Source organism: Vigna unguiculata, chromosome 9 (genome assembly GCF_004118075.2).
Source record: "Vigna unguiculata cultivar IT97K-499-35 chromosome 9, ASM411807v1, whole genome shotgun sequence".
NCBI classification, from domain to species: Eukaryota; Viridiplantae; Streptophyta; class Magnoliopsida; order Fabales; family Fabaceae; genus Vigna; species Vigna unguiculata.
In genome coordinates, this window is record NC_040287.1 from 9,342,384 (window position 1) to 9,414,472 (window position 72,089).

General features: G+C 31.6%; 5 protein-coding genes and 1 long non-coding RNA gene across 7 annotated transcripts; 5 read left to right on the forward strand and 1 right to left on the reverse strand.

Annotated features, from left to right (window-relative positions):
• Nucleotides 1–12,378: 12,378 nt before the first annotated feature.
• LOC114162889 (protein NUCLEAR FUSION DEFECTIVE 4-like) lies at nucleotides 12,379–14,816 on the forward strand. Its single transcript, XM_028046879.1, has 2 exons — nucleotides 12,379–12,970; nucleotides 13,388–14,816. The coding sequence occupies exons 1-2, from the start codon at nucleotides 12,476–12,478 to the stop codon at nucleotides 14,570–14,572; spliced, it is 1,680 nt and encodes a 559-aa protein (XP_027902680.1). The 5' UTR covers nucleotides 12,379–12,475; the 3' UTR covers nucleotides 14,573–14,816.
• Nucleotides 14,817–15,040: 224 nt separating this feature from the next.
• On the forward strand, nucleotides 15,041–18,060 carry LOC114162890 (protein NUCLEAR FUSION DEFECTIVE 4-like). Its single transcript, XM_028046880.1, has 2 exons — nucleotides 15,041–15,718; nucleotides 16,561–18,060. The coding sequence occupies exons 1-2, from the start codon at nucleotides 15,254–15,256 to the stop codon at nucleotides 17,686–17,688; spliced, it is 1,593 nt and encodes a 530-aa protein (XP_027902681.1). The 5' UTR covers nucleotides 15,041–15,253; the 3' UTR covers nucleotides 17,689–18,060.
• A 4,480-nt stretch (nucleotides 18,061–22,540) lies between these two features.
• LOC114163938 (HIPL1 protein) lies at nucleotides 22,541–26,061 on the forward strand. Its single transcript, XM_028048332.1, has 7 exons — nucleotides 22,541–22,631; nucleotides 22,749–22,906; nucleotides 23,295–24,095; nucleotides 24,178–24,394; nucleotides 24,554–24,732; nucleotides 25,159–25,400; nucleotides 25,527–26,061. The coding sequence occupies exons 1-7, from the start codon at nucleotides 22,541–22,543 to the stop codon at nucleotides 25,924–25,926; spliced, it is 2,088 nt and encodes a 695-aa protein (XP_027904133.1). The 3' UTR covers nucleotides 25,927–26,061.
• A 614-nt stretch (nucleotides 26,062–26,675) lies between these two features.
• LOC114196176 lies at nucleotides 26,676–29,469 on the forward strand. 2 transcript variants are annotated; one of them, XR_003606630.1, is made up of 4 exons: nucleotides 26,676–26,810; nucleotides 26,980–27,041; nucleotides 28,755–28,851; nucleotides 29,020–29,469. It is a non-coding gene; the product is annotated as an uncharacterized LOC114196176 (long non-coding RNA). The 2 variants fall into 2 exon arrangements; XR_003606629.1 differs by having other exon boundaries at nucleotides 28,789–28,851.
• Nucleotides 29,470–33,633: 4,164 nt separating this feature from the next.
• LOC114163957 (DDT domain-containing protein DDR4-like) lies at nucleotides 33,634–42,316 on the forward strand. The gene is made up of 12 exons (XM_028048360.1): nucleotides 33,634–34,389; nucleotides 34,490–34,600; nucleotides 36,603–36,689; nucleotides 36,775–36,812; nucleotides 36,892–36,973; nucleotides 37,609–37,715; nucleotides 37,835–38,000; nucleotides 39,298–39,390; nucleotides 39,689–39,812; nucleotides 40,600–40,642; nucleotides 40,806–41,006; nucleotides 41,094–42,316. The coding sequence occupies exons 1-12, from the start codon at nucleotides 34,021–34,023 to the stop codon at nucleotides 41,881–41,883; spliced, it is 2,211 nt and encodes a 736-aa protein (XP_027904161.1). The 5' UTR covers nucleotides 33,634–34,020; the 3' UTR covers nucleotides 41,884–42,316.
• A 22,087-nt stretch (nucleotides 42,317–64,403) lies between these two features.
• LOC114164085 (hydroxyproline O-galactosyltransferase GALT6-like) lies at nucleotides 64,404–67,915 on the reverse strand. The gene is made up of 7 exons (XM_028048592.1): nucleotides 66,985–67,915; nucleotides 66,333–66,565; nucleotides 65,951–66,241; nucleotides 65,737–65,865; nucleotides 65,462–65,635; nucleotides 65,067–65,174; nucleotides 64,404–64,944 (listed from the first exon to the last, which is right to left on the reverse strand). Exons 1-7 carry the CDS (start codon nucleotides 67,778–67,780, stop codon nucleotides 64,735–64,737), a joined length of 1,941 nt encoding a protein of 646 aa, XP_027904393.1. The 5' UTR covers nucleotides 67,781–67,915; the 3' UTR covers nucleotides 64,404–64,734.
• Between the last annotated feature and the right edge of the window lie 4,174 nt (nucleotides 67,916–72,089).

Genomic DNA, 72,089 nt, shown 5'->3' on the forward strand with positions numbered 1-72,089 from the left:
ACAACATAAAGTAGAGAATCAACCTTTTACAATTATCCAAAAATATACTAGAAGAAAAAAACCAAAGGCACGAAACAATACCATAAACATGTCTTAAAGTGTACAACAGTTTAGCGAAAGAATTGCTCAATAGAGCAAGGAATTACAACTAAACATTTTCTTCAAAAGAGGCTCACAATGAGCAAGATCCAACACCACTAAACTACACCACAACATCTCCATCACCATGGTGATCACTAGGGGTCTCCACATCTGCTCACACCAAAATTGGTGATCATTGCAAAAAGGAAAACTAAACAAGAAATAGACACAGAGAAAAAATGTAAGCTAGAGAAAAATAATTTTTAACATACAAATAATAAGCAGATTATGAGCAAGAATTACATGTGATAGCGAACAATTCAAAGACCCTCTAACTCAATTATCCGGATACATATAGTGGAATCAGATTGACTAGTTGTTTGCACTTGTGGTGGTCTCTACTACTCTGTAGAGCTATTGCCAATGTGTTTCACCCTACCACGCACAAAGTTAGTCCATGATCATCTAAGGTCATTATTTTGTCAAAGACTAGGACCTCTTGCTACTCTCACCACATGGATCAGTCTACTCTAAGTGAGTTTGACTAATTCATTAGAGTGTCAGGATACAACATTACTTGAATCCTTAAGTCACTACACACACTACTTTATCACCTAAGGGATTTCTCCATGAAATTCCCACACAAATTCCACATGTTATCACATAATAATCATAAATTTCATATTAAACACATCAAATACAGTTCACTATCCCATAATACATGCGTAGTCACATACTTCATGCTTTTAAAAGTAATTCATCCAACCGCAAATGAAATTAGAGGATTAAAACAAATATGCCAGATTCTCGCTTAAGCTAAAAGGTCTCCCTCAAGCGAGAGAGTCTCCTCGCTCAAGGTAGAATCTTCTCGCCCAAGCGAAAACTCAAATAGAAGGCCCGATACACATTTGCGAGTTCTCGGCGAGACTGCTCTCGCTTGGGCGACAACTCACGCATCAACAAAGGGGAGTTTTCTGTTATTCTTGATTAGGCTAAAAGCTCCTCGCCTATGCGAGAATAGCAAGTTCTCACCTGCTTACGCATGCACACCAGGAATCCAACCAGAAATAACACACAAATTATTCTCACCCAAACACAAGCATCAAAACAACACTTTAAGCAAGATTCATAACCAAAAATAGAAACATGCAACACACTTCAAAGCTTTAGAACCCTAGCTTCCTTTACCTCGAAACTGGAAAACAAACTTGCGGGAAGAGAGCTCTGACCGAAACAACACCACAACTCCATAAACAGATTAAAGAGCTGAAAAGTATGAACACAAGAACCAAAATGAGGCTCTAAGCAGGAACCCAAGATATAACCAACACATTTGCACTGCAAAAGAAGTAGAAACAAATGTTTGGCATTCAACTTACTTGGAGGAAAGAACGTTCCACTAGCTTGGAGGAGGGTTTCACAATTGCCTTAGCTAAGTTCTGTTTTAGAAAGGGAAGAAAGAAAATGAATTGTTTTGGTTGAGAAGACAAAATGGAAAGTAAATAAGTAGATGAAAGGAGTCCTGGAAAAACAAGTGGACTAGCCTTGGACTCTCTAATTTAAGCCATGCCCAAAAATTTTAAAAACATAAGTGGGCTTCACAATTTCTAAGACAGACATTTGATAATATTTTAATATTTTTATTTGTTGTTTATTTTTATCATGTATAATATTATTTTTATATATTTTATATAATTATTTGTTATTTTCTAATTCGTTATCATACTGTAATTTTGTCACTATAATTGTATAAATAAATTTTATTTACTATAATATAAAAATTTAATGTAATTGCCATGAATTTTTTTATCACCATCTAACATATATTAAAGTTAAAAAGATACAAGATCTATGTTAAAATTTTATAATTATTACTTAATCTTTGTTCTTTGTGTGATTTTGATCAAGTGAATATTATAACTTTTATTAGTGTATTGATAATCTTAATTTTTACCATTATCCAAGCTACATTTTATTAGCAAAATCATCTCTTCCAAAGCTTTGAACTTACTTAATCCTCAATTTTACCTTACTTTTGTAAATAAATACATTTTGGGTTACATTGATCTAAATATACCACTAATCCCCTTTTTTGTGTCTATTTATAGATTGAAGGCTTTGTTCCAAAAATCTAGACAAATGAGTGACCGAGAAAAGCAAGAAGAAGAAGGAAAATGTCAACAGGAAGTGTCTGGCGACACAACGCCAACGCTAGGCGCAAGAGGCAGTCAGCGCCTAGCTACACAACGCAAGCGCCAGGCGACACAGTTGCTCATCGCCTGGCGGCACCTGGACACCGCCAGGCGGTTCATGCAGGTTTTCACCACTGTTTTAATGGCTTGCGCCTGGCGGTGAGAGGCTTCCGCCTGGCGGTGAGAGGCTTCCACTAGGCGCCAGTTTTCGCTGATGTGTCAAGTTGGCCATTTTTCTTCTATTTTCGCAAGGGGAAAATCATCTTGGACAGTTTGGAGCTCGAGCAACACGTTTTGGAGTGCTTGGAGGTCTGTTAGGGCTAGTGGGAACTACCTTTTCTTCCTCTTTGTATCTCTTCCCTCTTCCATTTCCATTTTGTAAGCTTGGGCTCTCCATGACAATGGAGAGCTAAACCTATTTTTGTTAGGGTTAGATGTAGCCACTGAATTTTCATGTATTTGTGGATGATTTGAATATATACATGCTTCTTCCATTGATTGCTAGTATCTTTATTTATTTGCTTAAAGCTTGCTTTGTTTTAACCATTCATTGCATGATATTTGGGTCATTAGGTATTGAAAAATATCTCTTGAAATCTAGAATTGGAACAAGATACCTAATGGAACTTGTATCTAGGAATGGAACTTGACCCATTAGTTGTCTTAAACCCTATTTGTAAAACGGGTTTGCTTATTTAGGGATTGAAGGAATTGGCTCTTAATAAGGAAACTTAGGCTCATTCGACTAAGGGATTAGGGTTTGAGTAGACTTGTGGGTTGACATTAGTAATTAATGGAGAAGAATTTTATTGTTTAATATACAGAGAGTGAAGTAAGTGAAGTATAACTCCAACAATATCAATCCATTGCATTTCTAGTCTTTTCCATCTTCTAGAGTTTTCAAATATCCAAGTTCACATTTTACTTGTTCATGCAATATTTACTTTCTTACACACAAAAACCCAAATTATGGATTTATTCTTCAGTTTAAATTAGTCACTAATTATGCAATTATTTAGTATACACGAGTCTCTTGGGAAACGATATTCCGATCTTACCGGTTACTAATTGCGCAACTTGGTACACTTGCCAAAGTCTTAACATGTTTAAAAAAATATTCATTATAATTTAAAAAATTGAAGTACACACATATTTAAAATATATTTTAATTTGAATATTTTTTTCTTTTTATATTTTAAAAAGATATTTTTAAATTTTATCAACTAGGTTTCATTAAAGTTTGCAAATTTAATAAATGTTTTGATTCTCATGAAATTTAATTATTTGGTATTCTAATTTGAAATGTATACAATTATAATTTCTTTCTAAATATTTAATATAAAAAAAAACAACTATTCTCTTACTATTGAATATTTGATACTGTTTAATTACTTTTACCGTAATTTTTTATTATTTCATAAAAATTAATTAGTTAATGTGAAATCAGTAAGAAAGTAGGTACGAGTACGAGTATAAATATATATTTGTTACCCGATGGAGATGTGGATGAGACAAAAGTTTGATATATGTTGAATTTTGGTAATGTTGATGAATTTTTTCTATAAGAATGAGTATGAGATAGCGAAATTCGTCCCGCCCTTTTCTGTTGTCATCCCTACTAAAAATGGAAAATAAATCGGTACCCGTGAATATCACTCGAACCTGTCCTCGTTTGATAGAAAATTCCCACATTGATTGGATATGAATATACGTATTAGTAATACTCAAAATTTTCAAACAGAGATAAGAATATACATATCCCCGTCCAAATACCCATTCCCATTTAAATTACTAAAATATCTATAATTTATTATATAATCTAATATATATATATATATATATATATAATCTTTATGCCTATACATAATAATAATAATAATAATAATAATAATAATAATATAATAATATAATATAATATAATATATATACATAATAATATAATATAGTATTATATAATATAACTTAATATATATACATAATATTATATATATATATATATATATATAATATTTCTTCCTCTCTCAATTTTTAGTTATACACTTTTTTTTATTCTCTCAATTATTTGACTTGTTTTTCAATATTTAATCTTTATGGTAATTTTTTTTGTTACACAATTTTTTCTTTCGTATTCGTATGTGGTTATGTTCTAATAGATGTTCCTTAATTTCATTTTATCAAATAATTTTTAGGTCACATAATTGAGTATCTTTACTCCTTATTTTTTTTTTATAAATTGTATGGTATTGATTTTGATCTAAAACTTAGTAGGATTTGTCAAATGTGCTATGATTTGGTTTTGGAATAGCAATCAAAAAATAATGAAACTTCTTCTTGTAAGCCCACTTTAGTTCTGCCTTATATTTTAAAGTCTGCCCCAAATCCGTTGAGCCTAAGGGTTGGCCCATAGGGTGCCAAGGCCCCTAAAGAAGCCAAGAGCCCCCATTCTGTTCTTGTTTGCAAACAGCCCCTTTCTCTTACACTCTCCTTTCCTTTAGAAGCTCTGCTAGGGTTTGGTTCTTAGTCCTCTTCAAGCGAGCTCAAATTCGTTTTCTAGTCCATGTAAGTATTTTTACTAGCTCATACGGGTCCCTGTTAATCACTCTTCGTATTTCCAGATAGGGTTTCATGGTAACCCCATTTCTTAGTTCTGTTCCGCTATTTCTTTCAGCTCTTTAGTTTGTTCCTATAGCTATTGTGCTTCATAGTTAGTGTTGAGGTCCTATGTTAGCTCAATCCAGGTAAGGGAAACTAAGGCTTGTTTATTTTACCTCGATCTTTGGGTGTTCCTTGCCTCTGTTTCATTATTTATAACTGGTGTGTTGTGGTTGAACTGTGAAATGCTTGTATTGTTGTTTGTGTAGGAAACTGTGGCTGCTGAAGGGAGAACAGTGGCGAGACCTGTTGCTCTCGCCCAAGCGAGACTAAGTCGCCCAGGCGAGACATGCAGAAGCAGGCCAAGGTTACACTCGAACTCTCGCTCAGATGGAGAGCTCTTGTTTTGAGCGAGGCACTACCTCGCTCAGGCGAGAGACGCTCGCCTAAGCGAGAACGCATGGAAGCCTTGATGTGCTGCTGCAGTCTTAGCCCAGGCGAGGGGTAGTCTCGCTCAGGCGAGGGAGGGCTCGCCTAAGCGAGTGTGCAAAAAGCCTCCCAAGGCCTCTATCGCGATCTTGCCTAAGCGAGAGTCTGCAGTTTGAGCGAGGAGACTCCTCTCGCCTGAGCGAGGGCTTCTGGCTTGAGCGAGATCCGCTGCAGGCCCCACTGTTTTCTTCACTTGGTTGTTATGGATTGTTTGATTGATTGATTTATCTATTTAAAGTATGAAGTTTGTGAAAGGTATAGAATATCTATAGTTATGAATTGGATTGATGTGTTAGTGGGATCTTGGTATGTAAAATGAAGGAGATGGTTGGTAACTAAAGTGGCATGGTATTAGTATAAGACACAATTATATATTCATGGTTTGAGAATGATAAGTTGGTATGGATTAACCTGGAACATGAAAGAGGTTGGTTTTAAAGGGTTGGCATGAGACTTATATGCATGATAAGTATTATTTGGTTGGTGAAATATGTTTGGTATGTGTCAAGGACGTAATTCCCTAGGTCTCTAGGTGAGACTTTATGGGTGTGCCTCAGTTGGTCGGAATGCAATTCCATTACCTCTATTAGTGGGAGTTCATGGTGGTGCCCTATCTATATAATTTAGTAAGGATTCAAGGTAAGGTTGCATCCTGACGTTCTAAGGGGTCAGTTAGTCTCACTTAGAGCGGACTGACTCTTGTGGTGAGAGTAGTAGAAGGCCTGAAACTCATTGAGGGCTAACCTTGTGTGTGGAGGATTGAGACATTGTAACACTTAGCTCGAGGGTGAGCAGAGGAATCCACCACAAGTGCAAGCATCTGCTGAATCTGACTAGATTATATGTATCTGAATGAGTCGAGTCTGAGTCTTAGTGTATTGTTTGCAAGTCATAACATGATTGGTTGATATATATTCATTGGCCTGTGAAATAACATGTATCTGTATGATAAACTGTTTTATACTCTAGCTTACCCTTTTGCTTGTTTGATTGCTTTGTATGTGGTTCTTCTACCTTTGCGATGATCATCAATTTATTGATGTGAGCAGATGCGAGAGGTACTCAAGGTCAACATGGAAGGGATGATTCCGTTGAATAGTCTACCTGGACTGGAGTTCCTGTTTTATTTTGGCTTTTCTCTAGTGCTATGACCCACGTACTGCTTTGTCCTTTAGTACTCTCTTAACTATTTTCAAGTTCTTGGATTTCGTTTGTATCTGGCATTGTGGTGTGCTTTGGTTTCTTCTAGCATTTTCTGGATATTATAAGGAGTAGTGTTTATACTCCAGGACTTGTCTCTTATTTTCTATCTGTGTGGCATTTCATTTAAATTAAAGTTATTATTTAAATGGGGTGTTACACTTCTTATTGAGCTACATCATTGGAGTTGGGAAAGGTTGTTGATAATGATGCGAATGAATTTTTAGAGTTTATGACAAAAAAGAAAAAAATCTAGAACTACTATTATGAAAACAAAGTTGGATTATTACTTGGAAGAAGATAATTTGTGAGTTACACAAGAATTTGATATCTTATCATGGTGGAAAACAAATGGGTTAAAGTTTCCAACCATTCAAGCAATAGCAATTGCAAGGGATGTTTTAGCTATTCCAATAACAACAATAGCTTCTGAATTTTAGCATTGGTAATCAGATATTAACTTCTCACCGTAGTCAACTTTATCATATTACTATAAAGGCTTTAATGTGTACAAGAAGTTGGATATGGAACTCAAATCATCTAGGTAAGTTACTCAAATTTATTAATATTTATTGTTACTATTTTTTTATGAATTCTCATTTAATATTCTTCATTTGGTGTTTGTAGGTGTTAGAAAAAATTGTTCTCATGAGTGAAAATGAATATGATGAAGAAGGTACATTATATTCTAGTAATTAAAATTTTCAATTTCAATTATTATATCATACCTAATTTTTCATTTTTTTTCTATGTATAGGTGGATTGGATGCAAATGAAACCATTGATCGTTTGTAAAATTAATAAATATTTTGGTTATCATAAAATTTTAGTAATGTGTAATTGTTTAGTTTTTATATAATTATTTGAATTTTCTCTAGTTGTTATTTGATACTTCTTTAATTTGAGATTTATACTACTATAATATTTTTTTAATATTTGACATCATGAAAAGAAAATAGAGTATGTTATTTTAATATTGGATATTTTGATAGTATCATGATTCCTTGGTATGATTTTTAAATATTTTTTTTTAAATTATTTAATTGATATTTGAAACAGTAAAAAAATGGGTATGAGAATATGTATAAGAATATATCCGTTACTCAGTGGGGATGAGTATGGGTCAAAAATGAAAAATGGAATACTCGCTAGGTTTGAGAATGAGGATAAATTTTTATTATGGAGATGGAATGGGATCATGATACACGTACTCACCCCTTGTTATCCTTGATCCCTGCTTCCAATCACGATCACAATTTCCTTGTCACTATTAGCAGACCAGTGAAAAAAAGGATAGTCTATTTATTAATAAATTTTTCTTAAACAATTTCTTTAATTTCTCAAATTTTCATCTAAAATAATCTAATTCGGTAAAAAGAACTAAGAATGAAAAAAAAAGTGTTAGAAATATTTTAATATAATTTAAAAAATAAATAATAAAAATAAAAATTCTACTGTTATTCATGTTTTTATAGACCTTTAATTTATGGATTAATGTGTTTTATGGTTAACGGCTATATTCTTATTACACTTTACTCTTTTGTCTCCTTTTGCTACCTATAAATACAACCTAGGTGCATGGAGAACAACAACAACAAAGACAACAAACATTAAAGTTTTTCTCTGAAATATTCTTCTTTTCTTCTCTATATTATCTTTAAGACAATGGTATTCATAAGGTTCGGAGATCTTTCACTGCACTCGATCGATCTGACGGGTTGTTGTATCTTGGGAGAAAAACGCATATGATATGAAACACATGATTGTGTATTTGTTTAGCCCTGTGCAGTAGGAACGTTTTTTCTCTAAGGATAGCGTTATGCGTGTCTCAACCCAGGATATTTCTACTCCTTTCCTGGTTTATTTTTATTTATTATTGTTATTATAATTATTGATCTCTGATTAATATTCATTGATTTATATATATGTCTTAGTGTTATTATTACTCTAATAATTATTATTATATTATTTTATATTTTTATTATTATTAGTATTATTTGAGTAATATTTTTTAATAAGAAGTACAATTATTGATTGGAACTTTCATTCGAACATCAATCAGTAAAGAAATGTCCCAACTTTTGGGTTAATCTAAGGCATTCAAATACGTGAGGAACACCTAAATTCTTTGTTATTTTTGAAAAACACAAAAAAAAAAAAAAGAATTTGTTGGTTTCCTACAAGTATATCCAGTGGAGTTCGGTTCCTCACGTAACAAACAATTTCCGTCTTTTGTTGGTTCACGTCAACCAAAAAAACCGCTTAACCCATTCGGCCACCAAGGGATCGATGGGGTGGGTCGCGAATCCGTGGACGGCCGTCGCCGCCACCATCTGCATCCAGTCGAGCTGCGGCGCATCCTACACCTTCAGCATTTACTCCGCCGTGCTGAAATCGACCCAGGGCTACACCGTCTCCGTTTTCCAGTTATAAAAACATGTTACAAATGGAGACGCGGCTCATCTTAACATGTTACTTTTGATTTTGACCCAATAGATATTTATCATAAAATAACAACTTTTATAAACAAAGGTGACGAGTAAGAAATCCGAGCAGATTTGAGCCAAATCAGATTTGGACCGAATAGAATTCGAGTCAAGCAAAATTTGGACCGAGTAGTATTTAGGCCGTATAAGATTTGGACCGAGCAAGGAATTTGGACAAGATTTGGATCGAGTTTCTCGTGAATTAGGATATGATTACGAGATATTTTTTGTAACCAGAAGATTTCCAACTTTGAGAGTGAAGATCATGTATGACTTTTCTTTATCTATAAATAAAACACTCACTCCTCTTGCCAAAAAAGAAAACTATTTTGACCTTAATACTCTTAAATTTATCTAAATCGAAAAAATTCTCCTTATATTTTGTCTTGAACGAGGAACATAGGTTTTTAGCCGCAACATGATAGAGGATTTTCTAAAGTTAAAGAATATTTTGTAAAAATTTTCTTTCTTTTAAAACATGTATCCAACTTTATTCGTAACACCCTTTTTAGCTATGAAGTACATTAAGATTACCTTTTCCCCACAATGAACTTTACAAATATTCTAATTACAAGTGTTTTAATCAAATATTAATATACATGTTTATAATTTAATTTTATATTGCAAACACTTTTCATATATTTTATTTTAAGTTTTTAATAACTCATTTTAGTAGTAGTAAATTAGATTTAATATATGTATTTGTCTTAATTTTGTATTCTTAGCCAATTTGACATTTGCTCACTATTTTGATTATAATATTTTTGCAGATATTTACTTTAGATTACCTTTTCCCCCACAATGAACTTTACAAATATTCTAATTACAAGTGTTTTAATCAAATATTAATTTACATGTTTATAATTTAATTTTATATTGCAAACACTTTTCATATATTTTATTTTAAGTTTTTAATAACTCATTTTAGTAGTAGTAAATTAGATTTAATATATGTATTTGTCTTAATTTTGTATTCTTAGCCAATTTAACATTTGCTCACTATTTTGATTATAATATTTTTGCAGATATTATTTTGATTGATTCTAATTCCACTGGATTCTACATTTCAAGAGTTTCAAAATGGACGTATGGTTTATTGAATTTTGAGTTCTATAATATTTTCTATAATTTTTGGAAGTTAAGACATATTTATTGAATTTTGTAAAAAAACTCATGCAGATCCAATTTTCTTTACATTGACTTTAACTTTTTGTAATTGGACTTAAGGACCTAACTAGATCCTACATTTAGGTTTATGTTTATTTCAGATTTGAGAGCTTAAACATAAGTTAAATGTGCTCTAAGCCCATAAACAAAAATCATTTGTTTTAGTTTTCTAATTTTGTAAATTGTTTATTCATCTCATTTCTTCCCTTACTCTAAAATTGTGTGTCAATTGTTCCTCTTCCTCTACCAATTTTGTTTTTGTGTTCTTCATCAATAGATAACTAATTCTTAATAGTCAATTCACAAAATCAAGATCATAGAAGTTGAATTTTAAGTTTTGAATTGATCATTTAATAAAGGTTTAATTACTCAAATGGTATCCACTTTGGTAGAGGTGTGTCAATCTGTTACGTGTGAGGTCCCTGGTGTGACACATGCCATTTTTAGGTCCCTAGTGTGACACGTGTCATTGTTAGTGTCACGTGGCAATGCATTGTCACATGTCATTATTACTATCAAATGTCATTGTCTTGATTTTAATTTAGTCCCTATATATGTGTCAATGATTCAATTTAGTCCCTACTTATGTATATCTGATTCAATTTATACCCAATTTTTTTTAATAATTAAAATTCATTTTTTATAAAATTAAAACTAATTAAGTATAAATATTTTTACAAAAATTAAGTATTGGTATTTATATTAAAATTTAGTGGTAAAAGTCATTTTATTTAGTCATTTGTAATAAAAATAATATTAGTATAACATTCATACAATTAAAAATTTTGGTTTAAAATTAGTGAAAGACAATATTGTTCTATTTTGAAAAAAAAAGTAATAATTAACAAAACATAAGTAATTAATAAAGTAATATGTTAAAAAATCATTTTTAATAGAAAATAGTAGATAACATTTATACAAATAATAAATTTGGTCTGAAATTGGAGAGAAATATAAATATCAGTACTTAATTTTGTAAAAATATTTATAAATAATTAGTTTTAATCTTACAAAAAATGGATTACAAAAATATTTTAATTATTAAAAAAATTGGGACAAAATTGAATCAGATATACCTAAGTAGGGACTAAATTGAAATCAATCCAATGACATTTGATAATATGGTATTGCATTGTCACGTGGCACTGACAATGTTACGTGTCACATCAAGAACCTGACACGTGACATTTTTTTTGGAAAAAGAAATAAAAAATTAAAAAAAAAATCACAGATTGACACGTGACACGAGGGTGTTAATAATTTTGGTTTTGAAGGGACGTAATTAAACACTTTTTCAAAAGTTGGATGCAATCTATACTTTTTTAAAATCAGGTACCAAATTGACACATCTCTACCAAAGTGGTACCATCCAAGTAATTAAATCTTTAGTAATAAAAAAATAAAAATCACATTTCATTTTACACTAACTTTAATATTATTTTACATTAAGTAAGTAAAATATTGTGACAAAATAATACTCATATCATCCAAATAATAGAAATTTAAAGTAGAGACTAAATTAAAAAAATACAAATATTTAATATTCAACAAACTAAAAAATTTATTAAATATATTAAGATTTATAAAAAAAATTAAAACTTAATTAAACCTCAAATAAAATCGTGCATCACACTCAGACCTTTACTAATACTAAATAAATAATATTGTACACACATTACACAATAATAGTTTATTAGGTCAAAAAGTTTGGTGTCTACGAGTTTCGCGTGCAGTTATTAATTTATTATGGTGCCTTAAAAGCTTCACCTACTATAGTATAGTATAAACTTTACCTCCATGTGTTATAAGTATAACTTACGAATTATTATTTCTCCTTTCTTTCAATCACCAACACAATTTCGTTGTCACCTACTATAATAATTTTTTTTCTTAAACAATTCTTTTAATTTCTCAAATTTTCATCTAAAATTAATCTAACTCAGTAAAAAAGAACTAAGAATGAAAAAAAAAAATAGTAATGGCGAAACTTCAATTATTGATTGGACCTTACAGTCAAAACAACAACCATTAAAGAAAGGAAAATGTCCCATCTTATGAGTTAATCTTTAAATCCATGCAAACCACCTAAATTCTTTGTTATTTTTGAAAAAAAAAACAATAATAAAATTTGTCGGTTTCCTTCAAATATATCCATTTCAAATATATCCAGTGGAGTACGGTTCCTAAACGTAACAAACAATTCCCGTCTTTTGTTGGTTCACGTAAACCACATAAAACTGCTTAACCCATTACGCCACCAAGGGATCGATGGGGTGGGTGGCGAATCCGTGGACGGCGGTCGCCGCCGCCATCTGGATCCAGTCGAGCTGCGGCGCATCCTACACCTTTAGCATTTACTCCGCCGTGCTGAAATCGACGCAGGGCTACGACCAATCCACCCTCGACACCGTCTCTGTTTTCAAGGACATCGGCGCTAACTTCGGCGTCCTGTCTGGCCTCCTCTACACCGCCGTCGTTTCCTACACCCATCGCTCCGCCCTTCCTGGCTCGCCTTCCAAGTCCAAATGGACCTCTCTTTCTGGGCCCTGGGTGGTCCTCGCTTCCGGCGCGGTTCAGTTCTTCGCGGGCTACCTTTTTATCTGGGCCTCCGTCGTGGGCCTTATAAGCCCTCCGCCCGTGCCCGTCATGAGCTTCTTCGCGTGGCTCGCGGCTAATGGCCAAACCTTCCTGAACACCACCAATGTCGTCACTGGCTTGCGCAACTTCCCTGGGTATAGCGGCACCATCATTGGGATCATGAAGGTAACTGAAACACAAAGGGTTCAGAGAGTGAATAGTGATTTGTTCCGAACGTATTATAAGCATACCGCATAATTTTTAAATTAAAATGCAAATGAGAAATGTTTATTTTAATTTAACCAAAGGAACGGCATGGATGCCTTATTTTAATTTCACTGTGATTCTGTTGTTTCAATGAGTTTAATTTGTGTTGACCATTTAGAAATATTCACTGAATTGTTTTAGTTGAATCCGGAGTTTGAAGTTGTGTGGAGTAGTGAGAGATTTTTTATTTTTATTTTTTGTTATGATTTTTTCTGTTTAAACAAATTTGTCTTAAAATTTGTGTTATCTTACAAAAGAAAACTAAATCAGAAACCATTTTATGTTTTTTGTTAAATTTTTATTAAGTTCTGGTTGAATTGGAATTTTATTGTTCAGGGCTTTCTCGGACTGAGTGGAGCTATCTTGATCCAAATTTACCACACGTTTTTCGATGGGGAGCCGTCAACGTTCATTTTGATGCTTGCTCTGTTACCTTCATTGATCTGCGTGTTGTTTATGTTCTTGTTGAGGATTTATGAAATTCATGGCAGTGATTACAAGAAGCATTTGGACAGTTTCTCTGTGGTTACTGTGATTATTGTTGCCTATCTGGTGTTCATTATAATGTTACAGAACTTCGTCCGTTTGCCATATTGGGGATGGATGTTAGAGTTTGTGATTCTCGTGGTTCTGCTAGCATCACCTTTTGTAATTGCTATCAAGGCCCATTGGGAGGAGTCACAGAATTTTCCACAGTCCTACACCATTGAGAGTGGTTCTTCTACAAATAAGGGTACTACGTCTTCCAGTTATTCTGCATCAGGGGGGGATCAAGTGGAGTACCATGAGTTGCCCAGTGATGAGGGGCAGGTACAAGGGACTTCAGATGACGAATTGCCCCAAGAAGAAGACAAGAACCTATTGCAAGCTATCTGCACGCTTGAATTTTGGATGTTGTTTGTGATCATGATATCTGGATTAGGCTCTGGGCTTGCAACTATCAATAACATGAGCCAAATAGGACAATCCCTTGGCTACAGTACCATTGAGATTACCAATATGGTATCACTATGGAGTATGTGGAACTTTCTAGGTCGTTTTGGAGGTGGCCATATATCTGATTATATCATGCACAGAAAAGGTTGGCCAAGGCCCCTGTTGATGACTGCAACACTGGGGATGATGGTTGTTGGGCATTTAATTATAGCGTGTGGTTTCCGCGGAAACTTGTATCTGGGTCCTGTTCTAGTGGGCATTGGCTATGGGGCACATTGGTCCTTGATGCCTACGATCACTTCGGAGATATTTGGTGTAAAGCATATGGGTACCATTTTCAATGCCATTGCTGCAGCAAGTCCACTTGGATCTTATATACTTTCTGTGAAAGTTGTTGGGTATATTTATGACAAGCAAGCCGATGAAGATAATTTTTGCTTTGGCATAGACTGTTTCATGTCTTCATATTTTATCCTGGCAGGCGTGACTTTTCTTACACTTTTGGTTGCTTTGCTATTATACTTCCGTACCCAAAGCTTTTATAAACAAGTTGTGCTTAGAAGATTGAAACATTATGCAAGATGATGAAGCTTTTATTTGCCTCCCTTTCAACGCGAGGTAAAGGCTTGGGAAACCAGTCTTGCTTTCTTTGTTGTCTTTGGCATAGATATATGATTGATTAATGCAGTTTTCTAGAAGTTATCATCTATGAGCAAGATTTGAATTATGTATTTTTTAAAATTGATTGAATTATGTATTTTTTAAAATTGATTGAATTATGTATTTTATTTGTTATAAATGTACACATAATTATTCCCTATTCTCAGAAGGCATTTCAGTTTTCAATTACCTTCCCAAATGTTGATATAGAACTTTGCTTTGTATGCAAGAGAAGAAGGTTGGAGAGGGTTGGGCCAAGGGAAATTATCTATTATGAAGTTTTATTCTTCGATATAAATATTATATTATATTTCAAAATAATATATTTATTATTTATAACTAAAATTTTTGTTAATAAATATTAGTATTTAATTAAATAATATAATAAAAAATAATTTTTCAATATGTATTTTTTTATTTGTTAAATCTTAATTCATGATAAAAAGATATATAAATAATTTAAGTTGCGAGAGATGAAAGGTCGCAAGCAGGTATAGCTGGCTCATGACGTGTCCTCACTAGAGGCAACCTAAGAAAACATAAGAAATAGAGAAAAAGTCTGATTCTGATGAAGAAATTGTGAAAGCGAAGGAGCTGGGCTTCTTAATGGAGTTTACGAACTTCAAATTCTACCTTAACTCGAAGTGGGTATCGACGGTGGCGAGCATATGGATTCAGTGCACCAGCGGCTCACTCTATACTTTCTCCATCTACTCCCAAACACTCAAGTCCACTCAGCGATACGACCAGTCAACACTCGACCTTGTCTCCGTCTTCAAGGATGTCGGAGTCAACGCCGGCGTTCTCTCCGGCCTCCTCTACGACTTCCTTGCCCGCACAACCACAACCGGTCCCTGGATCGTCCACTTCTTGGGCTCGGCCCAGTGCTTCTTGGGCTATTTCCTCATGTGGGCCGCTGTGGCCGGCCTCTTTCCGCCTGTACCCGTCCCCGTCATGTGCCTCTTCATGTTGGTGACAGCCCATGGACAGAGCTTCTTCAACACCTCCAACGTTGTCACCGGCGTCCATAATTTCCCTCACAACAGCGGCACCATTGTCGGCATTATGAAGGTTTTGTTTCTTCTCTTTTATCTCTTTGGAGAATCCTAATTAATAAAGAGATAGTTTAGAACATGAGTTAATGACCACCAGAATAATATATTTAATTATTAATATTTAAGGATGTGATAAAAAGTGGGTAAAAATAATATTGTAAAATGATGGGATAAAGTGGGTCTACTTAAAATAAAATAAAAAAAATGTGTAAATCTCCTTTTATTGAAGTTGATATAATATTAAATCGATATAGATGTTTTTGTTTTATTTAGAATACAATTTAAGGAAAATTAGATTAATGTTGATAGAATGATTAATTTGAGATTCTGAATTGAATTGCATACAAAAAATACTAAAACTAATAACTGGATTCTTTTAAAATTAGAACCCCTCTAAATTGTTTTTTATTAATTTGATTTTATAAATTGAAGTCCTATTTTTGAATTCTTTATTCTATACTGCTTACACTAAACTAAGTTATAACTTATAATATCAAAAATTACATTTCAAAATATGAACAATTAAATGTAACAATTAAAATGAAAATACTCTGTTTCTTTAAATTTTAAAACTAATATACTCTTATTTTACCACCCTGATATGTTCTCATATTAATATTGTAAATTTTATGGGATTTGTTACTGTTGTCATTGTATTGTATGATGTGTGTGGCTAATGAAAGTTTACCACTTATTAACTCAATACAGTAATTAGATGGGTGACTGCATTATTAAAAAGAAAAAAAAATAGTCAAAGAATGTGGTGAAATGGGTAATTGTCATTTAGGTTAAATAGAATGACAATTAATAATAGTTATTTATAAAAGTTACTCATTGGGTTTTTCCTCTTTTTGATAGGGATTTCTTGGTCTAAGTGGAGCAATATTAATTCAAGTGTATAAAACATTATTCAACAACAATCCTATTTCATATCTTCTGATGCTAGCACTCTTGCCACCGATAAATACTTTGCTGCTTATGTGGTTTGTGAGAATCCACAACACTCGTGAGAATGAAGAAAGGAAGTATTTGAATATATTTTCTGCGATGGCTCTGGTTGTTGCTGCATACCTTATGTTTGTTATAATTCTAGGGAACATCTTTAGCCTGCAATCATTGGTGCGCATCGTTATACTTGTTGTTCTTGTGTTGTTGCTTGCCTCACTTCTCTTCATTGCATTTAAAGCACATGAAAAGAGTGAAAGAAGTTCAGAAAATCTGCTGGATGAAAGGGCACAACTAATTGTGGAGCCTGAAAAGGTGGATGCAAGCTCAGATTCTTCGAACAATCAAAGGACTAGTTTGCAAGTAGGAGAAAACCTGAATCTTTTCCAAGCAGTGAAAACTGTGAACTTTTGGATTTTGTTTTTTTCTGTTGCTTGTGGCATGGGATCAGGACTTGCAACTGTTAATAATTTGGGTCAAATAGGGGAATCTCTTGGTTACACAAGCCATGAGACAGGTTCCTTGGTTTCTTTGTGGAGCATTTGGAATTTTCTTGGTCGATTTGGAGCAGGTTATGTGTCAGATTATTATTTGCACACAAGAGGATGGGCAAGACCTTTATTCATGGTGATCACTTTAATGGTGATGAGCATTGGCCATGTGGTGATTGTTTCTGGACTTCCAGGTTCCCTATATGCTGGTTCAATTTTGGTGGGTATTTGTTATGGCTCTCAGTGGTCACTAATGCCCACTCTCACTTCTGAGATATTTGGTGTTGTGAATATGGGCAGCATATTCAACACCATTAGTATAGCAAGTCCTGTGGGTTCTTATATATTCTCTGTCAGAGTAGTTGGATATATATATGACAGAGAAGCATCGGGGGGAAACATATGCATTGGAACTCCTTGTTTTATGTTTTCATTTCTCATAATGGCTTCTGCCACTATTCTGGGTTCTCTAACTGCATTACTTTTGTTTTTTCGGACCAAAGATTTCTATAGTCAGGTTATACTCAGAAGAATTCAAAATATTCAGTGACAGAATACTGCGAGGGAATAATGGATCTGTCAGGGATTCAATGACTAAAAGTAATGTCATAGCTTTTGCTTAGCTCTCTGTGTGTGTTTACAGGTTTAATTCACTTTGATTCTTGTGATATATGATACTAAATTTTGTTGTAAATTGATGTGAACTACTTCTTTACCAATTCTAATGTATATTTGATTAAATTTTTACATAGGGAAAAACTGTATTTGGGTGTGTTTACTGCTCGATGGTTCTTCACCATGTGTGAATTTAGTCTAGTTGGTTGGTTCATATTCCTCGGGTACATTGGCTATCATGTCTTCAGAGACTTGCTTCTACAAGTTTAAATCTGCAATATCATTCCTAGAGTCAAACTTTTGAAGACCCTCTTTTCTGAATGAAAATTGAATTCCAAAAATATGACAACCTTTCTACAATTTATGGGGAGTTTTCTTTATCAATGGTCAAATATATGTCTAATGTAAGTACTGTTCTATAAATAGTTGGTCATGTTGTTTCTATCAAAAGTGTTTAGGAGATGAGGTTGCATTAAGTGTAGTAGTTCTGGTCATTCTCATAAAGACTTAGTTTTTTCTCTCCACTACACCATTCTCTTTGAGGTGTTATAGGAGTTTGTGGTTAACACCTTATTTTCCACAAATGGTTTGAAAATTTTTATTTTTGAATTCACCTCCACATTGATGGAAACAATAATTGATACATATTTTTCATTTGAATGTTTTTATAAAATCTGTAAAAGAATTTGAAAGTTTCATCATTGTTGGTTAAGAATTTTACAAATGTCTATTTTTGAATAGTCGTTTTGTTGGAATAAAATCTGAAAGATCTCAAAGTTGTTTTAATTAAGTGTTTATAACGAAGAGTAAAATATGTTCTTATAAGTATTAGATTATGACAGACATAAGTGTTCTATTTGTGTAATAAGTGTTTTATCTGTGTAATAGACGTATAATATCTTATGTATGTTTTGTTTTGTTTGATAAACAAAATGTTTAAATAGACAATAAAAATAAAAATATGTACTCGTTAAGTATTAATGGTACACATTGAATAATCTAAATGCTTATTTTATATAGCTGTCAAATTAGGTCAAAACTCGTGGGTCAATCTGGTCCATCATGAGTTTAGGTTGAGTTGGGTTGAAATTTTTTTACAAATTTCAGTATGGGTTAATTTTTGATCCGGCCACCAAGAACCTGGCTCATCCGGGTTGAACCTGTAATAAGCCGAATAGGCTCTATTTTTTTAGCCAACATATTGGGTTGGCAAATGCAAACCTAATATTTTTGTAATTTTGGTTTATATCTGGAGTTGAATCTTATTTTGGATTGTATTAAAATTTATTTAAATTTTGGATAGAAAAAAAGAAAATTATATTTTTTTAATTAAGTGAGTCAATGAACCAATTTGTTTAATCCACCAACTTATGATGGACAGAGCTAGATTCAAATTTTTTGACTTATTAATAAGTGAGTCAAGTTGGATTGATTCATTAAGTAATTAATTTGTGATGGGTCAAGTACAACCGAATACGTTTTACTATTTTGGTAAAACTCTTACCTAGTAATAGAAATAATTTCAAAAAGATTGACTTTGATTTTTGTGTCAAATATTTAAAATAAAAATGTTATATAAATTTTTATTGTTTATTTTAATGAATCAAAATTGCATTTTAATATATTAATTCCCGTCTAACACAAATAACTCTCCTTAAAATTCACTTGTTATATTTTCATAAAAATTAATAATTCATTCTTTATGTTTTCACAAAAGTGGTGTACGGGGATAATATTATAATAATTACTCTTCTAAACCTAAAGTAGGCAGAACGTTGAGATTTGGGAGGTCTCAAATTTACATGAATTGTGTGTTGGTCGGTTCGGTGGTTATTAAAATGGGTGTTGCACCGTTTTCGAGCCAATCCAATATGCATCTAAACATAATTTATAATAATAATAATAATTTCAATATCTATTAAATGTTCATGAGCGCAATGTCTTTCAATTATTCAAACTTAATCATCACTTGCCTACTCTAATTTGGAGAGAAAATAGTGAAATGATTAAGCAATTAATCAGAAGTTAAGATCGATTAGGTACACCATCAAGACCTATGTAAGTAAAATATCATTAAAATAATATAAATACGTGATCATCACAAATCACAATGTATATATTATTCATTTACTTCCTCACTTGTTCTTAACCGAACTTAACTGTAATAGTGTCTTGATAATTGTATCTACTCGTCCACTGAAGTACTGGAACCTTGATGCTATTATATAACATTACTTGTAACATATCCAAAATGAAATCATCAAAATTTGAAACCTAAACTTACTTGACATGTAGCTTTCATTTGTCCCACTAATATTGGTAAATTCACACTCAAAACTTTGGGGGTTCTATTTTGTTATCGTCCCACTAATTTCAACTTTATCTCCTATTATTATTAATTATTAATTTATGATCAATGAAAAATGTTGGTGGATACTCATCATGTACAATTCCCAAACGTGGCCACGCTTCACCACACACATTTTTTTTTTTTCTATTATTCTTTGGAGATCGCATTGCATTGTGTCATGTATGGCATCAATAATAAAACTTTGTTTTATTATATTTGTTTGTTCCATTAGCTTGCCATTATTGTGTGATGGACACAGTTGAATTGCAGCTCTTTCTCTCGTGGTTTTTTGTTATTTTTATGAATTATTTGATGCAAGTGGATCCATTCTTTATTACAAATGTGAATATAAAATGTGAAAATGAATATGAATATAATAAAGATGCTTCTATTTTTGACACTCATTACAAACATGCCAATAAATAAATGCCAAGTTTGGACTCATTTTTTATAAATAAAAAGAAAAAATCACAGTAGAAATATGGTGTTAGAACTAAAGTTCCTATTATTATTGATTGGTAAGTAAACTTTGTAATGTAATGAATATTTGACACGAAAGCAAATAAAGTTATTTATTATGTTACAGAATTTTGTGACTTAGATTATGGCGAAAATCTTGATCACATGAAATCATTAACATTTTATATTTTATACTTGAAAATAGTATTATAAAAAATTGGTGATACTTTAGCATTAAAAAAAACAAAATACACTCATTTGGCAATTTAAAATAATAATATTTTAATTATATTTATATTATTTTTTAATTTAAAATTATAATGTATTATTATATTATTGATACATAATGTGTATTTTTAATCAAGATGTCAAAAGAACTTTTCTCTATATAAGTTGACATGCAACTTCACCGTCCATTGTTGCTTTGTCAACAATAGAGTAATTATTTTGTTATATGTAAAAGAAGTTTCATAATTTAAAGGTTTTGTTGGTGACCCTGATGTTAATCAAAAAGACATTATTGTATATTATGATAATAAAAAAGCATAGAATGCATTTGCAACGGGAGATGCATTGGTAATAATCTAACAAATATGATGACACAAATTCATCAGTAAAAAGCAAAAAAAAAAAAAAAATGAAAGCCAAATGACTTATAAAATTCAAGATAACTTGAAGATCTTTTTTTATGTTTTTCCATGATTTTTTTAGTGAATAAATAAAAATTAAAATAAAACTATAATATTAGAGCTACAAGTGTTTATTATAATTAATTGCTTAACAAACTCTGTAATTTAAATATGCTTCAATGCTTAATTATTATATTCATTTCCTTAATAAAGAGTTAAGTTGTTCTATATGTCCTTTTCTTGTAAACAAAGTTTGTCTTTAACAATTTACATCACATAAATGTTAGAAACTATCACACTGCAATTACAAAATCTCTTGAAATTTACAGGAATTTTCATGCAAAAGAATTCTTAAAATTCTTGTTGAATACACTGCCTCAGTGCAATATTTATAATTTATAATTTTTTAAGCCTTCGATTGTTTGTGTATGAGGCTTAATCCCAATGAAATATTTTGAGATTATAATTTCATTTCATTTACATCCCACTTATCTAGTTCCATATTTAAAATATGAACCAAAATTGGAACACTTGCATTTTTACACTTTCTTCATCAGAAAAAGTTCAAATATCTTAACATTCTCATATTTTAATATTGTGATAGGTTTTTTAGAAGTATAGACAAACACATGTTGTTTACTTTACTCCAATATAGAGTGTGTTTTTGACGGTCAAATTTGGGAGACTATTTTTGCACATTTCAGATTTTCATATTGAACTTACCTAAATTGTTTCAGAAAATAAATATAAAACGGCCTGGAGTTTGAACACGACAAAAGTGAATGAGGTAATCAACTAAGTCAGCATGAATTGCTAGGTCCTTTGTTTACTCTATGATCTAAAGCTGAAACCACCACCAATACTAAATTAAGAGAAATGTTGAAAAGTCAACTGCGGGGGAAGAAAACATCTACAACTTGATGTTCCTGTCCTTTTCCATCCGTGAAATTGTGTTTCTGAACAAATAAAAAGGTGGTCTTTTTACTTCTGGTGGTTGAGGGAGTTTCTTTTCAGATTGAGAGGTTTGAATGAAACAATGTGAGAGTTGACTAACTAGGAGTTGAAGACAATGGGTAATATTAAAGGAAATGACAAAGATAGAAAGGGATGTTGTGTCTAGAACTACGACTTTGAAAAAAATGAAGTTTGATAGAGAGAGGGTAGCATGACACATAAAGCAGTTGGCAACAGCAAGAAAGTTAACAACCCAGAGAGAAGTTTTCAAATAAATTCTGTTCCTTTTTTGCTATCAAGTCAACTGGCCTCCAAATCTCGTATTTTTCGAATTGGGGTTCTTGGATTGAAGTGGAGATGATGTTGGTTTAGGTGCTCTCAACCTGTTTGGTGAAATGAAGAGTGTTCTTTCCATCAGCTTCTTCTTTTGTTGCTTCCTGCTGCTCTTGGATTCTTCAATTTCACTCCCTCTGTGTGTTGATTCCAGTGAGTTTTCATCTCTCCTTTTATTTGTTTTGGCCTTTGTTTGTGTTTTATCCAATGTTTTGGTCTGTGGATTTCCAACCCGTTTAGTTACTTTTTTTCATCGTTTGTTTCTTGTAGGAGCACCCTTGACCCTGAACCAGACACTTGAGTTTTGTCCCTACAATGGAAGCTCATGTTGCAACTCCACAGAAGATGCACAGATAGAGAAGCAATTCCAAGTGAACAACGTATCTGATCCTGCCTGTGCCTCAGTTTTGAAATCAATACTCTGTGCGGTAAGATTTTGTTATTTTCGCATAACTTTGTATTTAGATAAAGACCCAGAAAGTTATCTTTTTTCTATTTGCTCCTAAATTGGAGAATACTTACAACTTATTCACGTTTAATACGTGGCATTAAGCAGCAACCAAGAATTAATGAATATTGGTCTTAACGTTTGGATTTTGGGTTCAAACAATGACATTTGTTTAAGTTTGAGATGGATCGAAACAAAAATCAACCCATCACACCCATATTTCAGGTCATAAATATCTGCTTTATAAATTGATGTCTGAGGCTCAATAACCATATTTTCATGGATGGAAACTTTTTAACAACTTTAAGATCTAAACTTTTTGATAACTTCTGCCTTGGATTAATTTCTTTGATACCCTTTGTTTGTAGAGGTGCGACCCGTTTTCAGCGGAGCTATTTACTGTTCAGTCCTCAGCTAGATCAGTTCCTGTGCTTTGCAATTCCACTGTCCCAGCAAATTCTTCTCAGTCAAAGACACAAGTGGAAGATTTCTGTTCTGAAGTATGGAACACATGCAAAGATGTACCCATAGTGAATTCTCCATTTTCCCCTTCATTACAAGGTCAAGCAGGAGCACCAGCTCACGCCAATGCTACCAAACTCACTGATTTGTGGCAGTCCAAAACAGACTTCTGCACTTCATTTGGTGGAGCATCTGATAATTCATCAGTATGCTTTGAAGGAGAACCTGTTTCACTGAATAAAACTGAGACCTCTATAACTCCTCCTCATGGCTTGTGCCTCGAGAAAATTGGTAATGGATCTTATCTCAACATGGTGCCTCATCCTGATGGCTCTAACCGGGCATTCTTCTCTAACCAAATGGGCAAGGTTTGGCTGGCAACTCTTCCGGAAGAGGGATCGGGAGGAACATATGAACTTGATGAATCAAGTCCTTTTGTTGATCTAACTGATCAAGTTTACGTTGATACTCAATTTGGAATGATGGGCATGGCGTTTCACCCAGATTTTGCTAAAAATGGACGATTCTTTGCTTCATTTACATGTGATAAGTCCAAGTGGTCTGGATGTAATGGAAGATGTTCTTGTAATTCAGATGTTAATTGTGACCCATCGAAGTTAGAAACTGATCATGGTGCCCAACCATGCCAGTATCAAACTGTTATTGCAGAGTATTCTGCTAATAGCACTGGATCTCAGCCTTCCTCGGTACACATCTCTTCACACATAGAAAACTAGTTTTCGTGTAGAGTTTTCAATGAATTTACACCATCTTGTTCATGTTTTTCAGGTGGCAAGTGCTAAACCAACTGAGGTGAGAAGAATATTTACCATGGGGCTCCCGTTTTCATCTCAACATGGTGGTCAAATACTCTTTGGACCAGATGATGGATACTTATACTTAATGATGGGATATGGAGGGGGTCAAGGTGATCCTTATAATTTTGCACAAAACAAGAAATCATTGCTTGGAAAGATTATGAGGTTTGATATCGACAACATCCCAAGTGAGTAGTGCTCATGAATGACACTAGAAGATTTTATTTCTGGAATACAACTATGCATTTATGCTCAAGATACACCTTCTCACACAGTCATGTAACGTGTATACTTTTTGTTACTCTTGGCTTTGATGTCTAATCTAAGTATCTGTGTTTAATCTTCAGGTGCAGCAGAAATTAGCAGACTTGGACTTTGGGGTAACTATTCCATTCCAAATGACAATCCATTTAGCGAAGATAATGATCTGCAGCCTGAAATATGGGCCTTGGGAATGAGGAATCCTTGGCGCTGTAGTTTTGATGCAGAAAGACCTTCCTACTTCTTGTGTGCAGATGTTGGACAGGTTTGTGAAATGCGTATCTGCAAACAATTTTGTGGTGTGTTCCATCATACAACCACTTTACACAACTTCAGAGCATTGTGACTAGCCATGACCAAACTGTGCATTTCTTAAGTTAGACACATATGTGCCAATATTTTCCTATATAGAGAAACTTGAGATATTCTTTTCTTTAAACTTTGATCCTTGATCATCTTGATTATTGAAAACTGTACAAATACAAGTAACAATCACCAACCTGACTAATACTATCCTTTATCATATCTAGCATACCACTACAAAACAGGCTCATCATCAATAGATCTTCTGTGCAGTAATTGCAGAACTGTTAACATTCAACTCTATGCTATTATTCTTAGCAATGTTCGGATAAAGAGTGTTACCAAATTTTGTGAGTGAAACATTCTGAGTTTGATAATTGATTTTCAGGATCTTTATGAGGAGGTGGATCTCATCACAAAGGGTGGAAACTATGGATGGCGTGTATACGAGGGCCCTTATCTGTTCCAGCCTACACAATCACCTGGAGGAAATACTTCCGTGAATTCCATAAATCCAATTTTCCCAGTAATGGGATACAACCACTCTGAATTAAACAAGAATGAAGGATCAGCATCCATCACTGGAGGATATGTCTATCGATCTACCACTGATCCTTGCATGACTGGAAGGTGAATAAGCTTCTTCCAAATAATGCAGCTTGTTGAACATATCGGTTTTAGAAAGTAATCCATGACACAACTTCAGTAGACCTATGCAGCATGAACATTTCTCACTATTGAATGACTGAATTTCAGGTACTTGTATGGAGATCTATACGCTGGTGCAATTTGGGCAGCCACAGAGAACCCAGAAAACAGTGGAAATTTCAGCACCAGCAGAATTTCTTTCAGTTGTGCACGTGATTCTCCTATACAGTGCCAGTCTTCACCTGGAAACTCTCTTCCTGCTTTAGGCTACATCTTCTCATTTGGTGAAGATAACAACAAAGATGTTTATGTCCTTGCAAGCACCGGCGTCTACCGAGTTGTTCGGCCAAGTCGTTGCAGTTATGCTTGCTCGCAGGAAAAGGCCACAACCACCACAACACCAACACCTTCTCCTTCTCCTTCCCATGCTTCACGTTGGAGTGTCTTCTCTCAGTATCTGCTTTTGCAATGTTCATTTTTGTTGCTGATTTTGTTGGATTTTATGTAGGGTGATGTTATGATCATTGTACATTATGTAGGAGTGGAGATTTTAAGAGGATGTTTGCAATTTCTTCTGGCTTTTCTTCATCTGGGTTTCTTGCTTTTGCTTTAATAAATGAGATAACTGAGCTGAGTTACTGAATCTGCTTTAGATTTTAAACATAATGTCAGGGTCTAGTGCACAAACCAATCCAGTTAGGGAATGCATTGTTTTACTTTTCTAAATGACTTAAACACTGAATTTTAAAATCAAATAATATAAACTTTTCTAATTTATTTTTACACTGAATTTTAAAATCAAATAATATAAATCTGTGTTTGGATTGAGACACGAAGAAGTGTTAGACAGAAATATTGAGATGAAAAGCCAAGTCACAGAAACAAAAAATAAATTATTTTAAAACACGAAAAGTGAAAGTTATTTTAAGCGCAAGTTTATACCTAATTAATTATGCTTTAATGATAATTGAGTAGTGGAGTGTACATCTTGAATCATAATAAATTACACTCACAGGTTATCTATATATAATTCATATTTTGATGTCATTGAATACATTTTATATATTTTTCATTAATTATTCATATTTTATTAATATATATATATATATATTTATTTATTTATTGTAAAGATTAAGGTATGTAAAGTTATAGAAGGTTTAATAAAATAATACTTAAAAATTATAATAATAAAATGTTATTTTATAAATAGATCTTTTATTACAGAGTTCATTTTACAAAGCTCAGTTATCTCTCTAAAATACCCTTTTTCTATAAGTTCTCTACTTTCAATGTAGGATACAGAAGTCGTCTTTCTTTCTTCTCAATCAGAGTCTAACTTCGGACTCACGACAGAGATTGCTCCAACCTCATCCGATCAAAATCGTTCATAAAGTAAGTTCTTTTTTTACCCCTTTCTGGAGTCAATTTCTCTTTTTGATTGCATGTGAGCAAGATTGAATTAAGATTGAGTTGCATGTGACTCAATCTTACTCAACTTGTCCCTATGCTTGTTGAAGATCCTATTTTCGGATCATTAATCTTAGGTTTTGTGTGAAAATAGGTTCATTTGTGGGTTTGAAGGGTTAAAGAAGTGTTTTGACTATATTACGGAGATTCCGCAAGGTACGAAAATACAAAAAATTCAATTGTTTATTTATGATTGTTTGGATTACTTAAAAATGATTGAATTGCAGTATATGATGAAACTGTATGCTTAATCGAAGGAATTATATTGACCGAGAATATCAATTTGATAAATGAGGTATATGAAAATTGTGTTAGTATGATTGTGCTCTTAGGTTGATGGGAAATTTAGAAGGGTTTGAATGAAACTAACTAAGTTTGTAAGAATTAGTCTCTATTCTTACTTTTGAAAATGTTTTGAAATCAAATGAAATCAAAAGGAGAGAAAAGAGTACCGATTAGAACTAACAGAGTAAGCCAAATTATTTGCATTCTTGATTTTTTTGCATTAGCATTGGGCATAATAAGAGGGCCTTGGGCGCCAGTTATAAAAATTAAGATCAAATTTAGACTCTAGAGCGTCGGGTGCTACAATCTACTATTGATGTCTGTTTCACAAGAGTTCCAGAGATTTGTAGTGCTGAATGTTGTCTATGTGCAGACGGACGCCGAAATGGTTATATATATTGGATTGTAATATATATATATATATATAAAATTTAGAAGGGTTTGAATGAAACTAAGTTTGTAAGATTTAGTCTCTGTTCTTACTTTTGAAAATGTTTTGGAATCAAGTGAAATCAAAAGGAGAGAAAAGAGTACCGATTAGAACTAACAGAGCAAGCCAAATTATTTGCATTCTTGATTTTTCTGCATTAGCATTGGGCGTAGCAAGAGGGCCTTGGGTGCCAGTTATAAAAATTTAAGATCAAATTCTGACTCTAGAGCGTCTGGCGCTACAATCTACTATTGACGTCTGTTTCACAAGAGTTCCAGAGATTTGTAGTACTGGATGTCGTCTATGTGCGTCTATGTGCGAACGAACGCCGAAATGGTTATATATATTAGATTGTAATATATATATATATATATATATATATATATATATATATATATATATATATATATATATATATATATATATATATATGCTAAAAACAAATAATTAAATAATATGTATTTAATTTGCTATTTTAAAATGTAACTTTTTATAAAGATTTTATAAAGAATTTTTATTTTTATTTAAAATTTAATTTAATTCAAATTTATATATTTAAAAATATTTTTTATTAAATTATTTTACAAAATCATATTGATCAAATCTCTTATAATATTTTCATTCATTTCTTCTCACTTTTTTCGTTATCCTTAATCAAAATAAACTCAGTTCTTACTCTCTTTCTCTCTACATTTTTCAAATATTACAATAACTCAAAATGCTTATTAGTTTAAATTATAAATTTTATATATATATATATATATATATATATATATAATTAATATGTCTATCTACACATAAAAAGGAATTTTTCTTTTTCACATTTGTTTTTTAAATTTATTCTTTAAATAAAAGTCTTTCTAAATCAAAATAATCATTTTTTCAATTTTACTGTTTTTTTAAATTTAATATCTTTTTAATTTAACTGATTTTTTAAATTTAACCATTTTTAATTATAAAATTACCTAAAAAAAACTATTTACAATAGAATTATAAAAATTATTTATATTTAATTTCATAATAATAATAATAACAATAATACTAATTTTTATTATTATTTATTTTCATACAAAAATGAATACATATTATTTTACAAAGCTGAGTTATCTCTCTAAAATACCTTTTTTTCTATAAGTTCTCTACCTTCAATGTAGGATATATAACTCGTCTGTCTTTCTTCTCGATCAGAGTCTAACTATGGACTCATTGCAGAGATTGCTCCAACCTCATCCGATCAAAATCGTTCATAAAGTAAGTTTTTTTTCACCCCTCTCTGGAGTCAATTTCTCTTTTTGATTGCATGTGAGCAAGATTGAATTAAGATTGAGTTGCATGTAACTCAATCTTACTCAACTTGTCTCTATGCTTGTTGAAGATCCTATTTTCGGATTATTAATCTTAGGTTTTGTGTGAAAATAGGTTCATTTGTAGGTTTGAAGGGTTAAAGAAGTGTTTTGACTACATTACGGGAGATTGCGCAAGGTACGAAAAAAACAAAAAATTCAATTGTTTATTTATGATTGTTTGGATTACTTAAAAATGATTGAATCACTAGATATGATGAAATTGTATGCTTAATCCAAGGAATTAAATTGATTGAGAATATCAATTTGATAAATGAGGTATATGAAAATTGTGTTAGTATGATTGTGCTCTTAGGTTGATGGGAAATTTAGAAGAATTTGAATGAAACTAACTAAGTTTGTAAGAATTAGTCTCTACTCTTACTTTTGAGAATGTTTTGAAATCAAATGAAATCAAAAGAAGGAGAGAAAAAAAGTACCGATTAGAACTAAGGGAGCAAACCAAATTATTTGCATTCTTGATTTTTCTGCATTAGCATTGGTCGTAGCAAGAGAGTCTTGGGCGCCAATTATAAAAATTAAAATCAAATTGAGACTCTGGAGCGTCAGGCGCTACAATCTACTATTGACGTCTGTTTCACAAAAATTTCAAAGATTTGTAGTGTTGGATGTCGTCTATGTGTAGATGCCGAAATGGTTATATATATATATATATATATATATATATATATATATATATATATATATATATATATATATATATATATAATATGCTAAAGCAAATAATTAAATAATATGTATTTAACTTGCTATTTTAAAATGGAACTTTTTATAAAGAATTTTTATTTTTATTTAAAATTTAATTTAATTCAAATTTATATATTTAAAATTAATTTTTATTAAATTATTTTACAAAATCATATTAATCAAATCTGTTATAATATTTTCAATCATTTCTTCTCACTTTTTTCTTTATCCTTAATCAAAACAAACTCAGTTCTTACTCTGTTTCTCTCTACATTTTTCAAATATTAGAAGTACTCAATGATTATTAGTTTAAATTATAAATTATATATATATATATATATATTATATATATATATATATATATATATATGTATATAATTATTAATATGTCTATCTACACTTAAAAAGGAAAATTTCTTTTTCACATTTGTTTTTTAAATTTATTCTTTAAATAAAAGTCTTTCTAAATTAAAATAATCATTTTTTTTTAATTTTACAGTTTTTTTTAAATTTAATATTTTTTTAATTTAACTGCTTTTTTAAATTTAACCATTTTTAATTATAAAATTACCTACGAAAAATAATATTTACAATAGAATTATAAAAATTATTTATATTTAATTTCATAATTATAATAATAACAATAATAATAATTTTTATTATTATTTATTTTCATAAAAAAATGAACACATATTATTAAAGTAAGTAATATTATATGTATATATAAGCAAGCCCTATTTTCCTCTTTTTCTTGTTCTTATTTTCTTTCATATTTCTTTATTTATTTTTTCCTATATTATACTATTATTTATTTAATACTACATTATAAGTATATATTATGAAAGTAGTAGTTAAAATATTAAATTATTTATCAGATAATTGTTTTAGATATACACATTTATAAACTTTACAAATCTATGTGTAATAAATAAAATATATGTAAGCTAATGAAAATATGCAAAATATATAAAATTAAGACATGTGATATATATATATATATATATATATATATATATATATATATTAAATAATAAATAAATAATTCTTTTAAATTATAATAAGTCTTTTTGTAAACTTATTTTTATAATTTAATAAATAAGTTTATGTAATTTATATAATTAAAATAAAATATTTGATAAATGAATTTATCTTATTCAGTTTTAGCATTTTCTTTCTCATATAATTAATAAATATAAGCTTTTACTTAATTTTCTTTATTTTTTCCTCTCATTTTCAAGTTTTGTTTCCATTCTCTTATTTTCTTTTTCTGGTCAAATACTTATATTATATATTATATTAGTTTCAAGTAATATTAATATTGTACATACAGTATATTGTTTTCTTTATCACATTTACATGTATAATTTTATATGAATTCTAATTTTTCCTTACCAAAATATGTAATATAACATAATTTGTTTAAAATATATTCACACACGTTATACAAATTTTATCCCGCATACCTTAAATTTTTTAATATTTACACATGTCATACATTGCTCATAAGATCTTCTATAAGAAACATTTAATTATATTACTGTAAACATCTTCAATACGACACAAAACATCCATATTAAGATTCAAACATTTGAATATATTTAAATAAAACAAAATCTATGTATAAAATCAAATATTATGACAATCTTACCTTTATATATAGATAATTTATCCTAAAGTATTATAAACAATTTAACCCGTCTCTCTTATCTATTAAAATTTGCTTACTCAAACTTTTGCTCTCAACTTCTTTATTTTTTCAAACAAGTTAAATATGTATATAAAATATTTTGATCAACAATTTAAACATACTCTCGTGCTCTTTGATTACTACGTTCATTTTTGTCTCCATAAATGACACATACATAATCATACAAAATATTTCACATTCTTAGGTGAATAAAATATCAACATTTGTATAATCATAAAAAATATCTCTATTATTATTATTTTTTTCTTTGACTTTCTTGGTTACTTTTTTGTTCAACTTATTTCTTCTGTATTTTTTTTTTCTTGAAATTGTTTTTGTCTCAACTCCTCCTTATTTTCTTTTTCTCCCAACTTATCTTTTATGCCTTTTACTCTCACCTCCTTACTTTTTATTTTATCCATTCTCATCTCTTTCTCTTTTATTTTTTTTGGCTCTAAATATTTTATTTTTTTTCCCTCATCACAATTGACCATGTTTTTCTCATCAAAATTGTCTTTCAATTTTCTCTCCATTTATGAAGCAAACTTATCAATAAACAATGTGTGATAGTTATGAATTTAAAAAAACACTTTTAACACCAATAAATACCATAAATTTGAAAATAATATATATATATATATATATATATATATATATATTTAACTCTTTGTATCTATGCCTTTTCCATCTTGCTTTAGACTTTTATATTAAATAATAGAGTTTGGTAATATAAATAAAATCTAGATGAATTAATCATAATTCATGATGATTCACTCACATGTTTACGGCAGAAGTTATAAAATTTGATCAAAGTTTCTCCATAATTACTTATATTAATTTATCTAAAAGTTAAGATAATATGTTTAAAATAGATTTTTGACTAACACACTATAATTAATTAAGAATAAATTATAATAAATACGGATGTTTTTTAATAAACCAACCATTGATATGTTATTTTTAATAACAACAAATAGTAAGAAAATGATAGGATTCTTAAGATAATACAATGTTAGTGTTTATTTTCTTAATGGGATTTATTTCATATTAGAATTTTATATCATTTGGATACATATAAGTATCCTGGTATAAACTAATATTCATAAAAAATAACTTTATTTTGAGTTAATGTATGATCTATTACTTATAAATATATCTTAATGAAAGATATCTTTCATCTTCATTTAAACATTTAAATGTTTCCTTCTTCCAATTCTTTGAATACCGGAAGAATGAGAAACATTTCAATTTTCAACAAAAATATTTTAGATCGAAGAAATTTAATATGTATATATTAGGTTATAAGTATAGTTAAAAGATAGGCAAGAATCACTCATAAACTTAAATCAACTAAGTAATAAAAGATATACATAAAATCTTATATTAAAATATTTTAATAGATAAAATAATTAAATTACCAAATATCTTTATTATTATACGTAATATAAAATTATATATCAGTTATATAACTTAAAAAAAAGGTTAGTATCTATACAACTTTCCATCCAAAAAACACAGTATTAGAATCTATATCAATTACAAAACCTAATTACAAAATAGCGATAAATACTATATTCAAACACAAACATAGTTCAATTTCTAAAAAAATGTGATTTGTATAGATTAATAACAATATTTTAAAACCCATGATAAAGTAACTTATAAGAATACATCAATTTTTTTATTTATCCCAATTTTACTTTATTTTTTTTATCTCTTTAAATTTTGGTTATACTACTTTCCACATCTATATCTTTCTATTTCATTTTTTTTTCTACTATTAAAATTCACTCATTTGAAGATATTATATGAAAAAAATGTTGAGATCTTCCTATTTAAGTGTTACACATTCTATCAATATACCATCATTCTCCTGACCTCGCCGGAATAATAGGCAGAAAACTGATTGCCAATAGAATAAAAGCAAATATTTTAGTGTTTTTTTTTTCTCATTGTTTTTGGCTAGTTAATTTGTTTTTTTTTGTGTTAAATTTCAAGTTTTTATATATATCAGCAAAAACCAAAGGTGAACAAATTCCTCCATTGAAAATTCATCATCTCTGGAGGACACTAGCTGCACAAATCTGAACATGGAGCTGGCAAGAGAAACAAGTGACACAACACTTGTTTTCCTTTCGTGTTTAACATTTATAAATATATTATTATTGTTATATCAAATTTTTAAAGACAGTAACGAAAATTAAAATTACCATCAGAAACATATCATTGCGCAACGTACAATTTAAAAAGAAAACAATGTTATGAAATAAGTATAAGTAAAAGATAAATAAAAATCAAAGCTGCAAAGTGAAAACCCAAATTCCTGGCACTGTGTTTGTGTTTCTGACCCGCTTCTTCAATCTATCTCTCTCTGTTGCCTTGAGTTTCCTATATTTGCAGAACCACATAGGTACATAGGTACATGCACCTTTGAATTTGAGGGTTTGTGTCCCTCTCTTTGGTCCCTTTAAAAAAAAAAAAACACTGCTCCAATTTTTTTTTTCAAACATTCATTGTTTCTCTCTCTAAAAAAAAAAGAAAGTGCCCTTCTTCGCTTCTCTCTCTACAACCCCTCGTTCTTCACTTTGATTTTCCGTCTTCAATGCTAACCCAACCACGATCCTCTGCACGTTATCCCACCACACCTAACCTAAAACCCTTTTGATCTCTCTGTCTTACACCATGTCCCAAGGATCTCCCCCGCAGGACAGCAAAGAACCCTCGCCCGATTTGCACAAGGAGGAAGCAACCACCAACACCGCCGCTACTGCTGCCGCTGATGCTGCTCCTCCCGCCCCCACCCGGAACCGTCCCTCTCGCGCCTGTACCATTCGTACGGCTGCACGCCTCTACTCCGCGTCGCAGCCAGCAAGGCCAAAGGCTGCAAAGAGGGAGCCTCGCCGCGAGGAGTCGCCCCAGCCTCCGTCGCCACAGCCGCAGCAATGCAGCAAGATCGTGACGCCGTTGGTGGAACCGCCCACGCCTGCACAGTTGCCGCGTTACAACCTCCGGTGCATGTGGGAATTGGCTTCAATACTCAATTTTTTTAATGTGAGTATGGAGACTGTGATTCTTTTTTTGCTTTTCACTGGGTTTGTTGTGCATTCTTTGTATTAAGTCTGTTTTTTTCTTGTTGTTGTTGCTGCTGCAGCTTTTTAGGCATCTTTTGAATATTTCAGTAGAATTCTCGGCTGAAGAGTTTGAGACGGCTTTGCTCACTCCCAATGACACATTGAGTGATATACATATGCCTTTGCTAAAGGTTGGTGCTTTTTGATTTTTTTTTTATCTCCCTTTTGTTTGTTCTTGTGTTCGTACTGCATTTCTTCTTTTTTCTGTGAATATGGGTGAGACTGAAGTCCTAGTCTTTGTGGGTTGTGTTAGTTTTGTGCTTGTTGGTATTGTTAGGAGTTTGTAGGATGTTGTATTGATGCGTTCTTTTCTTATTTTGAGTAATATTGCAGTGGATTTGATTATGATTGTATCCCTTAAATATGAAGTTGTTTCTTCTGTGATAACGTCAGTGCTCATTGCCTGGTAGCGAGGGAAATTAATAGCTGTTAAGTGGAGTTCTTATTAGTGTAGGGTATCTGGAGGTTGCTGTGGCTGAGACAGAGAAGGTTGCATTACTGGGGTGCCTTTGATTAGTGTATGTTTAAATCTAGTCATATGTTTTGGGATTATAATTCAAATCGAAAAGGTCATAACATGTTCAAAATTTTCTAAGAGTTTGAGTTGAATCCAAATGATAAACTTTGGTATTAGCCACTACTTAACAGTTGGAATGACTCTTTATTTAATGCGGTGGTTGAAACTCTTTTGAATGTGGAAATTGTGGAAGGAGCAAAAAACTGAACACTGACAAATATATAGTTTGTAAGTGCATTGCCTGTTTGATGGATTCATGGCCATAATATGGTTGACCTATATGATGCTGGGAGATGGACATGATTATTTGCAACTGAGTTGAGTTTGGCAGGAATTGGTAAGTACAAAGCAAGTAATTAATTGGAGGTCTTTGTTGCATGTTGGGAAGCCCTTTCTTGAGTGTTAAACTGGGGACTTTTTCTGATTGTTTGTTCTCTCTGCCCTGATATTAGCCCAATTTGCTTTTGAAGGATTGTGTTCAAGTATGCAGCTTTTAAGCTTAGTTTATTTATTTCTGTGGTTTCTAAGTATAAGGTACTATGCTGCATCAAATGGTTACAACTTCCAAATGTACCTTTGGATTTTCTTCTCTGGGTTTCATCCTTGTTGGTCCTATCCCTGATCTTCTGAGTTCAAATCAATGTGTCAAAGATAATCATGATCATTCTTGGGAGAGGCGGATGTATACTTTACTGGACAGTTTATATAGGTGTTCAGGCATCATTACTGAAATTACTATAGAAAAGGCCTACTTCGAAGAATGCTCAGAACTTCTGGGGCGAGTTTTTGTTATTCCTAATTTTTGTTGCAAAGCGTTTATACTTAAACTATAGCTTCCCTGCAGATTTAAATAATGTGGGAAAATTATTCTGTATTGAAACTCCCATGCTGCGATGAGAAAGTGTTGTTATAGACATGGTGCATGCTATACACGTCCATGGTGTAATGAGTTTGTGGATGGAGATTAATTGAGTAAAACAGTGTACTTGGACTGTTTTGAAATTTAGTTTTTGGGTTGAGTACTATAATGACATAAATCTGCACAAGTCTGATTTGTATGTTATGTACTTAGGTTTTGAGTGACAAAGAGATAGTGGGGACTGGGGAGAATGAAAGTTTAGACTGTTTAATGTTATTGGTCACACACTTCCATATCTTGCAGAGGTAGTTGAAGTTTAGTACTTTAAGCTGCAGTAGTGCAATGAATGCTATCACAAGGTCAATGCCATTATTTCCTTACTTCCATTTGTCCTTCATCTATTGAATTTGTCTTTAGTTCCACTTGTCCTTCATCTATTGCAGTGGCTAATCAAAAAGTGGTGACTCATTTAAGTTTTTAAAATTGGATTAGATATTATAATAGCATTAATCTTGCTTAGTCTCTTTTGTTGGTGGATAGATAGATATTGTTAAACGAGTGATGAAGTCAAGGGTTTTTATTCTAGTTGTCTTGCAGTTTAAGAGCTTGTGAGGTTTGTTTGCCATTGTCTTTTATAGGGCACTAATCCATCTCAAAATCTATTCCTCTGCAAGATCAATACTTTCTTTGTTGTACAATGTCACAAGCTGTCAAAATTGCTACTAGTCTGATAACATTAATTGTATCTTTTTTATAGGCCATTCCTCCCATTACACGAATGGCACTCTCACGTGATACTTGGATAACGGTATTATGCAGAAAGTTAAGAGATTGGTGGCACTGGGTAATAACAATATTTTTTTAGCAAGCTGAAAATTCTATATAACATTTTGTAGTTTCCAGAGCTAATAAAGGGAATTCAAATGCAGGTTGCGGATGGGGATCTTCCTATTGTTGCTTCACATGGGTAAGTAAACAGTCAGTCTTGCAATATCTAAAGTCCACTTTATGTGTCTACCAAGTCTCATGTTATGTTCACGTGACAGAGCGGAGATTGAAGTATATAAATCACTTGATCCAGGGGTTCGTGTGGTCATCTTAAAAGCATTATGTGACATTCGAGTTGAGGTACCCTTGTCCATTTAACATTTATGTATGTATCTATATTTCTTATATACTTTTCCTTGAATGGGTGAAAGTTAGTATGGAAGAATGAGACCACTTTCCTTTATTTTAGGTTAGATCTCTGAAAACTATGCAATTCATGTTTAGAACTGAATTAACTTCTACTACGATATATGCATGTGATTTATCTGTCATTCACTATTTTTGTTTGCCTCATTTTGTGTTCAAGTTGCAGCCACCCATTTTAGGTTTATTTTATCCTATCTCTTATATTGAGTGGTTCTTGGGCTTGCCTATTAACAAGGGTGTGATAATTTGCCTCAATAGTTTCTTTTAATACAATTCACACAGATTCCTGGAGATGCATGACCATGCACTATTTTAGTTGGCCAATGGCTATTGTGTCTAACTAGGTCACCCTATTATGGAATAACTTTCTTTAGGGTTCTCTTTTTGCCGGGGGGAAGGGGGGGAGGTAGGGGTTGGAGCAGTGCAAAAGGTATTTAAATTCCCAAGATCAAAACCTGCCAAGTGCACAGATTGAGGGGCAAATCATTAATAGCCTGACTCACAAATCTTACTTTTGATCATCCCTCTTCATGGTGTACATGATTAAACTTGACTTGTGTATTTTGCAGCAAGAAGATATCAGGAGTTACATTGACAGCTCAATCAAGCATGGCATTCCACTTTCAACATTTCGCAAGGAGCGTATTGGTGGTGATTCACATGGAGTTTCTTATTGGTAATATTCATGTGCTTTGACTTCAATCTGTTCAAAGTTTGAAGTGTCATACTGGAAAGTTAATGCACATTTATCTCTTTTTTTTTTCTTTTTATTCACATGGCATTTGATTAGTGCAGGTATGAAGATGACCAAAATATTGGTCAGAGGTTGTATCGGGAGATAAGGAAAACTGAGGTGGTTCAAATGAAGAAAGGGAAACCAAGAGGTTCCCAGGTTTTTTCTAATACAACCTACCAGTGGGAAACAGTTGCTACCAATTTTGATGAATTTCTGGATGTTTCTGTAAGTTATTGAAACTCATCTATCTATGCTTAGTGGGCATGTTTTAACGAGTGTTCAGTGTTTTTCTGGGTATTGGGACTTTTGAGTTATAGGTTTTGTACTAGAAAATGGATCACTTAATAGATTAATCAGTAAATTAATGATGTATATTTGGAGTCACAAATTGATACTAATTTTATTTTGATTTAGAAACCCTAACTAAAGTTCTTAGTGAACTTATCAAATAGGAAACTGTTTTTTTTTAGAAAATTCAAAGTTAATTATAGTCCTTGAATGAAACCATTAGATTCACCATTGTTGATAAAACCTAATAACTGTAGAGGAAAAAATCCACAGCGAAAAGGGTAGTAGGAAATCAGCGTGGACATGATGTCTGGAAAAAAATTGGCACCAATGAACAGTGAGTCCACAGGGACGGCATGGATTAAAATTAGGTTCTAAATACCATGTAGAGAGAAATGGTATATATTTATTTTGTGATAGGGTTGTGTGTATTTAGCACAGCTGTGGAACATATATACATATATCATACATAGCATTACATAGGGATGGACCAAGCCCATATACACAATATATCTAACGCTAACAAAAAATCAGAACATTGATTGTTACCATTGTACTATACGTTACAACCTTATTATACTTTTCAAATTTCATTCCTTCTTGCCTCTTTATGACTGCTACTAAAAAAGAACAATATTTTCAGAACTATCAATAAGTGCTAGAAGGCAATCTCAGCCACAATATGCATGAAGAAAATACAAGGCAACAAAGAACTTAAAAGTGGTCAAAGGGTGCCTTATGCCGCCATTAGTATTAAGTGCCTTCTATTTATAATAGAAATTAGTTAACGTTGTTGGTCAGACTGAGGCCTCCATTAGTGTTGGAACCAGGGAGATCAAATTAGCTGCAGCAATTATTTAATGCAATCAGCTATTTTCTCAATTGTCTTGTTCAAAATCTATTGGTCTACCCTTTCACTAATATTATTTTAAAGTTAAATTATAAACTTCTGGAATTCTGATACAACAACTAAGCCTTTAACCACTAATTAGGATTGGCTACCCTACTTGAATCCTTTGGTTTACAACTCCCTCTATTGCTATGTTTTTTTTTCTTTGACAGACCTAAGAATGCAGATATATTTTTGTTATAGAAGATAGGATTGACCGTTAGTTTTTTTTTTTCAAAGGGAAATAATATAAAATAACCTAATTCTGCCAATTTTTCATGAAGTTTGCACCGTTTTTTTTAGTTGAGCTTCATCTTATTTGCTTTTACTCATCTGATTTCCCAGGAGAAGCTTTTCACAAGTAAAAACAGAACGGAGGTTTCTGTGGGGAAGAAGGTGAAGATAGACATGCTTCCTGAAATTGAGAAGGTTCACAAGGTACTATATCTGTGTTTGCTTACTCTACCCTATCCTCCTCTCAATGGGTTTAGAAAATTGAAAAATTGGGCACTTTGACTTGAATTCATGTTTGCTTTTAGTTTTATCTTCATATGTGGTCCTTGAAGAACCTTATTGTGCTTTTAACTGACAAAATTAGTCTGGCATGGGTTGAGAAGATGTAGCATTCTAGGATTTGAACTTGAATTCATGTTTGCTCTTCTTTTTTATCTTGATAAGTGGTTCATAAAAAATCCTGTTGTACTTTTAACTGACAAAATTGGCGTGTCTTGTGCAGAGAAAGGAGAAATTGATGAAAAAACAACACAGACAAGCTCTTCTTCTTGATAATTTCTTAGGTGTTGATGGGCTTGCCCTAGGGCGTTCACTTCGTGATAGGAAACCTGTTACCTACACTTTCGGTAAGAAGTTTCATCATTGTTTGCATTTTTGTTTTCACAGCTGGAGTTGGCCTCTTTATTTTCCTCATTTTTTTTTTCCTTCACATGAACTGCTGAGGGTTATTAGACAGTTCAATATTTTTACAGTTGGATTGTTGTGGGTATGTTAGGACCCTAGGTTTTAACTAGCCTGAATCCAGGTTTTAAGTAGTGTGCTATAGCAATGCTACAGTAGCAACAATTGCTTGTTGTAGGGACTGCTGTATTGGCCATAGCGGAAAAAATAGAAGGCTGAATCTATGTGATGGTTCCAAAAAATCCCTCTGAATAGAGACGGTAGCTATTTAAAACATTGTTGGCCTTGAATATTGTGAAGAATATCTATTCTTTAAAAAGCTTTCCCTGCTTGGACCAAGGGCGCTGCTGTTCACAAGAGCAGGGATAATTTATTGGTTCTTTCTGATATCTGACATTGGTTTTGGGATTTCCTTTGATCTGATAAAAGTTCCATTGGATTTTGCATAGCTACTTGGTAAGCATTTATATTTTTCATATATCCACATCTTTTAGTTAAGAGTGTAACATTATCACTGAGCTTTATTGCAATTTTACCCTGCATTGATGATAGCGGGACAATCTGGACATTGATAATCTCAGTTTTATTGTGCATCCTGTTTAGCTTTAGTTATGGCAAAAATTCTCCTGAACTACATAATTTTTGGTTTGGTTGGATAAAAGTAAATTCATTTCTTGAGTTTCAGTATTTGAGGCTTTACATTGACCTAACTTGACATTGCTGTCATTGCAGATGATTATGATCGGTCCATCAATGAGGCAATTAAGATAACCAAGTATGGATTTTGCATTTTGATCTTACATTCTTGTACCTCTATTTGGCTGTTCTCGATATGCATGTAATTTTTGTTGTTGCGTATATTGAGAGAACAGGAGCCAATCATATGCATTTGTCAGGCTTTGTACTCACGGCATAGTTTCTGTTTCTTTCTATATCAGACGGAAACCACCGTCCCCAGAAGCTATACCAAGAAGAGAACCAGGATCAAAACCCGAAGCTTTATCCAATGGTAAATGGAGTGGTCCTTCCCCTTCGCATGACCCTCAAGATCTCAATTTTGGCACGCTATCTCCAAAATCACCAGACTTCGATGATATGGAGGAAGATAATCAAGCTGACATACTGGACTTGGATCGAAGGTTTGTGGTTCTGATTTTATTATCCCTTCAAATATGTTCTGATGACTTCTATGTCTTATTTCATTGATAATTTTTATTTCACATCAGCAATCGACGAAGACAGAAGCCTAAACGGTATTCAGAGAAAGAGTTTGTTGAAGCTTTGTCAGATAATGAGGCTGACTATGACAGTGATGATGATATCGTGGGAGAAGCAGTGTATTCTGAAGAGTATCTTCAGAAACGCAAGCAGAGAAGGAAGGCTTCTAGTAGCTCTGGCTCTGAAGGAGATGAAGAATATAATTGGAATGAAGATAATGTTGAAGATGAAGAAGAAGATGATGAAGATTCCATGAGTGTCAGTGAGGAGAGTGACAAGCCCCGGAAATTCAAGCGACTGGCAGGCCGGACTAGGAGGGAAACAAAACTCAGGTCTGTGGGTGAGATTCAATCAGGTCTAAGACGCAGTAAGAGGGCAACACAAAAACGTATAAATTACCGGCAGTTAGAGATGTCTGATTCAGAAACCGAGTTCGTTAAACCTGACAAGTCTAATGCATCAGATGATCACTCAGATCCTTCTGAGGAGAATGGAGATTACATGATGGAAAGTGAAGATTCAGATGGCAATGACGATGAAGAACAAGAAACTAAAGATGTGGAGCCTGTTACTTACCACCCTGCCGAAGGGAACAACAACCAATATCCTGCTGTAGAGGAGAATGATGAACAAAGCAAAATCCAGCCTCCTGAAAAATCTAGTAGTCCAGGTCAGGAGGAAGTTGAAGGCACCACAAAGCGACGCTTCCTTGATTTGAATGAGCTTGCCCCTAGCTCAGGTTTTGATGATGCTCCGAATACAACAACAACCAAAGATGAAGGCAATGATGATTTGTGAAGCTACCCTTTTTGCTTCAAAGCAATGATGGTAGTTTGCTATGAAGGAAACCAAGTGACATGTATGATAATAGAACTATAAATTTTGTTATGTGCCTGAAAGGGAAGTTAAGGGTAGATCTCTTCCTGTGGCAACCTAAGCAGCCCTTGGTGCATGATTTTCCACCAGAAGCAGCAGCATGATACTGAGTTGTGTAGATTAGGTAGTCATTTTTTAGTATTTAGTATTTCTACATCAAAGGGTCTACGGAAGTGAATGAGAATTTGTTGGGCGTTATTTGGCCCATCCAATCGGTGTACAATAACTGTTAACAAGTACTGTAACTTTAAATAGATATATGGCTTTTGATTATCAAGCCCTGTAGTTCTATTTTTTTTTACTCATGGACTCCTAGTGATTAGCTTTTCAGTAAATAGGGTTAACTGTTTTTCCTTCTTCATCTGTTCAGATAAAAATGCTCCTACTTTTGATTTCTCTACATAATGGCTAACCATTTGTGCTTAACTTGTCTGTTCTTGCTTTCAAAGTAGATGTTTTGTTTGCAAGTTTGCCACATAATCTACGATTTTAAAAGCATGGCAACTAATTCAAACCGTTAAGAGTAATAGCGTGGAAAGAAGATTTTAGGACAAAATTAAGTTCATACCTTTTTTATTTGAAAGTTCAACTCTTTCCTTTTGAAGTTTTTGATTGCATGAAATAAAGTACACTACGCATTTTTACTAAAGAAATACAGTTGCACAGTCTATTCTTTGTAAACGAAAACAGGGGAAAACTGTGTAAAATTTTAAAAAAATTACAGGGAGTTCTGTTCTTCTGACTTTATTTGAGTCCAAGGTTTTGTTCTTCTATCTTTCTGTTCCTGTACCTCTCTAATCTCTTCCCATACCTTTCCATTAGGATGTAATAAAAAATCAATACTTTAAAAGTAGTTAAAAATTTTCAAATTATACATTATATTTTAAAAGATATTTTCAACATTGATTTTTAGATTACTTTATATATAACGCTTAAAAAATATATATTAGAGCATAAGCATTCCAAAATATTTAAAATTTATTACGGAAAAACTCAATAAACACATAAATACTTCGACATTTTTCTTTACAAATCCAAAAATATTTTTCAACTTCCCATTTTCAACTCAAATGTTTTCACGGAAAGGAGGAACGTAAGTCGAGAGATCTAAAATAAGTAAAATTTATTTTAGAAGCTTGTGAATTTCTTAAGAATAAACTCTGATTAGAATGTTGAAGACTAAAGGAAAGTCCACTATAAGAGATTTTACAACATTCAAGTTAGTAAGAACAAAAGATAATAGTAAATAAATGAAAGAATGAATAAAGGTGAATAATGAAAAATATATTCAATTTATGAAATAACACTTGAGTACCAAGTTTTGGTTTTTGACATCTTATAAGTGTTTTATCTTTATGAGTCTACGTATTTATAAGTAATTTTTGAAGCTTATGCCTTCTGTACTCATATTTATGAGTAAGCATTTGTGTTTTTAATGCTGATTATTAAATGATTTTGTTGATGTTGAAATGTTACAATAATGGGTAGCGAACAATTCATCCTTTATTTTTTTCTAGATTTTATGCTCCTTTTAGTACTTTGCTCAAACAGTTCACTTTTTGTCCTCCCTTTCCGGTTTGTTTCTCAAGTAATCTTCTCCACCATTGGGTATGCTTTTCTTTCACCATGTCTTCTATTTTTTCTTCATTTTATGATTCTTTCTATTGTGATACTTCCCTTACTTCATTAGATATTGACCGCCGTGAATGTGACTTCTACTAAACTAACTATCTTAAAATAATTTCAAATCCTTTGTGAAAATCTGTCCATTATCCTAACAACAAATATATTCGTGTTTTTTTTATCAAATGAAACATGAGTCTAATATGATTAGATATTGTTATAAAATCAAAACAAAGTAAGGTAGCAAAAGAAAAGTCTTTTCTGCATTGTGGAATAAGAGAAAGATAAAGAGTGTAGGGGGATACAAATAGTGGACTATAATTATGAGTGTAGTGGGTTATGTTTTTACAAAATGAATTCTCTCTTATTTATAGGAGAGATATAAGCCTATTCTCCCTAAAACTTAACAAGCATGTTTTACAAAACTTAACAACTAAGTTTTCTTAACGATTAAGTTTCCTTAACATCCAAGTTTTCCAAATCTTATAGAAATTAAGACTTTAGGAAAATCTCATTTTTTAACACTCCTGCTTGAGAATTTTCTTAGATACTCTAAGCTTTGATCTCAACACTTCAAACTTGATCTTGGAGAGTGCTTTGGTCATAACATCTGCAATTTGATTTTTTGAACTACAATGCTCCATATTGGTTTCTTTATATTTCTTTGCTTCTCTAAAGGTGTAATATTTCACCTTGATGTGTTTTTTCTACCATGCTAGACATGATTCTTTGCAATTGCAATGGCTGACTTGTTATCAACCCATATGACAATCAGTTCATCATGTAGTTGCCCTACATCATATAAAACTCTTCTATACCAAATGACTTGATTTCCAGCTGATGCAACTAATATATACTCAATTTTAGCTGTGGATTGAGCCACCACATCTTGCTTCTTTGAATTCCAAGAGAAAACATCACTACCAAATGAGAAAACATAACCCGAGGTACTTTTGGAATCATCTAAATTTCCTACCCAATCACTATTTGCATATCCTTGAAGGTCTCCACTTTCATCCCTTTGAAAATCATATGCCATAGCCAGTTGGGCCTCTTATGTATCTCAATACTCGTTTTGTTGCATGATAATGAGCTTGACTAGGATAATGCATAAATCTGGACAACAAACTTGCAACAAGTATTATGTCTAGTTTAATGGTGGTAAGATACAATAGACTTCTAATCAAGCTTTTATAAGTAGAAGCTTCTACTTTGCCACTAGCATCATCAAGTGGCAACTTCTCATTTACCATAAGGGGTGTGTTCACTGGTTTACAGTTCTGCATGTGAAACTTCTTCAACATTTCTAGAGCATACTTTCTTTGTGCAATGAAGATTTTTGCATCACATTAGTGTATCTCCATTGCAAGAAAATAATTCATTTCTTCCAAACCAGTCATTTCAAATTGCGTTTCCATGTCATACTTGAAATTGCTCAAGGAATCTGAACTATTTCCAATTACTAGCAAATCATCTAAATACAAGGACACAATAAGTTGCACCTCATTGCTTGACCTTTTTCACTTTCACTTCGTTGAAACCCTTTATGCAATAAACAATTGTCAATTCTATTATACCAAGTCCTTAGAGCTTGCTTCAACCGATAAAGGGCTTTTTGAAGTTTGTAGTCTTTGTTTTTGCTGCCAAGAACAATAAAGCCTTTAGGTTGTTAAATATAGATGTCCTCTTCAAGAAAGCATTTAAAAAAGCTGATTTCAATCAAAATGATAAATTTTCTAACCTATTTTTACTATCAATGAAACTAGCCACCTGATTGTATCATGCCTTGCTACCAGAGCAAATGTATCTGAATAATCAACTCCTTGTTGTTGATGATAGCCTTTAACAACCAATCTTGCCTTTAAAAACCAATCTAGCCTTTGGTTTGTTTATAGAACCATCAAAGTAAAATTTCATTACATAAACCCACTTAAGACCAACAACCCTTTGATTAGTTGGCTTGCCTACAAGTTTCCATGTTCTATTTTTCTGAATCATATTCATCTCCTCTTGCATAACACATTTCCACCCATCCATTTCAACAACTTACTCATATTCTTTGTGTTCAAATGCATCATTGTCGCACCTTTCATAGATTTTAGCAAGAGTTATAGTGCCTTTTACTGGAAAATCATCATATTCATCAAAATCTTATTCTTGAATATTTGAATATTGTTCCTGGAGATTGTCTACTCCAAGTTTCTTTTTTCTTGAGGCTTCTACTTTGTAGTTCTCTCAATTCCATATAGAAAACTCATCAAATTTCACATTTCGAGAAATATAAATTTTTTTCTTTCAAAGGATTGTATATCATGTAACCTATGGAGTTATTACAATACCCAAAAGAGATGTCAAACTCTGACTTGTGATCCAACTTGTCTCTATTTACATCTGAAACAAAAGTATAACATACACAACCAAAGATTTTGAGATGCTCTATTGAAGGCTTTCTTCCATACCATGCTTCAAAAGGTGTTTTTCCTTTCACGACTTTGGTAGGCAACATATTCAACAAGTATGCAGAGGTATTAACCGCCTCTGCCCAAAAGAATTTTGGAAGATCTTTTTCAAAGAGCAAACCATGTCATATCCATAATCGTTCACTCACCCCATTTTGTTGAAGAGTGTAAGGAACAATTAATTGGAGTTAAATTCTAGCCTTTTCAAAGAACTTTTTAAAGTCCCCTGCTATATACCCATTTCAATTATCATATCTAAGCTTTTTAATTTTGCATCCAGCCTCATTTTCAACCATAACTTTGAACTTTAAGAAAACATTAAACACTTATGACTTTTGTTTGAGAAAAAAACACTCAAATCATCCTTGTAAAATCATCTACAAAAGAAATATATTTATTGCCATTTAAGGATGTTGTACTTATTGAACTACACACATAAGTGTGTACAAGTTCTAATTTTTCAGTATGGTTCATTTTTTTACAATGAGTGCAAGGTGGAAACTTCTCTTTCTAGCCTCTTTTGTTGTCATCTTCTTCCTTTTTCCTTTGCCTTTCTTCCCACCAAGAAGATGAAGAAGAAGAAGAAGAAGAATGAAAGAGGGAGGAGGAAGAAGATGAACAATGCGCGTTATTTATCGATGAAGTTTTTTGTTATTATCGACGAAACATGATTTTCGTCGGTTAATCGACGAATTTTTTTGTTTTTATCGATGAAACATGATTTCCGTCGATCAAATTTTACCAACAGATTTGTTACCATTGGTAATCCGTCGATAATTCTGATTTAACCACAAATTTTGACCATTCCTGACGGATTTTGACTGTCAGTAGTATCATTTTTTCTTATAGTAATAGCCACGTTTTCCAAATCTTCTAGAAAGTAAGACTTTAGGAAAATTTCATTTTCTAACAGATATCATTAAAAGAATGCGCGATATGTTCCTTTCTTTATTATTTGTACTTCATCCTTCAAGAACTTTAAACACAAATTATTTAAGATAAAGTATTCTTTATGGATAAAAAAAAATCTTTATCATTTTATCTCGATTATACTCCTCTATTTCTCTTATACTAATAAGGCTAGATAAACTCAAATCTATGGCTCAATACCCATTCAATACTGAGGAGGTGATAAATATTGAGATAATATAAAGTCTTCATTGTCCTTTAAGAAGCAAAGATATGCTTAGTATACCCTATGTCGAAGATCCTGTAACTCAAGTTGTTAATAAGAATTTTTTTTTGTAACATTGCATGCTTTCCTTTTCCATTTTCTTGTGCCTTATCTTACCCTTTTGTTTTGAAAATATCATGGGTAGAGAGTTTGATTATAAGTTGTTAGTGTTAAGGTTGAGGCATTTGTCCTAGCTGATAATCCCTTTACTGACTTTCAAAGGCCCTTAAAGAATAATAAGGCTAAAACTCCCTTTTCAAGCCAACTAATTAAAGTACATTTGAAGTCCCCTAGGGTCCTATTAGAGATTATTATTTTTGACACTGTCGTTAAAGATCATTATTGTTATTTTTATCAAATAGTTGTCTTCACTAAGATTTATTTCCTAGTTCAATCAAGATCATGTTGTTTGATCCATAAGTAAGTCAAAATGGGGTATCCTTTATGAATGATTGAGGAGTACAATGATAATTTCAAAGGATGTTTAGAATTTCACCAGCCAACAAACCTTTTGCATCTGCAGGCTTGTATTTAAGCTTGTCTACGATGGCTTTGTTGGTAACCTCTTCTTAATCACTATTTAGGGGTGCTCAATTGATGATATTTAGTGTTTTACTTTGAGTTGTTGGAGGAACTACTCAACATGTTTATTTATAAATAGATTATTGTTTTTAGTGACAACTAAATGAGGAAGGTCATACTAATAAATGATATTTTTTCAGAAGAATATTTTTACTTATTGAGTTGTTATGATTGCAAAAGGTTCGACTTCTACTCATTTAGTAAAACAATCAAGACTACTATCATGAAATTAACTTGTCCTTTGACTAAGGGGAATGGATAAAGACTATTTATTCCCTAAATGGTGAAAGGACAAGAGGTAGTTATTATATATATCCTTTCTTAAGGAAATATATGGAGGAGTGATTGCTCACATTATTGGCATGTTTCATTGAAGATTTGTAGATCTTTAGGAAGAGTCAACCAATAGTATCTAGTTCGAAGTACTTGAGACACCATGCTTCAAGTGCTTAAATGTAATACATATTCCTTGATAAAGCTCGGCTAGGACATATTTTTTCTTTATCATCATTTGAACAAATAGGACACCATAGATTCTTCTCAAGCGCTCTTCATTAAACATCACATAATAAAAGTCTTGTTTCGTGTCCTTTTAGGCTATTGTGACTTAATGAAAATTTTCCATTTATTTTAAACTAAATTATCAGTATTATCTGTGTGCAATTACTCAAATTTATCTACAACACATAAAAATGATACCAACTTGGTGCTATGAGAGTTTCTTGTATAAAGTGGGGACTGTCCAACATTTTTAGTGCTAGGGAGTTTTGAAAGGACATTAACCCATATATTTTTCTCTCCTAGAAAATGATCAATGTTAATTTTATCTCAATGGTCAGTTAAATTTATGTTAGTGTTATAATATTTCTGTAAAAGAGGCTCCTTGGCTTGAAACTCGTTGTTCATCTTCCAAGTGTAAATTAGGAGTCCTTTGGCATTTTAATTATTTGACTCTCTTCTCATGGAAGAGTCTTAGACCACCTTTGGGTGCTTTATTCTCAACTTGTGGAAAACATGTAAAAAAACAAAAGGAAAGGTTGAATTTCCTTTTTTTGTATTTTAGGAAATTCAAAAACCTTTCACAAGCTTTGAAAAATAGACAAAGTTTAAAGCTAATTAGATTCATTGTTAAGCAAGTTTATTCAGAAATGCGAGTGATGAAGCTTTGTTAGATGTAACTACAATGGGATTGAGACGTTGTCTAAATGGATGTTTAAAAGAAGTTTTTAAAAATATCTCCTTTTTATATTGGTTGCAAGCAAATAACATGCAATATAAAAATAATAAGGAGAAGAAGGATTTACTCTTGGTGTTTTTTATACTACTTCTTCTATAAAATGCATACAACCAATTCTCAATTAGCGTGATTGAGTTTCACTAAGTAAACTAACATTTCAAATATATAACCAACTATTGTTCAAAACTTAGTCACTCTTCTAAAATAACCTGAGTATTATTTCGACACTCTTCTAATTTGTGATCAAACTACTCTTTGCCACACTTTTGACTAAAATATGAGTATTGTTTGGAGTGTAACCACTCTTGACTAAAATATCAAGTATTGTTTGGAATGCAACAATTCTTGAAAAAATGTCGTGTTTGGGACAACAACCACTCATGGATAAAGCTTGAGTATTGTTTATAGCACAATCACTCTTGGCCAAAACACTTTGAGTATAGAGAGAGAGTGTGTGATCTTAAAGATAACAATTTGCTCACTAAAATAGGTGATATGTCTTAATACAAACACAAGATTGGGTTACTCATTTAGGTTGTTGAGGAACAAAAATTGTGTTCCACATAAACATTAGTGGACATGATTTTATTTTTCTTAGAGCTTGTTTATCACATGTTACTATTGTTATTTTTAACCTTTCTTCATCTTGAAATCTTTTATTTATAAAGTTTTGAAGAAAGTTGTCATTGCAAATCCCTTTTTGTACGTTGAAAAACATAAGAGAAATTTGTCTTCTTCATCTTTTGTTTGTCCATATAGAAACATAGAAATGCATTAAATTCTTATCCCCTCTTCAAGCAACATCTTGATAGTTGCTTCGATATGTTAAACCTAAGTCAATGAGCATTTGTCCAAATTGGAATAAAGAATAGAACCAAATATGGCACCCCCTATTCTTGATCTTTTGGAATATATCTTCACACTTTTTGTCTCAAGGAAATATTTCTAAACCTTTTAACAATTTGAAACATATTTTTGCTTTTCCTACCAACTTTGTGAGGAATCTTAAAAGAGCAGTGGGCTCTTTGTTGAGTCGTTGAACCTTTTCTTAGTTATTCAAAGTCCTCATAGATAGTATAGCATTATACTTATTAAGATTGACTTCTATTTCTCATTATGTGATCATAAATCTGAAGAACTTCCCGCCATCTTCACAAAAAGCATATAAATGCATTTTATGTTGGTGTATCTTAGAAAATATTTTCTAAAGATGATTGAGGTGATCTTTGGTGATGGTAAATTTAATGATAATGTCGTCAACATACATGTTGATTGTGCAAATGAGAAGTTATTTGAATACTTTTTCCATCAATCATTAGTATATTACACCTACACTTTTAAGGTTGAAATGCATGACCTTGTAACAATAGTTTGCTTTTTTATCATGAATGTTGTCTTTTCTTCATTGAGAAAGTAGATGATGATCTAATTGTACCAAAGTATGTGTCTAGGAAGTGTTGGATCTCATACCATATTGTATTGTCAACTTGCCAAATCCAGAGCATTCTTAGTTGAAATTTATATAATTGGTGCATATTTTTCACTTACCATTGTTCTTTTTCACCATAACTACATTAGCAAGCCATGTGGTATATGTGATTTCCTAGATGAAATTAGTTTTCAGTAATTTGTTGACCTCTTGATCAATTGTGTGATGTTCTTCCTTAAGTGTCCTCTTTCTTTGAGCTTCAAGTCTTTCATGAGGAAGAATAACAAATTTATGACACATGAAGTTTGGGTCAATGTCTAGCATATGGTTACAATGACTATAACTAGATCATCTTGGTGGGACAATAACCACTGCATTCATGCTTCTCGTAGAGTTCAAACTTCCACCATTGATGAATCCATCAACTATGTTATTGATGACCTCTTTAACCACACCAAGATTTTACTAATTACGATAATCATGCTGGTTCTACTCTTTGTTAGATGTTTGGTTTAGTTGTCGTCTTACTGGTTTCCATGAGTTCTACCTCGAAATCCACAACAATGCCCCTTGCCACATCCTACTCTTCCATCTCCTTTTCCTTGGCCTCTTTTAACATTTTTTTTTGGTGGAAAGTGAGCAAGAGCTCTATCATACATGAAATATAAGATGATATTAGACCTTATAACACTATAATGTTATGTGGCCGACATTTTGGTAGTATCTGATCTCTTGGTCTAGTTGCCAACATGGGAGAAGGAAGAGTTGGCAAGACTAGTAATAGCTCAAGGTTGAACACTTTCTACATGGTATCTTGGGTTATGTTGATGAGAGTGTAAATTTTGTATCTTCTAGTATGTCAATGCTTCAATGCCACTAAGAAAGATGTGGTGGTACTTGAAAAGGATGCTGGATGTTATTCCTTAACCACTATTTCATTTTGAGGTTCTCTTTTATAGCCATGTGTCTTATTGCTTGTTAATAGAGTTTGGCCACATCTTTTGATGAGCTGACAAACAAACTATTTAAGAAAGGACCTTGATGTGAGCCTGTCAACATTGTGTGCATGGTAATGACTAAATTGAGGTTGAGAATGGTGAGTGATAACGCTGTCGTTGATGCGATCAAATTAATACTACTAAACTATAGCAACTTCTGTATTGCTAAGATAGTAGTCAAGAAAATAGAAAGGATAAAGTAACCCTAAGTCGTCTCCCAACGAACACGTAATTGATTTCTAACAAATTAGTTCTTATAAAAACTATACAAAAGAGTTAATCAAATGAAACAAGGAATAAAGAAATAAAATTTGAAAAAGATAAAAAAAATAAAAAGATAAAAAACAATGATAAAGAAAAATAGATTAAAAACAATGATAAAAAATTGTGATTTCTTTTTGAGAAAATTATGAAAGTATTAACTTTTTACTTAGTAAAACTTTTAAACAATATGTCTCTTAATAAATCCACCAAAAATATTTCACTGCTTTTAATAAAACATATTTACATTAGATTTTGGAGTTTGATTCAGAAACTAGGATGATCATAATTTTGGGAAAATAAAAGTCATGTTGATATGAGTGAATTGTTTGTGTGATTTGCTAATTGAGTTGATTTGAGAATTTCTTGATTAGATCTTTTGTGAAAGAGTTTTGACCTTGTGAGTCTTGAGCCTTAATGTAAAGGATGGACCACCATGTGCCATTCTTATTTTTCTTGAGTGATTTACTCATGCTTGTTTATACTCAAATATTTAGCTTGATTCTTTTGTTTTGCAACTTAGGTGAATATGCATGATTTGATATGACTGAGGCATTTTTTGTTTCTAGCTACTTGGCCAAATAAGTCCACCTTGATATTAATCTATTGGTAGCCCATTTGAGCTTTACACCTTTTTTTTTTCTTGTTTTAAGCTCATTGTAAACCCTTAAAAAGAAAAAGACCATGTTTTTCCTTACCTTAGGAAGAAAGAAAGAAGCTAGTGGATTATGTTAGGGTTGGTTGAGGAATAAAGTGTGTGGGTGAGTACCTCACCCACAAATTAATAAAAATGGCAAAATGAAAAATTGTTGATGAAAAAATGTTGAAATAATTGCTTTTTAAAGAGAGAGAGAGAGAGAGAGAGCAACAAGCAATAAACGAAAAAGAGTTGTTTTTGAAATTATGCTCCATTATTCTTCCTACATTACTATTTCAAAAATCCAAAAATCCTAAAAAATTTTCCTACCTTTGCCTTGGCCCCATTATAACTTGTAAAAAGTCCTCATGATCTTTGAATGCATTTTTCTGAAAGTTTGTGAATATTATGATTGTTTACTTGCATGAGTATTTTGAGTGAAAACACAAGCCAAAACACTTGAGCGAATTTTGGTGAGAAAATACACATTTAACTTGAGTGCTTTCTTTCATAATTGATTGTCTTATGAATTCAAAAAATTAACTCATGTGTGAAAAATAGAATCTTTTCGTTTGTTTATGCATGGTAACTTGATTTCTAAAATATTAATTTGTCTCAAGTAAGGTTTATTCCTTTGATCCAGTGTTGACATGAAGTAAAATACCTTAGAATAATGTTTTGAAAATGCTCAATTTTGCCCAGGAGTGCAAAAAGATAAGTGTGTGGTTATGATGAGTGCATATTTTTGCTCTCATTTAATGTTTAATTATGGGTATTTAATTGAATTTGTGTGCTTAAAGATTGATTTAATTAGGATTTCCTATAATTGTGTTTGTTGAGCATGAGATACAAAAACATGTTAAAAATAGCTTTTCAGTTGCCTAAATGTTCTTTGGATATTTTGAGGTGTGTTAGCGCAGCAGCAACTAAGTTGAGCTCATGGAGGTGTGGAAATAAATTGTTTAAAACTTCATGACACCTTAAAGTTAAATCCAAGAATAAGAAATTAGCAAAATCACAAAAATTCAAGCCAAGCATTGCATGAAGACGACAAGAAAAGCTTGAACACGTGAAGAAGTTTGGCTAAACCAAGAAGAGAGCAACAAAAAAATTGGACCTTGCGATTTTTTTTAACTTTATGATAGAAGATAATTTGGGAAAAATATATCTTTAGATATTTTATTTGATATTTTTAAAAAATTATCTTATTTAATTATATCATAAAATATTAAAAGATAATAACTACCAAATTATTTTAAATATGACAAGATCTTCTTGAATCTTTTTAGATCCACAACAAACAAATATATCTTGAACATATTAGATTATTTAGAAGATAATTTGAGGAGATTGCAAATGTTTGATTTGGAAAATTAATACAAATACTAATTGGTGATAATTTATCATATATCTTTAATTAATTAATTAATTATATTATATTAGATATTGATATTATCAACTAACTATATTTGTCAAATAGTCTTTATCTCTCCAAATATTTTTAAAATAACTATAAAGATAAATAATATTTATCTTTATTTTAAAATATATTTGAGAGGTTTTAGCAACCGTAAAACCCAGTCCAAGTCCTAAAGAGACTAAGGGAGAAAGAGAAAAGACAAGCTCGACACTTCAAAAATTAGGCCCCCCTAAGGCTTCCTAAATTTTGAAGTGTCGAGCTTGTTTCTCTTCTACTCCCTTGATCTCTTTATATAGGACTTGGATTGAGTTTTGTTGTTGCTAAAATCTCTCAAATATCTTTTAAAATAAAGATAACGATAAATATTTAAAAATATTTGGAGAGATATAAACTATTTGACAAATATAGTTGGTTGATAATATCAATATCTAATATAATTAAATTAATTAATTAATTAAAGATATATGATAAATTATCACCAATTAATATTTGTATTCATTTTCCAAATCAACCCTTTGCAATCTCTTTAAATTATCTTCTGAATAATCCAATATCTTCAAGATATGTTTTTTGTTGTGGAACTAAAAAGATTCAAGAAGATCTTGTCATATTTAAAAAGATTTGGTAGTTATTATCTTTTAATATTTTATGATATAATTAAATAAGATAATTATTTAAAAATATCAAATAAAATATCTAAAGATATATTTTTTCCAAATTATCTTCTATCATAAAGATAAAGAAAACCGCAAAGTCCAATTTTTTTGTTGCTCTCTTCTTGGTTTATCCAAACTTCTTCACTTTTTCAAGCTTTTCTTACCGTCTTCATGCAATGCTTGGCTTGGATTTTTGTGATTTTGATAATTTCTTATTCTTGGATTTATCTTTAAGGTGTCATGAAGCTTTAAGCAATTTATTTTCACACCTCCATGAGCTCAACTTAGCTGCAACTGTATTAACACACCTCAAAATATCCAAAGAACATTTATGCAACTTAAAAGCTATTTTTAACATGTTTTTGTATCTCATGCTCAATAAACCCAATTATATGAAATCCAAATTAAATCAATCTTTAAGCACACAAATTCAATTAAATACTCAGACTTAAACATTAAATGAGGGCAAAAATACGCACTCATCATAACCACACACTTATCCTTTTGCACTACTGGGCAAAATTTAGCACTTGAGATAAATCAATATTCTAGAAATCAAGTTACCATGCATAAACAAACGGAAAGATTCTATTTTTCACACATGAGTTAATCTTTTGAATTCACAAGACAATCAATTATGAAAGAAAGCACTCAAGTTAAATGTGTATTTTCTCACCAAAATTCGCTAAGTGTTTTGGCTTGTGTTTTCACTCCATACTCATGCAAGTAAAAACTCATAATACTTAACAAGACTCTAATATTCACAAACTTTCAAAAAACATGCATTCAAAGATCATGAGGACTTTTTACAGGTTATAATGGGGCTAAGGCAAAGGTAGAAAAAATTTTAGGATTTTTGGGTTTTTGAAATAGTAATGTAGAAAGAATAATGGAGCATAATTTTAAAAATAACTCTTTTTCGTTTGTTGCTCTTTTTGACAAAAGAAGATGTCAGTGATAAAAAAAAACAAAAAACAAAAAATAAGAACTAAAATGATAAAAATTCTAACCGTGTTCCCCGACAACGGCGTCAAATTTGATAATGATGTCGTTGACGCGATCAAATTAATACTACTAAACTATAACAACTTCAGTATTGCTAAGATAGTAGTTAAGGAAATAGAAAGGGTAAAGTTAACCGTAAGTCGTCTCCCAACGAACACATAATTGATTTTTAACAAGTTAGTTCTTATAAAATCTATACAAAACGGTTAGTCAAATAAAATAGTATTTGAAAGAAAGAAATAAAAATGGAAAAAGATAAAATAAGATAAAAATAATAATAAAGAAAATAAGATTGATTCCATTGTTGGTTTCAAAATAGATTCATCATTGGTTATCTAAAGATTAGTGTTCAATTAATTATTGTTGTAGATTTGCAAATTAATCAATGTAAATTCTCAATTAATTTGTTGGCGTTCTCACTATTAACCAAAGTAAATTCTCAATCAAAATCAAAAGTAAATTTAACCAAAGTACATTCTCAATTAAATATTACTATCCTTAATCATGTTCATTCTTTTACCTCTAAAATCAAGCAAAAGCTAATTAACCAAAGTACATTCTTGATTAATTCTAGTTAAAATTTTCACCTCTAATCAAAAGTACATTCTCAATCATTAGTAAAAACCCATTCAATCACAAGAAAGTTTCTAAATTTAATCAAAGTAAATTCTCAATTAAAATTAAAAACCTTTGAACTCATATGATTGACATGCATATAGATTAAAACATCTCACTAATTAACTATGATGTAAAAATCATTACTTTTCACGTGATTCAAAGATAAAAGACATAGATGAATTAAAACCTCAACAATAATAAAAAGAACAAAGAAATTATTTCATTCTAACCTCAGAATCCATAGCGAAATTACAATGGAATCAACCCAAGAAGTTCAGCACTCCATGAAATACAAAATAAAATAAAAATAGAAGAAGGAGAGAAAAAGAAATTAGGCCCCCCTAACGGTTCCTAAATTTTGAAGTGTCGATCTTGTTTTTGTTCTACTCCCTTGGTCTCTTTATATAGGACTTGGACTGGGCTTTTTTGTTGCTAAAATCTCTCAAATATCTTTTAAAATAAAGATAAAGATAAATATTTAAAAATATTTGGAGAGATATAGACTATTTGACAAATATAGTTGGTTGATAATATCAATATCTAATATAGTTAAATTAATTAATTAAAGATATATGATAAATTATCACCAATTAATATTTGTATTAATTTTCCAAATCAGTCCTTTGCAATCTCCTTAAATTATCTTCTAAATAATCCAATATCTTCAAGATATATTTGTTTATTGTGGAACTAAAAAGATTCAAGAAGATCTTGTCATATTTAAAAAGATTTGGTAGTTATTATCTTTTAATATTTTATGATATAATTAAATAAGATAATTATTTAAAAATATCAAATAAAATATCTAAAAATATATTTTTTCCAAATTATCTTCTATCATAAAGATAAAGAAAACCGCAAGGTCCAATTTTTTTGTTGCTCTCTTCTTGGTTTAGCCAAACTTCACTTTTCAAACTTTTCTTGCCATCTTCATGCAATGCTTGGCTTGGATTTTTGTGATTTTGATAATTTCTTATTCTTGGATTTATCTTTAAGTTGTCATGAAGCTTTAAGCAATTTATTTCCACACCTCCATGAGCTCAACTTAGTTGCAACTGCACTAACACACCTCAAAATATCCAAAGAACATTTATGCAACTAAAAAGTTATTTTTAACATGTTTTTGTATCTCATGCTCAATAAACCCAATTAAATCAATCTTTAAGCACACAAATTCAATTAAATACCCAGAATCAAACATTAAATGAGGGTAAAAAATACGCATTCATTAGTGAGCAATGCTTTGGAAAAACAATCCATGTCTAGTGAAAGTGACATTTTTTCTTATTGATTTAACTTGTATGATACACTGAGTTAGTCACCATGGTTGGTTAATTACAAATCTTGTTGTAAATTTAGTATAGAATGTAAGACCCGTGAAAATTAATTAATTAAATAATTAATTAATTAATAAATGCGGGTAGTGAGAGCCTTTATGACATTAAATGTTAATGGGTGTGACGTGGAAAAGTACTAGCTCAAGTGGTTAAGAGTACTTAATTATGTGAGATGACTTGGGTTTAAGTCCTAGGTATGCCATTATATGTTGTTTGATTATTTAAATTTTAATATTATGCATGATCATGTTGTGTGATAATAAGATTATAGAATTATATGAATTGTCATGAAACATGATTGGTTGAATTGGTTGTGCATTTGAATGGTGACTGAGTGGTCAAGGGTTTAAATCTTGGTGGCTCCAATTTAATTCTCTTTTTGCTAAAATAGGGTACGACATGAATATGAAAAGGTGGAAAGAACCCTAGCATAAGGGGGTAGCTAGGAGGGCTGAAAAACAACTAATAAAGGCCTTGAATAACAATTAACTTACTTTAAAAGGCAAGTTTTGAGTGAGGATAGGGGTTTTGGGAAATTGTTTTTTGAGGGCTTTGCAAAGGATGCAAAAATTGAGAGTGAGTTGAGAGGATTGTGGCAATTGAGAGCATAGGGAAGGGAAGGTGTTAGGCTGCCTAGTCATCAATGAGGGATTTTCAACATTCTGTGTTTTTCTAAGCAAAGGAAAAGTTCAGGTTAGGGGAGCTGAACCTAATTTTCGTATTGTTATTTTAGGTGTATAAATTTGATAATTGTATGGTATGAAATTAGTGTTATATGCAATCTGAGTTTGAGGTTGGGGTGCTTTGATATTGTTGCTTGAAAGTCCTACCAATTGTATGGGTATGAGGGACTCATGCACTATTCACGTGGTTTATGATTCTAAACTGATTTTTGGGACTATATTGGGTCTCTACTTTTATAAATTGCATTCTGTGAGATAAGAATTTCGTGTGGCATGTGCTGTGATTCAGAATCTGGTTGGTTGATATTGTGTGCAATGACATGCTATGCATTCTTATAATTAGAGTGAGGGTTTTGGGTATTGAATGGTTATAATTTATTAAACATTGGGTTTTGGTAGTTCCATTGGATGTAAATATGTATACTGATAGGTTGATTGTTGATATGGAATGCTTGGTATTGTGTCTATTGAGTTTTGGGTATGGTTTTGGTTGTTTTCGTGATTGAACAGTGGCGAAACTCTGCAAGTTTCGCCCAAGCGAATCCTTCTTTCCTAGGCGAGAGTTGCAGGACTTCATTCAGGGTTTAGGATCGAGCAATTCGCTCAGGCGACTGAGGTTGGAGTTGAGCAAAACGCAGTCTTGCTCAGGCGAGAGTGGCTCGCCTAAGCGAGTCCAGCAAGGAAGCCTGTACCATTTTGAGCACGACTTCTCGTCCAGACGAGAAGTTTTGAGTTTTGAGCGATGGATACTCTCCCCTAGGCGAGAGTGGCTCACCTAAGCGAGTTCACGAAGTGGTTTGACGCAAATTCTAAGTTTAATTCTCGTTCAGGCGAGGGCTGGGTGTTTTGGGCACAAGTATGATTCGCTCAGGCGAGAAGAGCTCGCCTAAGCGAGATGTGATGGTGAAGTCACTGTTGAACACTCGCACAGGTGAGGTGGGGTGGCTTAAGCGAGGCTAATGGGCTAGCCTGGGCGAAGAGCTCTAGCTTAAGCAAGTATACTACGAGTTTCATGTTTGTGGGTGATGTATAGACTGTTTGATTGTGAGTTTCTAAAGTATAGGAATTATATGCTTGTAATTGTGGTGTTTGGACTAAGTCCAATAGGGGTCTGGGATGTGCTTGATGGTTGGACACATGATGGGCATGGAACTAGGTAGTTCCCGTCGGCTGCTAAGTGGCAAGGAGTCCTTAGTATGGTGATTGCGTGCGTGCCATGGTCCAAGCGAGGGAGGCTTGGATGTTTACTACAGACGAGGAGTCTGTAGAGCAGGACTATGAGTAGGATAGGCTCGTAGGGTTGGACCACGAATGGGTTAGTTTCGTGGGAGCACAGTGAAGTTCCAAGACCTAGTTCATGCATATGACTCATGAAGGATTATGAGATCATGGATGGTTAATTTGAAAATAATGAAATACTTTAGTGATGTTAGCTTCTTTGGGATGGATGACATATTTATTATATGTATTTATATATTTGTCATAGTTCACCCTATCTGTGTGTGTGTGGCGATGATTGGATAACTTGTTATCCGGGAGTAGATGATTTGACAGGTGAGTCAGGAGATGCTTAGAGGCGGAGTGCAGGGGCTGCCTGGGGCTTTTGAAAGGACTTTCTTTTAAAGAATTTTGATGTAATTTTTAATTATGTGCTTTGGTAGATTTTGTAATAAAGAAATTTCGAATATTTGAACTATGTTATGGTTAAAGTTTCGCTTTAAATTTTCCCGCCTTTTGGGAATATGCGATTATAAAATGAGGTTTTATTAATATTATTGTGTTTTAATTTATTTTATTTATTCATTTATAATTGCTTAAAAGTAATATTCCTTAGGGATGTTACATAGAATGTCTCGAATGAATCTATCAATTATCATTATAGTGTGTAATATCACTATAGAGTTGCCCCTATTAGCATGGTTAGGAAGATTATGTACAATATATCGAGGTTGTCATGTAATTGATTTTCATGAATAATATAGGCCTTTGAAAGTGCATCTTGATAATTGAAGTTGTACTTTTTGATGTCAGGACACTTTCACTTGAATGGAAGGCTAATGACCGTGACCTCATGTGTAAAAGGATAATGCATGTCAATGCTTTTATTTGTGAAATATTTTAGATGAGGTGTTGAGACTACTCTCAATTGTTCGTTATGTTGAACGAGCATTTGTGAGAGTTGTTTGGTATGGTCAATAGTTTGGTTTTGGGTGAGTCTTTTCTCGAATTCAAGAATTTAAACATTTTCTCAATTTCTTAAAGGTTGTGAGTTCAATTATCATTCTTAGTGTTTCATGTATGTTGATCATGAACATGGTCTAACTAGTCACACAAGCCTTATAATTAGTTTTGTTGAACCTCCAAATTTTAGCGAGTTGTGCCCTAATTAGATTACTTTCCTTAATTTGTTGTAGTTGTATATTTTTTGATTTTGTTTCCTTGTTATTTTGGAAATGTTTTCTTTATATGCTTTAAGGTTATTCACTATTGAAGGGTTCAACTCAACAATTAGTGAATACAATATGACAATTTAGACTTCAATTAAAACCATAAAATGAATGGTTTGAAAAAAAATTTTACCGAAACCCTACGACGGACACCAAATATTCTTATAAAAAATAAGCTTCATTTGGACGAGGTGTGTGAAAAATGAAATTTACTTTTTGAGTTTGTGAAATTCTTACTGATAAACACAAATTAAGTTGTTGAAGATTCGAAAAAAGTTTGATTGTAAAAAATTTATCCTACATGTAAGTCAATAAAGGCTTAATATAATAACAACGAATAAATATAGAGTTAAATAAATACTTCCTTGAATATTAATATATATTTATAGACTTTTGTGTCTCAATAATTTAAGAAAGATGAATAATAAAAAATACATACCATTTATGAAGTTTACTAAGAATTTATAGTTTCTACAATTTTAAGTTTCCTAATCTAGGAGATATTCATATTTTAGAATTTATATAGACTATTATAGATATTGAAACATAATATTCTTTGTTCCTTATCTATTGAATCAACACTAATTACTTTTTAGATCAATGGTTGAGGGTCACTTAACAAACATATATGATCTTGGCGTGGAATTGAACCATCAATTGCAATAAAAAGGATTTGCACAAGAGCTGGATAGCAATGTTGCATTCAAGCGCTTGTTTGTAACATAACTAAGATGGAAATAAAATAAACATGAAAAGTTGAATACAAAGAAAACCAAACCAAAATCATATTGATCAAATCTTCGTGAAAAAATTATGAAAGAAAATTTTTACATCCCATGTAAAGTGATCATGATATAAAAAAGTGGGATGTGAAACATTTTAGAAAATGACATTCGTAGAATATTTTAACAAACAATATATTCTATTTTGATATTAAAATGTGCATTGTTGTCAGAAAAAAGTGTAGACTTTTCAAGGTGGAAAATGCAGTTTGGCTAACAAGTCGAGTTGTGACTCTGATAATTGATTGTCAAGTTTGTTGAAGACGATGGAAGATTCACTTGTAAAAAATTCTCTAATGTATAAGTTAATAAGAACAAATGCAATTATAAGTATATAAGTGAGTATGAGAATTGATCTTAACAATATTATCTAAATGCACTTAAGGTTGAAACATTAACGCCTTCTATGACAATGAAAATGATGTCCCAAACACAAACACTTGTTTTAGTATTTTCAATAGCTCTACATCGTTTAGGAATTGAGGCAAAGGGTATAGAGATTCCTCCTTCAATCTTCAAGAATCCAAGCAACTAGTTTTATGTTCTCGATCCTTATTCAAGGAGCCCAAATGCCTATAAATACACTAATTTATTAGAAAGTACCCACTCAACTATTTTTACTCAGTTCTATACAATTATTCTATAGATAATCTCTTCTCAATTTTTACAACAACTCGACAATAAATCATTAAAATGATCAAATCGACTCTTAATTACCACTCTTTCCACTTTAGATAAATTACATTTTCATTGGGTAAAAATACTTTGGTTTCTAACTTAATTGTGATCATGAATGATTTCACAAATTTTAGAAAAAAAAAATCCACTCTAAGGATATATATATATATATATATATATATATATATATATATATATATATATATATATATATATTTCTCTTCGTCTCAAGTTGATGGATCTTCTCACTTGAAAGATCCCCTATATCGATAATACACATTCCAGTTGACCGAACCTAATTCGAATTGTTTTGTTCCGAAGCAAAGAGATTCACGGGACAATTTGTCTTATTCAAATGTTCACAACCAAGAAGTATTGAATTTTATTTTTGTTTTCGGATAGGCCCTGAAAGGAGAAGAAATGTTAGAATGTCAATAGACGTCTATATTTTAAATTCATCCATATATATATATATAATAAATAAAGTGGGTGAAATTCAAAAAATACTTTAACTTAAGTAAATAATGGATGTATCGATAGTAACTTAAATTGTGCAATAACTTTTTCTCACAAAAGTAGTTAAAATATATAAAGATAATATTGACGATAGTTTAAAGAAATTTGAACGATGGTTGAGTTGAATTAAATAAGCAGATAATGTTGAATAAATAAAATTGTCTAAAATGAATAGTTATGATCATTTCAAATAGCGGGTTGAAATTTTATGAATATTCCACTCGACCGTATTTAAATATTTATAAATTTAAAAATTATATTTAAAAGTTAATTGTTAATATGATATTATTAAGTTAAAATTTAATTGTAATTTATTTAAAATTATTATTAAAATTATACATGTCTTTTTAGTTAATGATTTTACTATATTTTTGTCAGTTATTTAAAATAAAAATTATTTTTTCATAAAAAAATAATTTAATTTAAATTACAACCAGAATCCAATTAATCTAATAAATCAAATGGTTAGATATAAATTTTAAAATATTAAATCTGAGTTATACTAAATTGGTCATGATCAAAATCCGATCCAACCAAATCCACGTTATAGTTGAACAAAAATTAATATTTTACTATAAAAATGAATACTCATTTTATACATTTACTATCGGTCTAAAAGTTTGATTAATCAATGTCAATAAGAGTTTTATACATTTACTGTTGGTCTAAAAGTTTGAATAATCAATGTCAATACTCGTTTTATACATTTACTATTGGTCTAAAACTTTGATCAACTTGGAGCTTGTGCAATTATATTTTGCCTTGTAATCATGAACTCTGATTTATTAAATCTAAATTTTGCTTGTTATATGTATATTTATTAAACTAATCCTATAATTAACATCGTATAGGAGAAGAATAATACGAATAAGAGATTTATGAATAAAATACTTAAAATTTAAAGAAAATTTTTGCAATGTAATTGTGAGGAATCGAAGAAAAAAAAATGAATTTCACATTTATAAGAAAATATAAATTTATTAATTTAAAATTTTAGACAAAAAAATAATATTATAATTTTTATATAAAGTAATGATATTGTATTAATATTGAATCTTCCTCGTAGCATTTCTTCAAACGACATCTAAAAGGATAAGAAAAAAGAAGTAAAAGGCTACTATGTTTTAAGATCATTCCTCGACCTGTGCAAATACAAGAAACTATTTTTAATAAATTAATCGATTTTCTGGATTGTGAATATTTTGAAATATAAAAATTCAGTGAAGCATTAAAATAAAATTCATTGACCTGGTTCACTCGACTAAAACTGGGACCAGCATGGTGTGTCACCATCATTCGTGTGCGCAAACAAACTTTACTGAGATCAAAATTCTATCTATTATGAATAACTTTTGTAATAAGTAGTTAATATGTTTGTCCCTCAAAGCTTAATTGTTACTTTCACAACAACTCATCGCCCACGCCTACCCTTCTGTGCGTTGACAAATATTCTGTTTAACTTTTTCAGAAAAAAATAAATTGAATTTTTAAAAAGGTCAAAAAAGCGAACTTTTAAAAAATCTAATAAAAAATTTACAAATTAACTTCTACATTAATTCATTTTTGTTTATATCTTTATTTTCTCTAAACTCTTTTATAAGTAATTAGATTTTTCTTCTGTACTTAACACAATTCACAATTTTAACTTGTAACTTTGATTTTTGTATGCAGTTTACCTTTGAGTTTTAATTGTTTATACATTTTTCTACTGGATTACATCTAAAATAAAACAAATTACAAACAATTAAAAACTAAAGGATCAAAGTTTCGTAAGAATTATTCAACAACTAAAATTGAGAGAAAAAATAGGCAACTTCGGAGGGACTTTACCCAAAAAAGCAAACCGGGTTAGAATGATGGTGGAATGGAAAGTTGAACAAAAAATGGAACGAGGGGAGCAGGCAAAAAGCACCATCTTGGTGTAATAATTGATCTATATTTTCTATGGATACAAGAGCTATCCCTCGAATGATTTTACAGAAGTTGTATCATCATCATCATCAACCAATCCCAATCCCGAGCCAAAAGAATTGAGGACCCAAAAAGGGTACAAAAAGAGAACAAGAAAACCAATAATATTATAAACTGAGAATAAAAAAGGCCATTTTATACAGGGCTATGTTTAACTAACCAAGCTCCACAGTTATATACAATATTCGATGGCAAATGGCTTCACTGCAAAACTTGTTTTCTCTGTCCTTCTAAGGGAATCAAAGATCACAACCTATGTGTCATCTCACGTCACAGCACTGAGGCCTTGTCTGCCTTTGCAGTTTATCCCACAGACACATCATCTGCCTAGGTGATTGGTAATGGGCGGTGTAATAGTCTTCTATGCAACCAAATTGGCAGAAGTTCAAGCTATGAGAATAGTGTACAGCTTTTGACCGGTTAAATTGCTCTACCCACATTCCCATACTCACATCTTCCATCTTAAACAACTGCATCAGGAACATATCACACTAACATTCAGCCAAACAGAATTTCAAATGGAAGGAATTCACTCATTCAGGTAAAGAACAACACGAAAAGAATAATATAGATAATGTTTACTAATACTAACCCTTAATTTATGCATTTCAAATTCAGATACAATATATCGTGCAATATCTGATGACAAAATATATCCCGGGCCATTAGCATAGGGTGGGTAATCCTCTTCTGGCCATTCCTGAAAAAAAAGAAACAAAACCATCAATGTTTTAACACACCAAGATTTTTCCTGCAAGATGTTTAATGTGGCCAATGCCACAATACCAAAAAAAGGGTCACACAGTTCATAATTCACACTGCCGACAGAGGGTGCAACTGCAATTTGGAGCTAAGAAAACAGGTAAATTTAGGCCTTCTAAAATAATTATTTCAGAAGCATTACTAAAATAATTATTATTTCAAGATTATTCTCATTCAGAATTTAACGTTTGAACAAAAGCATTCCGATGGATGCTGATTACTTACTTCATATGTCACTGCCCATTTCCCATATCGCAAGGGTTTATGATAGTAATTTATGTTACCGATATAAAAACTGGTATCATCTGGAACCTTCCTTGCTTCACTGATAACGGCATCCACTCTAACAAAAGTATCATCATCCCCTTTCATGATATACTTGGCAGAAACCGTATGAACCTGTGAACAACAAACCACATCTTATATTCCATACAAAAAATCTTAAATATCATTCGAAACTTGGTAGTTCATAGCACGATTGTTTTAAATCGATAACTCACCCCATATTCACATATAGCCACTGTTTTCAAGACAACAAGATCATAGTTATCTAAGTAAGGCACTATAACAATATCACCAAAAAAGTCTGCTTCCTTCTTCAACTCTACATTAATTTCCTGTCTTGCATGCTGCCAAGATTTCAATCAAATAGTAAGAAATAAACGCCAGCTGAACATCAGAAACGAAATAACAACTGCAAAAACAAAAACCGACCAGTGCAACAAAGAATCGAGCAACCACTGCTCCAGATTTGACAAGCCTATGCTGCATCCATGACTTCCTCACAGCCATCCTCTCAGAAAAATGGTTTCCAGCTGAGAGAACACCAACGAACAATTCTACGCCAGAGTCAGGAAGTGGCTGGGCACGCCACCTGGTGGAAAATTCGAGATGCCTCTGTGGGGAAAAACTGGGATGCGATGAAGGCAAAGACGCTGCAAATACAGAGTGAACATCAATGTCTCCGGCCAACGAAAGCCCAGTGGCATCCTCAAGAGTAAAACCCTGCCAAAATCAAAATGCAAAATGAAGTGATTAAGCAAATCAATCTTCAAGTCCAGGTAGAAAACTTCAAGGGGAAGGGTATATCACTCACAGCGCGATAAGGAAAAGATGCTACATGTCTCCCATCAACAGTAACATGATACCCCTCCAGCCCAGCACTAATTGTAAGAACAAAAAGCTTCCCCTCAGAGAACGGGAATGGCCAGTCAACGTTTACTTTCTTGGTGCGCCCTATAAGTCTTTTCAACCACCACGTCGACTTAGACTCCTCTAAGTGCTGTTCATCATCCCTAATCCACTTCTCGCACTTCACCATCCTATCAACTGCACCCAATGTAAGCAATAACTCAATTCAATTCAATCAACCACAACCGGACACAAGCAGCCTCACCACACAAAATGGAACATCACAAATTTCTTTAAGAAAATTACACTTTCAATTGGGCATAAAACCAGACATCTAGTCAATCATCTATGGATGACATTTGTGGTTGAATAGCGTTTAAAAATAGTCATTACGTTCTAAACAGTTTCTTCAATCCGAAGAAGGAAAAACAAGTAAAATTTAGAAAAAAAATTCAAAGCAAAGATCAAAGAGTACCATATAACTGATAACACAATAAAATGACTAGTAAACATCCACACAATAAAACAATGCCTGATCACCAATTTCCAAGTTAATCACGCGAAATCAAACTTCTAAACAGGCGAAAAAAAAATCCAATTTCAGTTTCGAAACTCACCGGTATCATCATCGGCCTTGGATTTCCAACCGTCGCACCTGAGAGCGGAACCCCATTGCATGCGATAACACGTGTTGAGTTCAATCACAGGCTTCCCACTCCAATCTCCCTTCAACCTCGGATTGAAGTGAAAAACCCTAGGAGGCTCTTCACCGTCCACCGTCTTCAGCCCCTGCAACTCCACCACGAACTGTGACACCATCACCGGTTCATTCTCCGTCACAACCGCTATATTCGGCTCGAAATCCGGCCGCGCCGCCAACGGCTTCCCAACGATCGTCACGTGTGACCCCAATGTGAGCCCACACGGCAGTGGCACGACGCCCAATGCATCCTTACCTGACAGAGAAACCGAACCGGGACACGAACTGGACCGGTTCTCGGGCTTCGACACAACGGTCCGCAACTTTCCAGATTCAAGGTCCGTCCAAAGCCTCCGTCCCATCTGGCGCGCACGCTTTACGAGCTTGTAGAGCTCCAACGACCCGTCGTTGGCGTTGGATTCGAACACGGCGTCGTTCAGGACCAACCCGGAAACCACGCTGCGGCGAGCGAGTTGACTCGGCGAGTCAGCGTTGGAAACCGTTTTCAAAGGCCGCGCCGGGGACTCCTTCAGTAGCGAGTCTTCTTCGCTGAGGAGCTTGGGAGTGCGCGTGGCGACGGTGGTGAAGTCGGTTTTGAAAACGAGAGGGATTTCGAGTGTTACGAGTACGAGGTACAAGAAAAACGCACCGATTAGAAACTGAATCGATCGTTTTCGTGTTAACATAAACAACGTTTGAAGGTTTCGCTTCATGTTGCTCTGTTTTTCTTTCTTTTTTTCCTTTTTGCGAAGATTCTTCAAACGCTGTTTTTCTCTCTCTCTCCCCTCAGTTATGGAGAAGAGAACAGAGACGTGAGAGAAGGAGGAGGTGACCGACTTTGTGGAATAATATAAAAATGCAAAAAATTAAATAAGAAACGGCAACGGTTTGAAGTTTTGAAAGGAAAAATAGGAAAATAATAATAGTGGAATTGAAATTTCGTTGAAGTGGCCGAGGCTGGCCCACTCAGCATTAAACTTTGTTGCCAACGGATCCTTTTGCTTTTGTGTCACATGAGACGAATTTTTCTGAACCAAATAGTTGTTCTTTGTGATTAATTAAGGAACAAATAAGAAAAACTTTTGGTGTGTATGGGATCTGTTTACGTGTTAATCAAAATATATATTAAATGTTCTAAGAAGTTATTTATGGTTCTGTTTTAAAACATTAAATAAACCTTAAAACTGAAAATTAGATTCAAAACTTCTAAATACATTTTTAAACGTATGTATATTAATTATCTCTCTCAACGTATATTCCTAATTGTTCTAATTATTTCTTCATGAAATTTTACATCTATTCTTATCTATTGTCTTTTATTAAGACAATTATAATTAAGTGTGAATATTAATATGAAATATATACTCAAAATAAGAAAATATTTATTATATATTATTTAAATAAGTTAGAATTTAATATTACTTTTTTAAGAATTGATTTAAAAAATATATACTGTATAGTTTAATATTTTTGAAGTATTGGGATAACTCATTATTATTTTATTTTCCGTTAGTATAAACATAAAGTAAAAAATAATTTCTTTCGATAGAGATTCAGAAGTTGTCAGAAAGATATTTCCCAACTGAAAATTATTTTCAAAAAGATATATGTATATCAATTAAAATAATTTTGTATTATTATCGTTATTATCGTATATTATATTATTATTCAGAGATAACTATTTTCAATATCTTTTATGTAATAATAAAGATAAATAGTCAATTTATTATAATAAGAATTTGTTTTTAGTATAATAAAAAAATTTAGAGTTCTAATCTAAATTATATTAATGATTATGTTCATTTATTGTTTTTCATCATAATTATTATACGAGTTATTAAAGAAAACATTAATGTCAATGATTAGCGTAAAATAATTTTTTCTTTGATACCTTTTAAATTTAAAAAAATTAATATTAATTTTCGCTTTGAACACATATAATAATTATTAAAAATCAAATACATATTAAATTACTTTAATAACAAAGTTTAAATCAAATTAATAGAAATAAAAATTTGTACTAAGATTTTAATTTTTTTTATTATATTAAAATCAAAATACTTAAATATTTGTCATTTTAAACCACTTATTTACTTTGTTAATAATAAAGATGAGAGAAAAGAAAATAAAAAAAAATAAATGTAGTACACATTTTTCTAGAGATAGAATATTGTTTCTGTATATTAATGTGCATGGCTCATTAATTCGAGTTCCTAAATTAGAATGAGAGATTTCATTTCACTTATTTAAATAGACTCCACATTTTATTATAACATCTATCTTCTTATATAAAACTATACATTATTTCATAACTTCCTTTGATATAATTTTTTTTTAATTTGACAACTTTAATTTTTAATAAATATTAAATAATTTATTTTTTAAATAAAATAAGCAATTGAATACATTTTCTTCATTTTAAAATAAGTAGATGATTTTTACTTTTAAAAATAACCATCACATAATTTAATATTATTTTTAGGAAATTATATATACCTTTTAAATTGTATCATTTTCATATTTTCTATTATATTTCATCATTATATAATAGATGATTCCTTTTTTTCATCTTTTAATTTGACAATTTTAACCTAAATAAATAAAAAATTATTTATTAATTAATAATAATAAGTAATTATACAAATTTATGTATCTCAAAATAATTAAATATCTTCTCTTTATAACCATCACATAATATTATATATATATATATATATATATATATATATATAATAAATTATTACTATTTTGTTCTTATATGTAACATCTCGTATTAGTAAAATTATTCTATTAATTTAAAGTCTTTTATAATTAGTATCAAGCAATATCACAAAAAAATGTATTATCTAAATATTATAGGATTTCTCGTATAAGTTTATAACAAGTTTAAAAAGAAAAAAAAACCTTTATTAATAACAAAGGAATTCTACAATAACAAAAGAAAAATGCACGAGTAGCTTTGAAAAATTTGCACTCTATTATGACAGTTTCAGTGTTGATGTCCCTCATCTATATTATCCCTTACTCTTATGTAAATACATGATCATCAAAAAAAGAAACACAACCACAAAGCAGGGTAAGCTATTACAGTTAAAAAGAAATAAACTTATAATTATTTGAAAAGAATATAAAAATCAAACATTCAAAATCAAATCATACTAGATATTTAAATCAAGATTTAATTACTCGAATGATACACACTTTGATATAGGTGTGTCAATCTCGTACCCGCTTTTAAAAGTATCAATTGTATCCTAACTTTTGAAAAAATGCTTCAATTAGGTCCTTTCAGACGGAGTTGACTAACGCCGTTAGCCAACGTGCCACATGTCAGTTTATGTTTTTTTTTTTAACTTTTATTGACATTTTTTAATTTTTTTTTAAATTTTTTGAAAAAAAAATAAAAATGCCACGTGTCAGGTCCCTGTGTGTGACACGTGTCAGTGTCACTATCAGATGTCATTGTGTTGATTTCAATTTAGTCCTTATATATGTTTTTTTGTTTCAATTTGGTACCCACTTATGTGTATCTGATTCAATTTTGTCCCAATTTTTTTAATAAAAAAATTATTTCTGTAATCTATTATTTTAAGATTAAAATTAATTAAGTATAAATATTTTTGCAAAATTAAGTACTAATATTTATATTTTTTTACTAATATTTTTTAGACTAAATTTATTATTTGTATAAAATGTTTTACTAATATGTTTTTTTATTAAAAATGACTTTTCTACATATTACTTTATTAATTACTTTTTTATTAAGTATTCATGTTTTTTAATATTTTTTTTCAAAATAGAATAATATTGTCTCTTACTAATTTTAAACCAAAATTTCTATTTGTCTGAATGTTATACTAATTTTTTTTATTAAAAATGACTTAATAAAATGACTTTTATCACTAAATTTTAATATAAATATCAAATACTTAATTTTTGTAAAAATTTTATACTTAATTACTTTTAATTTTATAAAAAATGGATTTTAATTATTGAAAAAAATTAGGTCAAGATTGAATCAGATACACATAAGTATGTACTAAATTGAAACAAAAAAACATATATGGGGACCAAATTGAAATCAACACAATGACATCTAATAATGCACTAATGCCATGTGACACTGACAATGCCACGTGTCACACACAGGGATCTGACACGTGACATTTTTATTTTTATTTTTCAAAAAATTAAAAAAATATTAAAAAATATTAAACAAAAATAAAAAAAACCACAAACTGACACGTGGCACGTTGACTAACGACGTTAGTTAATTCCGTCTAAAAAGGACCTAATTGAAGCACTTTTTCAAAAGTTGGGATGCAATTGACACTTTTTTAAAAGCGGGTACCAGATTGACACACCTGTACCAAAGTGGGTACCATCCGAGTAATTAAACCTTAAATCAACTATCAGTTATACCTCTAAAGGATTTTTTTTTGTGCGTTGAATAGGATTATGTGATTTTACACCTATCATATGAATCTCAATAGATTTAGGTATGTGATGCATGGGTCTACCCAGCCCCACGATGGCCCTAAGCCCATATAACAAGGTTAGTTCATTATGACTAGCCATAAAGGTTGTCTTTCAGACCACTTTTCATCATAGGAACCTCTATTGATTCACACCACCTAAGTATATTCCTTTATGTAAGTTAGAATACATAGTAAAGTTTTGATAATCCTTTATAGAATTCTTATTCAATACACTACAACATACGAGAGTTAAATGATTTCTCCCTTGGAAGTCATTTCACTTTCATCACACCATGATTATATATATGATACAACTTTCTCATCACATGTTATCATCACATTCATAGCTAACATTCACGTACAACACTTCCGATTCCATACAATTCATACATTACAATCTCTTTCTTTCATTCTAAATAATCATCTAATCCACTTATCATAACATATCATATATTAATTCTCATTTACATCTAATCATTTTTCCATCTCAAACATTCCACTCATTACATCTTTCTTTTCAAAATTAATCAACATTTAAACACCA

Excerpts from the sequence above, each read along its gene's own strand:
- LOC114162889 (XM_028046879.1), top strand. The coding sequence starts at position 12,476 with ATGGGGTGGGTGGCGAATCCGTGGACGGCGGTCGCCGCCGCCATCTGG. Across the intron at positions 12,971-13,387 it reads CCATCATTGGGATCATGAAG|GGCTTTCTCGGACTGAGTGG; the intron begins GTAACTGAAACA and ends TTTATTGTTCAG.
- LOC114162890 (XM_028046880.1), top strand. The coding sequence starts at position 15,254 with ATGGAGTTTACGAACTTCAAATTCTACCTTAACTCGAAGTGGGTATCG. Across the intron at positions 15,719-16,560 it reads CCATTGTCGGCATTATGAAG|GGATTTCTTGGTCTAAGTGG; the intron begins GTTTTGTTTCTT and ends TCTTTTTGATAG.
- LOC114163938 (XM_028048332.1), top strand. The coding sequence starts at position 22,541 with ATGAAGAGTGTTCTTTCCATCAGCTTCTTCTTTTGTTGCTTCCTGCTG. Across the intron at positions 22,907-23,294 it reads TGAAATCAATACTCTGTGCG|AGGTGCGACCCGTTTTCAGC; the intron begins GTAAGATTTTGT and ends CTTTGTTTGTAG. Across the intron at positions 25,401-25,526 it reads GATCCTTGCATGACTGGAAG|GTACTTGTATGGAGATCTAT; the intron begins GTGAATAAGCTT and ends ACTGAATTTCAG.
- LOC114163957 (XM_028048360.1), top strand. The coding sequence starts at position 34,021 with ATGTCCCAAGGATCTCCCCCGCAGGACAGCAAAGAACCCTCGCCCGAT. Across the intron at positions 34,390-34,489 it reads CAATACTCAATTTTTTTAAT|CTTTTTAGGCATCTTTTGAA; the intron begins GTGAGTATGGAG and ends TTGCTGCTGCAG. Across the intron at positions 36,690-36,774 it reads TAAGAGATTGGTGGCACTGG|GTTGCGGATGGGGATCTTCC; the intron begins GTAATAACAATA and ends ATTCAAATGCAG.
- LOC114164085 (XM_028048592.1), bottom strand. The coding sequence starts at position 67,780 with ATGAAGCGAAACCTTCAAACGTTGTTTATGTTAACACGAAAACGATCG. Across the intron at positions 65,636-65,736 it reads TGGCTATATGTGAATATGGG|GTTCATACGGTTTCTGCCAA; the intron begins GTGAGTTATCGA and ends TGTTGTTCACAG. Across the intron at positions 64,945-65,066 it reads TTGAAATGCATAAATTAAGG|TTGTTTAAGATGGAAGATGT; the intron begins GTTAGTATTAGT and ends TTCCTGATGCAG.